The 57,085-nt window shown below is 39.4% G+C and overlaps 1 protein-coding gene across 1 annotated transcript; it reads right to left on the bottom strand.

Annotated features, from left to right (window-relative positions):
* Positions 1-5,178: 5,178 nt before the first annotated feature.
* On the bottom strand, positions 5,179-51,743 carry EYA1 (EYA transcriptional coactivator and phosphatase 1; the record flags this gene model as incomplete). The annotated part of the gene is made up of 12 exons (XM_010292688.1): positions 5,179-5,268; positions 11,316-11,399; positions 12,555-12,697; positions 23,275-23,461; positions 23,883-23,965; positions 30,477-30,614; positions 34,883-35,028; positions 35,415-35,484; positions 37,401-37,481; positions 48,246-48,308; positions 50,154-50,281; positions 51,694-51,743. Coding segments are annotated over 12 exons (1,263 nt in total), but the record flags the coding sequence as incomplete, so codon positions are not given.
* Between the last annotated feature and the right edge of the window lie 5,342 nt (positions 51,744-57,085).

The following is a 57,085-nucleotide window of genomic DNA, read 5'->3' as shown; positions in this document are numbered from 1 at the left end:
CAACGCAGGCGGCTTTCCAGAGGGGTCTGTGCGTAGGAATATGCTAATGCGACGCCTTCGAGGTTCATTAATCTGAAGTAACACCATACGTGTAACCATAAAGCAGTTACGCAGCTCTTTTTGACACACAGAAGAGACAGCGTTCTGAATTTTCACCAGGAACACATTAAGATACATCCAGGTGGATTTTAAGTAAGAATCTGAGGAGAAATTAATCCATAGTCAGCATTCCTAATTGTTAGAACATAACTAAATATTTTTCTTTTTTTTTCCCCCCCAAAGAACCAAAGTTACTGCTTTACAGTAATACCTGATAGCACCCCCTCTTCTTTTATCGTTAAGAGAAATGCATCAACTACTGTAGCCGAAAAACCCATACCATACTGCCATTCATTATAAATGACTCCCATACACATATCATCACTTCGCATCTAGAGACTCCACAAACAAAAGTGAATTGTGAAGCCATAAGCGTGCATCATACATCCTTCAGTGATGGCAGAAAAATGAACGCTGATCATCATTACTGTGCCCTTATGCATTATTGCATTTCTCAGAGGTGTCAAAATTAATTTTTTAATAGTATCATAATATATATAACTGTATTCTGAACCCTCACACAAAAGCCCACACCAAAAACCTGAAACGAACAAAGAGAAATGAAAAGCCTAAAATAAAAAAAAAAATAATAATGAAATAAAACTACAAATGAATTTTATTTTAATTACTTCAGTAGAATTCAGCACAGACCAAAAAAATCCTTATCTTATTCATAAAAAAGCGCTAGGTAAGATAAAAAAAAAAAAAGAGGGCTTCATAAGCAACATTTTCAGCTTCGGTAAATATCTCTAAAGGAACAGGTCTAATAAGATGGTACCATTTTAGAGTTTGCAAAAAAAAAAAAAATCTTTAAAATAAGATGTTCATAATCATTCACTACCAGGAATTATTCCTTTAACATACCTAGTTATAATATGCACCTGATATGCCAAAGAAATGAATAAACTAATCTTTTACGAGGGTCAGTATAAATCTGTAAATATATACAATCTTTAAAGATGCAGATAAGCAGATGTCACATGTCAGTCCTATCATCAAGTTGCTAATTTCCCTAAAACACTGGGGCATACATCCTAAAATACCGAATATGTGTAATTGCTCCATATAGACCATTAAAATATTATACCTTATTATCCCTATCACAACATAATAAGCATGTAAAATCACACATTCTTTTCTGATGAGATAACTCTGGTTCTCTTGAGAGCACTAGATCGATGTAGTTATTCCCTCTTGCATGCAACTGAAATTCTACTATAGAACTGAGTATGAGAGATTTAAATGAAAATATTCAATACTGAAAACCTAAACTTCCTATTTTGAAGACCAAATGCAGATTTTGGAATCTAAATTTTGAGAACAGTGCACTATTTGCTACTGTTTGGCCTAGTACATTTCTCTAATTTCATTATGAAGTTACTATTAATGCAAGAAAACATTGTTTATTATGGTACTTAGATCAAATTATGCATTAGTAAACATTAATAATTTCCTTTCGGTATATTAAAAAGCCTTGTCATACCCCTTTAACATGCTGTTTAAGAAATGTTTCTTCAAGATCTGAAATTATTTGCTATTGTATCAATTTGGAATTAATTACTCCAAATAGATCTGTGCAAAGTGAAGGAAATAAGCCATCTCTTTCACTTTTTCTCAAAGCAAGAAATTAAAAACTAGTACAAAATGAGGGTGCAGTTACTAGTTAATTAATTAAATAACTAATTCCAAATCTAAGTGCAGCTCACCCATTCATAAACAGAATACTGACTTCAGAGCTAGACAGTGAGATCTGACTGAATTTTTTATTGAGTTTGAAAGATGATAATAATAATAATAATATATTATTTATTTAAGAATATATAAACTATTATTAAAACAATCTAATAATAATAATAGTTATTATCATTATCATTATCATTATCATTATTATTATTATTATTATTATAGCAGCAACATATAGGGAATTAGATGATTCATTTACCTGGCTGTATCCCCAACTAAGTTAAGGATGGGTAAACTAGTTTGCAACAGATACGCATTGGCATTGATTCACTTTATACAGACTAAAAAATGACTGCTGAAGTTTAGAATTTAACCTAATAACACTAAATAAATCTCTAGGTTGAGCTTTGAAACGCCAGTTAGGTTATACGCAAATCAAGCAGTCCTTCGCAGATCGCTGCTGCAACTCTGCCCTTCGCATTCAAAACATTAAATCAGTCTTCAGCAGTTTATAAGAAGACAAAATACTTCCCCCCTAACTTGGATAACAAGAGATCTGTTCTGATTAGAGCTTTCTGGAACGCGTCAAGATGAAAAGAAGATTTTTATTAAGAAACATTAACTTGTGGTATCTGGAAAAATGTGCACCATAGGCCAAAGTTATGACAGATGATTGCCTGCCCGTAAACCCAGCCTCTCTATATGCCAGGAAGGGTTCCCTCTGAGCCTGGGTGAGCCAGGGAGCATCAGCTTTCAGGTTCCCGCTTTGAGTTATGCCTAGACCCAAAGACATGTCTACACTGTGGGTTAGACATGTTCCAAATCCAGCTTTGCCTGTCTTCATACTATTTCTGGGCAAGGATGCCCAAGCTCTGTGGCTCGCTGGCAATCTTGCCTATAAACATCTCGATTCCTAACAGCCCAGATGCTTCTGCACAGGAACTGGAAAGCTTAGCCCTGAGCAGGGTCACCACTAGATCTTCCAGACTCAGTCCTTCAATCAGCAGGACCAGATGCTTTAGGCCTGAGGCACAGCCAAGCCAAATTGCCCGCAGTTTTCATGGAAGCCTGTCAAGCTGTAGGGCAGCCTGAACTTCCAAACCACCAAGCAAGGACCTTGTGTTTCTGAGATGGATGCAAGGAATCTGCCCCGAGGTCGCAGGCCTTGGGAACCAGGCAGGCCCTCCTAACAACTGTGACGCTCACAAGAACGACAAACTGCAGCTCCAGGAGGACAAGTTCCTTCAAAAACACCACATGTCTGTGACATGCTTCACAAAACCTGACATTTCTGGTGAACTGAAAGCTTCAGTCTGTGGCCAGGTCTAGTCCTTATGTGCTGCTTCCCACAAAGTACAGGCTTCTTTATGCCCCCTCCCCATGTACTTCTCTGAAGACTTCTCTGTGGCAACCCACAAGCACAAACCCACTCCTCTGCATGCTGAACATACTCTTCACTCCCTTGGACAGGGCATGATCTTTCAGATTGGAGGTCACGTTCCGCAGAAATAAGGACTTAGAGGTCATGTACAAGGACATGAGCGCAACTGCTCACTCCTAGTTGCCTCTGTGTATGAAGACAGACTAGGCTATAGACACAGACTCTTACACTTGAGCTTGGAGATGCAAGATAAGCTGGCTTGTTATGGGGGGAATGCAAAGAACCAAGCTCATCCAGTGAGCTCCTCTGCTTCCATGAACCACCTGGATCAGTATTTTTTTCATACACTGCTTCAAAATTCTTCAGTGAATAAACTGCTATGTTGTTAAGGCTGTAACATGCCAATTAGCAGAAGATAATCTACTATCCCTACGATGCAGTTGATTAACTTCCATTAAAGTCAGTGACACTGACAATCATGTATGAAGAAGTAGCTGAAAGTCCACTGGCTATGCACAGCAAATGAAAACACACTGATCTTTATTGAATATGCTGGTAAGATACAGTAGTACTTTCTCTTTCTGCTCTGGATAAAATGAATTCTAACCAGAAATCAGAAACAGATTTGGAAAATAACTAGCATTGTTATCCTTTTCTACAAATCTGAAAAATCAGTCCTATACATGCAACTCACTCAGGGTGCTTCTTATATCCAAACCAATCATATCTCTACATATAGCTACCTTGATGAAAGAAAACATTACTTTATAATATAAAGAAATAATCTATTTTATTTTAAGCATAAAAAAGAAATACTCCACTAAGGAATGGAAGAAAAAATAAAGCACATTTAAATAATTTCATTACATTCTAAGATGCCAAATCATCTGTGAGTGGTTTCTTTTTAGATGAAAAGAAATCAAAATATAGGACAGATGTTAGACAAACCACATTTGAGGTCTATCACACACTAGCATTTTTCAAATGATTTTGGCTCATCTGTTAAATAAGGTGTATTTTGCTTGATTTTGAAAAGGGAAACATCAGGAAATATTTAAAGGCCAATTGCTGCCAATTAACTTTGATCAGCAAAAGTTGCATTTGAATCTTTTAGATTCTTTTGCCTGTCTGGAATAACACACTATTCTAAAATCTAGCAAAACAACAACTTGATGATTAATGTGTGTTGGCAGCCCCACCACAAGCTTGCTTAACAGTTGGATTTTAAATAAACAGCTGTCTTCATTATGATGGGAAAGAAATCTGACTGTTTTCATGTTTTCATGTTATTAAAATATGATCAGAAATTGCTTTTTTCCCTTTTAAGATGAAACAGCCAGGCATTATGGTGACAGTCTCTTTCAGCAGTTCGGATAGTTTTAGAACGGTCTCACAAGCGTCGCCAAACCATAGCCTACGTAGACCGAAAAAGCCCTTGGCACGCCGACACCAGGTCCTCGCCGCACGCCACAGGGGAGAGGCGTTGGCGGCAGAGAAACCCTAGCGCGAAACAAATCGTACCTGCCGCCGGGGAAGGCAGAAGATCCCCAGTAATAAGCTACTGAGACAGACAGCATACACAACATTAATGATTTCCCTTGGGTTTAAGGTAACACTTGCCCACAGTGGGATGTAAGTGAGAAATCTGTACCCAGCCATTAACTGTTTATACAAGCTGAAGTTTAATATTTAATGGCCTGTGCAGACTTTTGAATTCTGATGTTTATAGACGCTTTTGGTGTATCCGCTTCTAAAACTTGTCTACTGTGCTCATAAACACTAAGACCTGTGAAGACAAAACCCTACCATTTAAACTATTATAATCCTTGAATGCCAAAGCAGACATTTAGCGTAGATATTAGTATATATCCTAATGACTAAATTATACAGATATTTTCTAAAAGTTTCCATTTTAAAACTGTGAAAGCAAAAATAATTGTCAAATCATCTAACAATGCATAAAAGGAGACAAATATTAAATCACCTCTATGAGTTTTAAAAGAATGAACACTTACTTCTAAATCGTTAAAGAACAGATGCGTGTCCGCCAAATTGAAAATCATCTCTTCCATTCGGAGTCCAAGAGACACAGAAGTGGGTGGATCCTTAAAGAAGAAGTTAAGCGAGTACACCATCAATACCGTGCCTAACATACATACCAGAATACAAACTGGAAGATCTGCTTTTCAAGAGCGATTATTTGATGTATTAAACACAACATCCGCTTCTTCAGTTTAACTTCAGTAACTCCCTAATCTTCTACTATAACACTTAACAGTAACACTCAAAAATATGACTTTGACTCAACTGATACCGTGATTCTGCAGCAGGACCTCTGTGGTCACCCTTGTGCATCCCTGGCATGGGCTCTCTGCCCTCCATGCAGAAAGGGCAAATCTATTTCACCTAAAACTTCTCCAGATTTTACAACTGTTTGCAAGTTCCATGATCAAGCAGGGGCATGATAATGCTATTGTTACTCAAAATAAACTCTCACTGGTCACAAGTGAAAGGATTCAGTCCTGGGAATACCTAGTGACTTTAAAGCAAATCACCATTAATGTTTTATTTGCAAATGGCAATTATATATAAAACCACTCCTTGACTCTCCATAAAACCATGCTTTAATTATGCTTTCAGTTTGGCCCACCCATACAGAGTGAACAAATCTATTGTTTGTTATTAATACATAACACACTTCAACTTCTCTACAGAAATTACCATAACAAGTTATTCCTTACTGAGCTAATAAACTCAAAAAGCATGTTCAGCATTGTGGTTACTAAACACATTACAGATGTTTGTCTTGTTTTGATTTTTTTTGTGTTTTATATATTTTCAATCTGAAAAATCAAAAAGAAAGCCTAATATATACATTTGATACAGCATTTCTCTCTTATAATGCCAAGCATATCCAAGCGCACAGAAGCATGAGTTTGAAAGAACATGTTATATTATCTCATGACACCCTCTATTAATAACGTTAGTTTGTTAGGAATTATATTTTAAATAGAACTGCAGAAGTGACAACACATATTTTATTTAAAAAAAGTTAATATTCTAAACCTGCTGACAACTCAAAGTTAAAAACCAAGAGGTGCAGTCCCTAGTTTCTTTTTCCACCTCTCAATCAAATTAATAGGTGTTTCAACATGATCTCTGAACTTTCAAACATTTTTCTGTAACTACTGGTTAAAAGGCAAAATGTGTCAGTAGCAAAGAGTTGGAAAAGAATGGTGATTTGGCAGCCTGTTTGCCTTCTGGAAATGCCAAAACCCAAGTAAAACTAACCAGAAAAAGAATTTTGGAAAGAAGCATTTAGAAACAAAGCTACATAGAACAGACGAAACATCTATTCTTGAACTCACATACATTAAGAGCAAATAAGTTTTCTTGTATCAAAAAAAAAGCCCTTATAAATGGGAAAGAAAAATTGCATCATGCTATTTTGCTGAACTTTGCCCTTAAAAATAAGCCTTCTGTTTAAACTGGCACCACCAAAAAAAGAATATTTGACTTCTTAATTCAAATGGAAAGACTTCAAAATATGAACAAAAGTATTCTGTCTCTCTGTTTTAATATTGCTGTATTTGTAGACCTACGTCTTCCTTTATTTTACTTTGTAGGCATGTGAGGTGGAAAGCAGGTGATATTTTCCCTCTAGCTAGGCCTGAAGCTACTTTTCCCTCTGACATTCCTGCTTATCTTTGTGCCCAGTTACCACCCCACCATCCTTCATAGCTCATTAGCCTGTTCTTTTTTAAGCCAGACAAGGATTTCCGTTGTGCCTGAGCACTAACAGAAGTCACCCCACGCAACTCTCCGCTCCAGTTATTAAAAGGAGTTAGATGGACTGAGTGTCTAAGATGCAAAATCACATCTTGATTATCAACTGCTAATGTAGCAGTGTAAAACTAATCCCATTCTGAGCTTCCATCTGTCTGTAAACAGGAATATAATTTTGAAAAGCAGAATAAATTGGCAGACGGAGCATGATGTTGCTTATGAACCAGTACGGTTAATTTTAAACAAATGACTGTGAATATATATTTTAAGTTTCAGTGTACGTATGACTTAAATTAAACATTTTTATTAAACTTTTTATCACACTTCTGCGTCTGAAAAAATGACTATTGTAAATCTTTCTGTGAACCATTTCACTCCAAGGTATTTTTAAATGGCAGACAAAATAGAATGGGGTTTTCTCTAAAGTAATATTAAAATAATGCCATTTATTAAGTTAATTTAATTAGGAGAAAAACAAATAAGAAAATCATTGGCACCTACTGAAAATGTCAGATTAAATACCGTAAAAGCTAAGAGAAGAAACAAAACAGGTTGCTTTTTAAAGAAACCTCAATTCCTTGATTAAACACAATCTTTTTCTATAGGAAGTTCCACTTCGCATAAAAACTGTGTTAAGCTGCAGCTTGGGCTACCCACATATTTAACAGAAGCAAAAGCCTTATCTGCATTAGGGTTTTAAGTATCTGCGTAGTAACAATCTTGCAACTGCTCTAGTAAAAAGCACAAGAGCCTTGGTTTAAGGCACTGCAGTAGATTAAACTCTCATGTCAGACATTACAGTGGGGGCTGAAACTTTCAAAAAAGACAAGGCTAGAATAAGGTCTTAAAAAAAATAATCCCGTACCGAACCTTCTTTTGCAATTTTAAGCCACTAATTGCTAACTAATTATCGTGAGGTGTCACACAATGAGTAGGAAAGCTAACAATCTCTTCTTGTTGATTGGGATTTGCAGGTTCAGTCGGAGTGTCTTTTCAGGTATGGTCAAAATCAGGTACAAATCTCTGAGGGAGGTACAGTTTAGCTTAAGAAAAGAAATACCAATGTCAAACTGCTTCAGCAGGTCTCTTGTTTTGAATACTGGTATTGGAGCCAAAACATTGTCTGTATGTCATTTCTAAATTCTACCTACTTGATTTCTTTGTTTTGTGGAGAAACAAGAAGCTGAAAAACAGGAAAGTTCACTTTGGGTACAAGGCTTATTTTCCACTTAAGCCTACAGGTCACAAATGAAGGGTTAAGTGAAACCAGGCTTTGTTTTTCTCATTCTCTAAAATATATTAAACCACATTAAAATAGCTTATAATTTAAAGGAAAATTCCTTTAAAGCGTCTGAATATAAATGCTTTCACGGAGAATGGAAATGTACGTAAAGAGCACAGTATTCTAATGCCAATACTGAGACGTATTTCCACCTGCTCCGAGATACTAAGTAAAGGCTCCAATTTTTTCCATATTCCAAAACTTGATCAGTTGACATCTGGCTCAAAACAGAACGTTTGGGGCATTAGAAGCCCTAATGTCAATTAAAGTAACTGATAACTTTATATTTGATCAAGAGTTCCATACATATTAAAAAAAATAATACAAAAGCAAACGTTTTGTTTCTTTTTTTTTTTTTTTTCTTCTGGAAGGACAAATCATATTCCTATACCAGTTGCATACATTTCCATGAAAGTCACAAAATTCAAGTCACCTTTCAATAAAAATGTAGCAGTTTATACCATGACTGTGCAAACTGAAAAACAAAGGTACTATTTTGTTCCAACAAAGCTGAAGGACAAAAGCAGGGAGAAAGCTGAGCACAATAGCAGCAAAAAGAGAGCAGGTGATAAAAACAGATGAGAAAGTAAGAATATACAGAAAAGGGTGGCACAAGCAAGAAAGTTATGAGGAACGAGGTAGAGAATAAGGAAAAGAAAATCAATCTTTTCAGCAGCAGGGCTGCTCATCATTCATAGTCATTCACCATGAAACTCACTCAGGCATTATGAAAAGAGCTGAATGCCAAGTTACCAAATCCCCTATTACTTAATTACGATATTTTTGTATGTTTGAAGATCCAGCTTTTGTATTTTAATGATTATGTGAGCAGCTTAGATTTAATTTTTTAAAAGGGCATTTCTAGCCCTCACCACAGTGCAGAAACAGATGAGAGCATGATGTTAGATCGCTCAAAAAGCAGAATACAGGTGAAAAGAACAAAAACTCCCCTCAACAATTTTTTTTTTTTTTTTCCCAGATTGACATGGTCTGGATTTCTGATTTTAAAGTCCAGAAAACATTAGGAAACACTCTTTAAAAAAAAAAGTGCACCTCCCATTGCTGCAAATAAACCCTAAAATTCCCAAATGACAGATATATGTTTTAGCACGTTTGCTTTGAACATTTGACATTATTTTCCTCCAATGTCTATGGAAATTGCTAACTGTTGTCCGAAGCTGTCAATAAGCCAAGAGAAACCCTGATAGGAATGAAAATTTAAGAAAACAAAGCAAGAAGGGCACACTTTTGTGACTGCATCTGAGAGCCGAGGACATGCACATTGCTACCCCTCACCAGAAAGATCTAATATTTATCCACAGCACAAGCACTGACGCCGTCATCCCTCTTAACATCCGCAGCCGGCTGTCGTTCAGCGATGCGGCCGTATTCTGCCACTTGCCACGCGGCCAGAGCCGGCCGGGGGAAAACACATCTCGAGTAAACAGTGCCAACAGCGACGGGCTGCCATCGGGAGTCACCCACCTCCTCGCATCATACGTATTTATATCTCTTCACGGCTGAATACCAGCCACTTTCCTCAGCCTCAAGCATCCAGCAAGAAAGGTGTTTGTTTTCAGGCCCCAATTAATGAAACCGCTATAGCGAACGGGTAACAAACGGAGAAAAATACACTCGCACAATTACTTCTACGGCAATGACTAATTAGGTTTTTCCTGCACTACTCTGCTACCCAAAAGCAAGTGGTGAGATTCTGTTGGCACTCGTTTTTTTTGTGAGCACTGGGATTTGTTCTCCTCATTCTGAACTGAACTGTCACAGATTTGGTGATTTTGGGGTGCCATGCAAAAGCTGGCTTCAGCTTGAGAAATGGAAAATAACTTCTTGTAAATGTTTAATACTCTATAAAGCTGTTGTCTATATGTATCCGTACAATAATTGTTGAAACATTTAACATTCTAGTGCCTTTTTACTACCTAATTATAAACTAGTAACACCTAGGAAACCAAGGCTGCTGAATTAACTTGCTTTTCTGACACATAATGAAAAAAACTAGTTCTATTCCTCAAACAGGTAATCTGCTATTACAGCAAACACTTCTGAAAATACACCACACCTGAACAAGCAAGAAAGGTTGCAAAGTAGTACTTCTTTAAGGTTTTTTTATAGTGCAAAAAGTTATTAGGAGGAATTCAGAACCTGATTTGGGCACAGACTGAATCAGTAGCAGCTTTGGCCTTCGCTCAACTGGGTGTAGGCTAAAACGTTTTGGTGATAAATACAAGCTTTACAAGAAGACAGAGTGATTACATGAAGCCAGACAAAACTATCTGGTTGTTCTTTATATGTAGAATTTTTTAAGGTTACCAAAAAATCACATTCTAGTTATACCTCATGAGGTGAACATGAAATAGCATAACAGATTTTAGCACCAGCTGAGACATTAGCTTTCACATACAATCCTGGAAAAACAAAGTTTGATCTCACAAGGGCATTCGATTCATAAACTGTTCTTATTCACCTAAGACCGCGTTCCTCTTCTGAGAATTACCGAGGAAACCCACAGTCTGCAGACATATGCATCAGTTCAGTTATGATTTATAGACTGTGCATAATAGAAAGATTTGACTCATAAGCAGACTTTCAAAAACATCAATCAATATGTAGATTAAAAAAAAGTTAAGGTAAAAAATTTTAGATTAATCTGTCTGTGTCCAAAAGTATTCTTCCTCTTGCCTTCTCAATACAGAGCACAGTCCACTGCCGATCGCTCAGAACTAAAATGTTATTTTAGCAATCACTCCTGGAAGTTCTTCACTCTCTGAGCGGAGGTAAACCTTTGCAGGTTTTCATTATATCAACAGGTTTCAGACACTCTGTACCTACCAACCAAACCTTAAGTGGTCAGAGTACTAACTCCCAATGCTATTTAATTATCTACTGAATATAAGAGCTGAGTAAGTGCAAGGAATGGACATGTGAAACAGCTTTACTCTCTGATGTCTTGAAACACCAGTACCAGTTTGCATCTAGAAAAATCAACTAACATTCAGGTCTTCCTTGTGTATCAACTATAAAACAGCAAATATTACTGAAAATTTCCATCAGTTTCTTGACACTTACCCTTCCATATCTGTTAGCATAGGACCCTGTAAGCAAGGAATGGAAAATGATGATTGTCTCATCCAAATCCCAAATGAATACTCTCTGTAAAAAGAGAATCAAATCAATGTGTTCCTCTGTGAAGCTGATACTTGAAATGGAAAGTTAAAATTTGAATCAGTAAGCGCACAAATGAGAAAATTGTATTGAAATGGTTATATATTAAAACCATAGTTTCTTTGCCATTTATTTTCAGAACTAACGAGTTTTTTCCAGAATAGGGTAATACAATCTGTTTTACTACAATTGCTATTATATCAAATTATTCTGTTAGAATAGAATTATAGTTATTGTCAAATACACACAGAAAATGTGATTGTACAATGTGTATTATTTTAAAGCCAGATGTGAGATAGAAACTGAAATAAATTAAGAGAAGCCTCTGAAAATTAAATCTTTGGGGTTTGAATTCTGTATTTATGCAAGTCTTACAAAACAAAGTTCATATAATTGCTCTTGAAAATTACCTCTAAAAACAAAATAAAGCAAATTGCTGCTAAGCACTTAAATCCCCTTAATCTATGTTCATTTTTAGTGGATTTTAGGCACCTGAAGAATGAAAATTATGAACTTAGATGCTGCATGTGTAAGAACTTATGGCATCAGTAAATAATTCTTTCGCTTAGAGCCAATGGAAAATATGTGTTTTAAATTTGTCCTCTGACCACACACAAAATGATATTTTAATGAAAAATAAAGTGTTCAAATACAAGTATTTTAAATCCTGGTGAGATTGTATTTCCTATGATGACAAATGGGCTAAGCTTTTGGAAAGGAAAAGTAATGCAGTGTGGACACTCATAGCTGTGGTGTGTCACTGGAGCTGTGTTCTCAACAGCAAGCATGGGCCACTGAGGGGAATGTGAACATAGCATGAAAGAACAAAAACCACTATTGTGCTAGAAGTGTCTCCTGTCCAAATGCAAACCTTTCTTTGACTTGGGAAAAGTCTTTTTTTTTTTTTTTTTTTTTTTAAATCAGAAGGAGAAAGAAACCCCAGTATTTTTCAGAGAAATTAGATGCTTTTCATGAATAAGGTTCTTTAGAAAAAAAATTCTGTCTTCTCTGAAAATACTGTTAGAAAGAAAAAGAAAGAGAATTCCAATGCCACTTCATTTTTGATGTGTAAATAGTATTTCTCTCTGCAAAATAACGATTACAATAGTCGATAACAGGTCAAAGACGTCTAATACAATGTACCTCTAGATCAGAGTCAGGTGGTGGTGAAGGATTATTGTTTCTTCTGCCACGTCCACGTGATTTCCCATCTGAACTACGACGCAATCTATCTGAATCTGAATCTTTAATAGGTGTTGATGGACTGTGGATTGTACTGTATTCTGCTATAGTAAAGAAATGACATTTTTACCTTTCAGTTTAAACTTCAAAATGTTCAGCTTGCATTTTACATGTGACACTAAAACCAGGATGTTCACTGAAGATTCCTAACTAAAATAATTGAATCTCAATGATAAGAGGCAATACTGATACATCAATGATTTCAATCAAGTTCAAGTTATACGTAAAAACAGAGATATAAATTATTTCAGTAAACAAATAAAAAAGAGGTAAGTAAAAAAAAAAATTATTCCTTCAAATCATAGAGAAGGTCATATAACTTCATAGACAAGATTAAACTCTAAGTGAACACCTTTAAGAGATACCAGTTTTTTTTTAAAGAACATTGGTTTACTACTAAGTTTTCAAACACACTTTAAGATAACCATTATGTTACTGGTAAGAAAAAAAAACATCCAGGTGTGAAAAAAATAACATCTAGAAATTGAAAACTTTTCCAAATTGCCTGTTTGCAGACACTTTATTTTTAGATGACTACATTTGAGCCAGATTAATAGAATTCTTCCTAAATATGGCATAAAATAGAATCCTTATTTTCCCAGGTTAAGTTCAATTGCTAAGTTTTAAATATGCATCAACTATAAAGATTAAATTTATAGTATCATTCAAAGGTCTACTCAGCAATAAACTTTTCCAATGAGTACCTTCAAGACAGGATACAATTCTTTATAAATAGGATTGTATGTTAATTATTATGCTTCAGCAACATTGATTTACAAAAATATTTACTGTTGTTGAACATGTAAAAAAGAATGATGATTTACATATGTAAGAAGAACAAAGTTTTCCTGAAAACATGTTAGTTGGAAGATGTTTTGCTATTCTTAACATCCATTGACTCAGTAACAGTGAAGTGCTTGAACATTAACAAAGCAGACACCCAGTATAAATTATCCTTCCTAACTCATTTAACTAGAAGTACCATACTCTTCAGAAATGCAGCAACACATTTTTAAATCTCTTTTCAAGACTTCCTCTCATAATCTTAAGTTCACAGAGAAAAGACTTTTGTTTTCATGGTTATCATTAATTTTTTTCCAAAAAAACCCTATTTTCGTAAAGGCAGATGGAATTTTCAGCACACGCTATATTTATCAATTTTACTTCTCAGTTAACATTAATTACTCTTTAGAGTTCAGTAGATGTGGATATTTGTATCAATAATGATTTTCTTTTTAATCAGCCTATACCATGGTATTCCAGTTTGAACAGACAGGTATACTTCTCACACAAATGATTCTTTCTCCTAAAAAAACATCCTGTTGAGGTCAAAGGTTAGATTAAGGAGGAGATTCTGAACATCTGTGTAACACCACATATTCACAATTACTCAAAATAATAACGGTTGCTTGTGTTGCGCTGAATGACAGGAAAAGGTCTTGAAATTCTCATGCTCAGCCTTCAAATTTACACTTAATGGCAATTAGTGTATATTATTTATTTCACATTATACTTTTACCTACATATCTCAGGCTACATTAAGCAAAGGAGAATAACAAGTTAAGATGTAACTCAAGGTAAAACAAAGAATCTTCCAAAGAGACTCAACCTCTACCTGAAAGAGTGATTCTCTGTATGTGCCAAACAACAAAAATCATCCAGCCACACCAGTCTACATAACTAAAGACAGAGGTTTAAATGCTGGTGATCATGTACATTGCAATAGTATATATTTTTTCCTATGACAATGTACATTTCAGAATATTTATTTAAGCTATTTAAACTTTGAATGCTGATTGCTCTTTCACCTACAGTACTTACTTAAATAAGAAATCATAACTCAACTAGTAAAAAATTTCTCAACCTTTTAAAATTAAATTAGTTTATCTGTTATATATTATTTTTATTTTTAAAATCCACAATAAGAAAGAAAAATAAAAGAAAGAAAACAATACACAAAAGCCTTGAAATAAATTATAACCCAGTAAAAGAAACAGATCAGAGTTTCTTCAACAGGTATATTGGCCAATGATGTTCTAAATATGTGCTCTAAAATTCAGATGTAATGAAAAATTGCATTGCCTATTGACTAATTGAAATTGGGGTTGCTCTTCATCTCTGACAATATTTTTAGGAGTTTGGCTTTAGATCCCAGTTTTTTCAATTCTTCTCACAGATGTGCTATGCCTAAAAATGTGAAGTATTAAACTTGGGGTAGTAATTATATCACTAAATAAAATAGGGAACAGATATCATGGAAAAAATACAAACAAAGCTTCATGAGAAATAAAAACAAGTAAACCTAAAAGAGTGAGCATGTAGAACAGAGTGTTGGTGAGGGAAGAAAGGGAAGAAAGTCTGTCTGTAAGAGCCATCCAGCTTTCCATTTTTGCAAACACCTTCATTTAAATATACTGCATTCAAAATCTCAAACACAGGGCTGCAAGTTTGGGTAGAGGCTCATTTCCATCTCCCCTTCACAGGCGCAAGTCATCTGTCTGGGTGGGCCAGGCCCTCAGCTGACAGAAAGACTCCGAACCCTACCTCGGGACCCCAAGGTTGGCTGGGCACACCTTAGCCCATCCTTCTTGGGACCATGGCACCTGCAGCATTCCCAAGAGAGATTTGTCGGTCTTGATCTTACGGATCTCGCCAGGAAATCTACTCTGCTGCTTTAACAGCCGTGCCATTAGAAACAGAACATACTACTTCAGCATTCATTGCAGCAATATAAATTCAATCTGTGAAAGCAAGGGAAAAGATTATTCCCGTCGTTGTATTTGCATGCATTTGAAGACTGTTCTCAAATCCCCTTTGTTGTTAGGTTAACCCTTCCTTGACGATCTTTTTTATTAGATTCTGATTATCGCTGTCTATAGTGTCTCTGAACCGGACACAGTAACCCAAAGAAAAGTTGAGCAATGCTTTAATTCCCATGTCCCACAGGCTACTCTCCCGTGGACACCACTTGGCAGAGGACAATTTGCATTTTCTGTAATATTTTCAATGCATGTTAGTTTCAGGATCCCTAGATCATCTTCCGAGGACAAATCAACACCTAACTGGTCATTTCTCAAAAACCTGGCCAAATATTGCCCACGAGCTGAATACACAACATTGCTAATACCTGGAGCTTCTGAGCCTACTCAGGAGACCGGTCTGTTATGAACAGTGTGACAGACGGCAGTAGCCAATGGGGGGAAACGTGACGTCGTGTGCAAGAAACTTATTCCACGTACGTAAAGGGAAACCATAGCATGTAGTCTTTGGATTAAGGTTGCTGGACAGGGCAGCCTCCATGTGCACGGCTGGGTTACCAGCTCGCTGTCCAATGGTCGCTCTCAGGTCCTCATAAGGAAACACAATTAAAGAATCCAGTATCCAGCTGAGCGCTGAGCCTCGACAAGCCCAAGCCCTGACAAATTCTGGAGCAAGAAAAACAACAGCGGCTGAGGGTACTCGGTGTGCCACTGATATCTGGAGTACTAAGAGCAGTCCGCAGGGCAAGGTAGAGCCTGGAAGGAGCTGCCAACATTCCCCATCCCACATTTGTGCAGTTCATCATTCCTGCCTAAATGTATACCTCACACCTGCTCCTATTCAGATCACATCTCCATTTTTTGAGTTCTCATCCTGTCTCCAAAGAACTCGCAGCCCCTCTCAGCATGGTGTCATCTACATATTTAATAGGCAAACACATTCTGTTCCGTCATCTACATGATTAATGAAAACGCTGGGCCCAAGGCAGACACTGAGGAATGCTGCTGTAGCCATCCTTCTATTTTAACAGCAAGCTCTCACTGACTTCTTTCTGGACACGGTTTCCTAAACAGCTTTATATCATTCTGCTGTAGTTTCTGCTAGACTGCTTTAGCCTAGTTTGCTTATAAGATCGTTAAGTGAAAAGATTTAACTGTCAGGTCAGCAAAATCCTTGTTGAAATCAAGCTATATAGTCACAAAACATGTTGTCATTATACCTGTTATTCTACATTCATTGTCAGGAAGACGTTAATTGTTCAGCCTCAGCTGACTTCATAGTACCAGACATATTGTAGTATTAGCTGAGGAAATTATTATCTTTCTAAAGCAATGAATTTAATTTTATCCTGTTCTTGAGCATCATAAACACAGGGAGGTGCAGGAGAAAACCCAGCCCTCCACAAAATCATGAGCAGAAAAGGGGGTGAGGATCAGCTCTCCACTGCCTGTCCCAATACTAAAGCAAGATCACCAAAGCAAGCCCGCAGTAGCCAGGTTAAACACAAGAAGGAGGAGTTCAGATAACAGCTAGAAGATTTGTGGCACATTTTGCCAAAAAATGCCAGGCTCCCAAAAGATTACAAGGGTTCAAGAGGAGCCTGAAGACACCCCTGAAAGAGAAGCCTTCAGGGGTGCTACTGCCATGTCACATTAGGAGGTTGGGTCTGTGGGACCAAAAAAGTGGTGGCAACAACCCCAGGCTTCACTGCCTGTTTCTGGGAGGTGATTTCAGTATAGGTCCAGCCTGATCTAGTCTCCTGAGCATCCTCAATAGGGGATGGAGAAATTAGGTGCTGTCCTGGAGGATACCTTCCAGGTTAGTTTTGTCTGGAAGGACTCCAGCCGGGTGCTCTAGGACCGCTCCGCTGAGTCAAAGCTCCGCATCAAAACAAGACTCCTGCTCCAAATTAAAATGCTAATGTAGGCACACCCTAAACATACAAACAACAGCAGCTTTGGAAATCCCCTGAGATGAAAACATCTGGAAGCTGGAAAAGTGCTTAGGGCAAATCTTATACAAGCTTAACCCATCCTCGTCCTCGCTGCTCCCAGGGTGTCTGCTGATGGCCACTGCGGCAGGCAGGGTACGGGGCCAGTTGAGCCGTTGGTTTGGGCCACTAGAGCCATTTCTGTGTCTTGCACATGCCTTCAAATTATATTAATACATCTTCTGCATCCATTAAGAGACACATAATTTTAGATCTCTCTGCTATGGCACCTCACAGCACTCTGCCCTAGGCTGTGTGACACTAAATGTTACGGCTTGTTTCTGCTTCTCGTGCTCAGAGTTCCCTCTTCCAAACCTTGACCAAGTGTAATAGATCCAATCTTGACTTCTCTCGTCAGTCAGAAAAACATTTCGAGCCCAGGTTCTATAAATGTATGCCTCCTTTTCCAGATGCGACCAGTACCCCCTGCTTCTGACCCCTGGTAGTCACTTCTGTAGTGTAGGTGACACCAAGCCAGCTAAAAACTACACATAACTGTGAGGAATAAAATATGTTTACTTTCTAATTTACCTAAAATGCATGAATCATACTGTAGCAGACTTTCCCCTATGCTTCAAGGTACCACATTATTGCAACTTGACGTAAAATATCGTTAAGTATATACTGCCCTGTCACACATCATTGTGGGCAGCTTTGATGGTTTTGTCACACAGGAAAACTTTCCATCATCAAATAAATAAGAATACTTTGATTACTTATGACTAGACAATACAGCCACAGAGAAACCATTTGCAACACCATGTTCTGTAATTCCTTTCTGTTTGTTATGGAAATCCCCCCTAAGTAATTGCTGTATTTTCTTCCTATTGATTTCAATACACTATGCTGGAATAGTATCAAATGACAAATTTGGAGAAAACTAGCTGTCCCAGAAATCTCAAAATCAAGTCTATCTGTACGTAAATCTGACTGGCGAGCGTGTGGGTAGAGCTCTTGCTGTTGACAAAAGCATTGCAAATTTCATTAGATTTTTTCCCTACTACACTGAAAGGCTATGCAAAAAGGAGTAAATGCACATTACTAAAGTAATCATATCTCATGTCATAATGTAAATCACATTGATGAGATGGGTCTAGGATAGCTAGTATAGTCAAATGTCTCTGCAAATAGGTATGTCCAAATATTTACCATTTAGATTGTGCCCAGGTTAATGGTTTCCCCCCAAATCTTACACTTAATTTCAAGTAAAGACCTTAAATCTGGAGGCCAGTGTTATTTCCACTCCTGTATACCAAAATAAAAATATAAGGTACAGGTAGTTTGAATATGTTGGTGTCAGCTATGATTTTCTTACTTTTGCATGAAGAAAGCTAAGCACAAAATTTCACGAGTACTATACAAACTTTCTCTTTTACCGCTTACATAAAACTGGTCCAGGATTAAACAATGCAGCAGAATCACATAGGTATTTGAGGATTTTTTCTGCTTCTCTATAAAAAAAAAAAAATACTACTACTATAACAGTAAGTAAGTAAAGTACTAAATAAGTATTGCAGAAAATAGAAAATGCTGCTGACAGCATCATAGAATGAAGTCTTTAGTGCTGTTTGGACAAATGTCAAAATCTTCTCCCTCTGAAAAACAAAACCAGTGTTTGTCTCTTGAGGACTACTAGCATACTACTATGAACTTGACAGAAACCCTCAATAATCTGCTAAAAATATTGGCAAAAACATCTATTCATTTCAAGTGACTTTTTGATTTGGGATTGTATATTCAAAATAATTACAAAATATAATATTAACAGTACATATTATGTAAACCAGTATATATTAGGTATGTATGACAACAACTATATTAATAAGGCCTGCAGTGGTCCAGAACTGTTAACATAAGAACAAGAGAACAACCATTACCAGAAAAGAGAAAGAAGAAACACCGAGAATGGAAAATCTCAGGTTCTTCTGCAAGAATACCTGGACGTCCTGGATTGCATGGCAAGAAGTTGCATAGTTAACTAGAAATTGTGAGAAACCAGAAGAGGATCATTTTATATTTGGAGAAGGAATTAAACATATTTAAGTGAAATTAGTTGAGCTTTCTGAGTCTGCAAAACTCTACTAAAAATGTCACAAGAACACATAATTACTTTCTCTCTTTTCACATGTTTCTTACCAGACTCTTCTGTTTCACTTACTGGCCCAAATTCACAGGAACCACCTATGTCTGTCAAATTATTCTGGTGCCTCTGTAAAGTCTGAAGGCTGTTCTGTGCTTGTCCTGGCATAGTTCAGAACCACACGGATTACATGGGTTTTTTAAATATAGAAGATGTCTAGGGATATCAACATCCATCAAGAACAGCTGCAATTCAGCAGCTGGAGCCCATCCTACTAAAGAGGTAGAGCAGCTCAACGTGATGGCTCTGCACTGCTCCCCACCATCCCTCATATGCAGCATTCCATTCGTGGTAGAGAATCAGCAGCCTAACTTGGTCAGATGAGGTAAAACATTCTACAGAAATCTGACTAACTGTAATTAAAATTGGGTTAGTTTGCTGCTTTGTTCTGTGTTTTTGATCCAACTGTGAATTTCCTTTGCTCTTATATGCCTTTCACTTGTCCCCACTCCACTAGAATTCCCTTCCTCTATGCTGATCTCTCTTTTCTTGGACCCCAACCTTGCTTTATCTCCCAAGCATACTGTGTATGAGCTCAACTGAGGTTTGTGAGAAAAAAGTAAAAAAAAAAAAAAAAAAGACATTGCACAAGGGGAAATGGCAGGCACAGTGCTGGATTCACTAACTGGTTCTCACTTCCCTTCTACCATGGCTCAAGCTTTGTGAGGCATTGAAAGGTTCTCACCTAATTTTAACCTAGGAACCCAACACTGGTATATTAATCACCTTAAACTGCTCATACCAGTGGAGAGACTTTGGCACCTCTGGATTAAGATTGTAGTTAGACAGAAATCTAATTACTGCTCTAGAGGTACTCATCTCTCTCCACTGAATACAGAAAGAGACTAAATGGGCTTAATCCTAACTTAAATGCATAAAGACAAGTGCATAAAGACAAATGGAGAAATCTGGATCTAGCCCTATACCTTCTGGCGACTGCGACCCTGTTAGTGAAGGGGAACAGAAAGAACCTCATGACCTTCAACAAGGCCAAGTGCAAGGTCCTGCACCTGGATTGGGGCAGTCCCCAGAATCAATACAGGCTGGGGGAGGAAGGAATTGAGAGCAGGTCTGCCAAGAAGGCCTGGGGGTACTGGTGGATGAAAAACTGGACATGAGCCAGCAACGTTCGCTTACAGCCCAGAAAGCCAACCATATCCTGGGCTGCATCCAAAGCAGCGTGGCCAGCAGGTTGAGGGAGGTGATTCTGCCCCTCTACTCCACTCCGGTGAGACCCCACCTGGAGTCCTGCGTCCAGCTCTGGAGTCCTCAGCACTGCAAAGACAGGGACCTGTTGGAGTGGGTTGGTGTAGAAGAGGGCCACAAAAATGACCTGAGGGCTGGAACACCTCTCCTATGAGGACAGGCTGAGAGAGTTGGGGTTGTTCAGCCTGGAGAAGAGAAGGCTCCGGGGAGACCTTCTTGCAGCCTTCCAGTACTAAAAGGGAGGTTACAAGAAAGATGTTGACAGACATTAGTAGGGCCTGTAGTGATAGAACAAGGGGTAATGATTTTAAACTAAAAGAGGGTAGATTTAGACTAGATGTTAAGGAAGAAATTTTTTTATAATGACAGTGGTGAAACACTGGCACAGGTTGCCCAGAGAGGTGGTAGATGCCCCATCCCTGGAAACATTCAAGGTCAGGTCGGACAGGGCTCTGAGCAACCTGATCTAGTTGCAGATGTCCCTGCTCCTTGGAAAGGAGTTGGACTAGATGACCTTTAAAGGTCCCTCCCAACCCAAACTATTCTATGATTCTATGATTCCATTAGCTCCTGCTAATAGAGAGTGGCCCACAGCAGCCCTTCCTAAATGTGTCCCTGTCTGTGATACAGGCAGCCACCCCAAGCTAACCCTATAGCTACATTAAGACTTGTTATTTGTAAACTACTTGAAAAAACTTTTTCAGAATTGTTAGATCAGTAACATAAATATCTCAAGGAAAGAGAGAGCAGTCCCAGCAATTTCAGAGGAGTTGTACACGTGTCCAAGGAACAGCTATGTCTAAGTGAGCAGTGGTAAGGCACCCACGGGTATACAATTTTCAATACATGAAAGCATAAACTCGAAAAGGGCTTAGGTGCAGGACCCATCCATAAGAAAACCCACCAACATCTTCAAATTTTTAGACAAAACTTTCTTAACGAGAATGTGAAAGATTTGAGGGAGAAAAGAAAGACTTAGTAAAAATGAGCTGATAAAGAAGTTCTATTCAGACTTACAGGGCACAGAAAGCTATTTAAATAGGAAGCCAGCCTTTAAGCCATTAAGTCTGAGCTTGGGAGAAATACACCTCCTCTCTCAATGTATGTGTTTACTGTTGCTTTTAGGAAGTATCAACTACTTGAAAAAAGTATGCAAAGATTTTGCAAAAAATCAAGACCCAGATGATGCAATGATTCAATTTTAGTATCTTGATAAAAGCTAAAACTTGATCACATTTCTTTTTTGAGGCAAGAAGAACTTACTGCTTCACACCTAAGAAGAAAAGCAAACTCGCAAGAAAACAAAACCAAAAATTAAAAAGTGAAAAGCATAGTAGAATCATAGAATCATTAAGGTTGGAAAAGACCTCTAAGATCAAGCCCAATCATCAACCCAACACCACCATGCCCATTAAACTATGTCCCGAAGTGCCACGAGTAATTATGCAGACTCCAATATGCATTCGTATATTTAGAAAGATTCCTTTCTCAAATACATTGCACACACATGTGATCTCTTGTATATAAACACACACACCAGCTGTACGTTCCCTAGGTACTTTCAGCAAATGTACCAAAAGAGGCAACACTGCACACATTTTCTTCACGTACACAGTCATGCAGAAAAGCAAAAGAGTCCTGGCAAATTATATTAAAGCTCACATTGCACATGCAAGATCAGTCCTATCAAGTACTTCGAGAAAACTAAAAACAACCTCCCCCAACAAAACTCCAAAACAAAACTTCCTGATAACATTGCCAAATCATAGCTGCTTCTTACTGCATTACTGAGAAACATACCTGCAACCTTGGACTTTCTCTGACAGATTGCAAACTTCTGCCACCGACTAACTACTGACATGCTTGAACTGTATTTTTTTTTTTTAATAATGGGAAAACTATTTTTCACCCTTCATTTCCAAAAACAGCTGGAGCAGTTTGGCATAAATGTTCAAAAAATGTCTCAACTAGTACAGGACTGCCAAATTCCAGCAAGAAAGGTAAAACGACTGGGAAGAAGGACAAGTCACTGAAAATCTTTTCTTAAAATGGAAACACTTGTGCAATTTCAACTCCCCATTACAAGCATTATTATATCTTCTGAAAGTGAAAAATAAAAAAGCTCTCTTTCAAGTGGACAGTTGGGCTATGGTCTGAAGGCCTCTTGATTTCCATCTTCCTTAGGAAAAATCAAAGGATTTTATCTTAATGAAGACAGAGCTTAAAAGCATCAGGTTCTGGTTTAGTGTAAAGGCCATCCCATATCTTGTAATTTTTAACACAAGCATTTTACATATAAATACAAAAAACCTTGTATTTCGCAGAAGCTTTAAAACTTTTACTGATCCTGGTTTTTCTTTAGTCTATTTTCTGTTAGAATCTGTACAAGACGTGCCACAGGCTCAGGATTAAGAAATAATAAAAAAAATAATCAAAGACTACACCAAAAAAAAAAAAATCCAATTCAACCTCCTTTCAACTTACAAAAACGTGCCTCATAGGGACCATAAAATCCATGTAATTACCTGCTGCAGGATCTGTAACCGCTTGACTCGTGATGCCAGATGGTGGTTCTTGAAGCTGGTATGTTGCATTTGTGGAGGGTGTCGTTGGGCTGGTGTTGCTGTTTGTCATGTAATGTGAAGGGTATGGTGAGCTATTATAATACTGTGCATATTGGCCCTGGCCAAAACTGGGATAAGAGGGATATTCCTGCAAGACAAAAAAGCAACTGAATAGTCCATCAAAGTTTTGCTACTTTTCAGTATAAATTCCAAAATATAACTACAACCACATGTCAGACTTTCAGCACGTATGCTTCCCGGATGGGATGCTGTAGGAACTAAAACTGTGAGGCAGTAAAACGAAATGTAAATGAGACATCGTTTAGTATGCCTTCTCATACAAAGCATTTATTAGACACACTGCTGAAGAGGTGTGAATAAGAACATCAACACCAGACAACTAGTTCTACTATTGGAAGATGATAAATTGAAGAAAAACATTTATAAACATCAGTGTAATGTGAAAGGATGCTATTTTCTTTCAAAAAGCTATTTAAGGGCTACATTTTTTCAGCAGATGAGAATTCTAAGTTTGACAAAGTTTCCTCAACTCGTATTTACAAATTTACCTGCTGTGAACTATTAAATCCAGTAGAATTTGTGAGTGAATTATTTCCTGCATATATTCCTGATGACGTTGTAAAACTGCTGCCTGAAATGAAAAGAAAAATTATGTGAATTACTAAAACACAGTATCAAAAAATAACTTCTATCATGTGATTATATTGTAAGGCTATGGCATATTTGTAATATTTCTCATATGTCGACAGATTTGGTTGTCATCAGCTCTATAACATGTTAATATATGGAAAGTGATAATTCATCTTTCCTACACTCTGTATTTCATTATTGCAATAAAAACTCGAAATTTAGACAGGAATTTGGAGCCACCTCAGGTCTGATTGAACGTTAGGCTATCCCGCCCCGCTGAATAATCCCCAGTGTTGTGGAAGTACTGAGGGCTTCATTATTTTTTTGTTGTTGTTGTTGAACAATAACTGTGAGCCTTGTCCTGGGAGATGCCATCTCCCCTCACTGAAGTCCACTGGCTGCGTTTCTCCTACCACCTTCAAGAACCAGGTCCTCCCCCCTCCCTGAGCCTCAGCCCCTCGCAGGAGCAGCAAAAGCCATAACTCCCGGCTCCGAAGAGCTCAGCCCAACTGCAAAGCCATTAGGATTCACTGATCGATCACAGACAGCCTTGGGCTGCAAACCTTTTTCTTTTTTGATAGAGTCTACCAGGCATGACACAAGGGGAAAAAGTACCTCTCTGAGAAGGGAGACCCGAGATTGAATTTAGCCGGACTGAATTACCGCCTTCACCTCCCTCCTCCCCCCCTCACGGGCCACCAAAAATAGACAGATGGGGCTCTTGTTTAATACCTAACCTGAGAAGCTGTTCCACTAAAAGGGCAGCAACCCCCTTTCAGCTGTTTTGCCCTTGCTGGTTATAACCCGGGAGTGACACAGCCACCAGCTGAGACATATGGATGCACAGGGTGAAGCTACACAAGCCACCAGAAAGTCTGTAATGAGGCAACCTATTGAACTCGTCCAGCGGGAGAGCACCAGCCAGCGAGGAGCTCCCATTAAAGCTCACGGGCTGTTTACAGCCTCCCTCGCCCCCAAAACCTGCCTTAGTGCAAAGATATGCCAAGACCTTGGGAGCAAAAGCTTGCAGGTGAGCAAAGGAGGGATGGAAATCAACAGGGAGCCAGGCGCACAGATGCACCCATCCTCTGATGTACCCGACACAACTCAATTAACAACCAAATCCTACGCAGCAGTTACTCATTGGGAAAAGTGACATTTCTTGCAACTCCAAACAGCGAGGAATGCAGGCAGGGCTGCATGCTTGGTACAACCCCTGAAGGGCATTTGTGAGCTATTTACTTTTTTTTAAACAAAAAAACCCCAAACCAATAGGTATCTTAGCTCTAAGAAGTCAGAAGGAAAAATATTTAAATGCTTTGATTGCAAAAGTTACTAAAACCAGGTACAAGTTAAGCCTCAAAGTAGGAGATGTGAAGTCCAACAGCAGTGGGAGTAAAAGATGAAGCTTAAACTTAACGTGCGATAATGACTGTAGAACATTTCTCTTGTATTTGCTATTAGTGCAAAAGCTCTGTGGTTGTTTATAGATGCTACTAATCCTGTGAACTAAAATCAGATTACTTCAGCAGAAGAGTTGACATCCAAGTTTAGCAGATAGTACAGATAAACAGTACTAATGAGAAAAACATGTTGTTTTAAATTTAATTTAAAATTGGAAAACAGATGTTATTTTTTATTATAACAAACCCCAGAGCCAAAATACAGCTGAAAAATATTTTAAATTGCAAAACTTTGAAATGCTATTTTATTTCTAAGACTGCTTTGGCTGGAAGAATGTAAGTCACTGTGTCTCTTTTTATTTCTGTAGTTATTTCTGAGTGATGCAGTAATACATTCAAACACAGGTTTTATAGGTGCATGGTTTGAGCCATTCTAAAAAGATATAAAAGGCCTCTCATAGTTATAACAAGAAAAACAAAAACAACAACTTTTTTTGAGGAATACATTATCTTTCCACAGAAAGTTTGGCAAATAATTTGCAACAGCAAATGAGGAAAGTAATTACATGCCAGCCAGCATCTCTCCCTCTCAGACAAAGACACACACATACTAACACGCAGATCTCTCTCTTTCATCTCATGGTCAGCACTGGCTCCTATGGAGGAGGGGTGGGGGTCTCCGAGACCGTAACAAACATGAAGCAGGTTTCTCAGAAACGGCTCTGTGGGCCACCCAGAACTACTGGCCTAAAGTTGTTTTTAAAATACTCCAATTTTGCCATTTGTTTTTTAAATACTCAGCCACGGCACGGCATAGAGCTGCCGTTCCTGCCTTAGCTGAACAAACACAAAAATAAGAATCTCTACGAAACGCACGAGATTTACTGCTGCGAGTATGGCCAGCTACATAGCTTTAAAATGTGATAAAAGCTGTAAATTGCAGGTCAAAGGTCTATTTTGCAAAGAGCACGGACCCACATTAAAGCTGGGAATCTCAGTCAGCGTCGGAAGACGGCCGGACCCTGCTGGGACCAGGGCGCGGGCTCCAGGCGCGGGGCTCGCCCCCGTACCGCCGCGATGCGCAGGATGACGTCCTCCCCTGTGTATTTGCCACAGAAGCCCATTTGCTTTCCCAGCTCAGTCTCCTTGCCATGGGCTATGTCTATCATCAGGGTACACCGTATGGGGCAGAAGTTTAGCGCAGCTCTCCTGGGGAAGCCTAAGACGGCCAGATGGGCTATTTAAACCCAAGGTTTCTTCCGTTTGCTTACAGTGTTTAAAAATCCTTGGCAAACTCCCCCTTGTTGTCTTAGTAACTGCTTAGCCATCCAGCACAATATTTTTATACTGTATAATAATAACCGAATACCTTAACTTTACTTTTTTATGGATGAATTCCCAAACCAATTGGTTAGTATATTCTCAAACATCGCAGCCTTGGTAACTAAAATGATGCTGGTGCTCATCGCAGCTCTAGTACCCTTCCAGCCGTAGGACACTCGGGTGCAGGTAAAAGCCACCCTTGTATCACAACCGAAAGGATACTCAAGAGGACAGCTGGAAATGGACCTCCTTCCTTGGTGTTTCCTCTAGCCATTTCTCCTCACTGCGCAATCCGTATAATGACGCCAATATAGGAACAACGGCCCATTCCCTCAGCCATTAGTCATGTAAGTGGTCTTTCAACATCTATGATGCAATTTACATGCTTAAGGAACATACTCATTAAAGTAAGGGCGGGGGGTAGCAGGGAGACAAGGCGGCAGAACCGCCTAGGTTCTCTGCCCACCCTCTCCCCTCCTTGCCCCCCATTGTAGGGACGATAAATTTGTAACAAACAAAAATCCAATTACCAGAATAACCTTAGCAAGGAGTCACAGGCGGCAATTTTTCTCATAATTTTCAAAGGCTGGCAGTCTCTCGTCCGCTATTGTTCGGCGACTAATCACGCTGTAATTTTAGCAGGGTCAGGAAAAGCACTGGGTTTAATTGGCTGCGCGCGCACCGCGAGGCAGCGCCTTTACGTCGCGGGGAGACGTTCGCCCCAGGGAGAGGAACCAGAATAACTCCAAAGCTTTCGAGCACGAGGTAACCCCAAGTCAGGGAGCACGAGCACGGCAACTGCAAGGCCGCGAGGAAATCCCCTTTACTGCAGGCAGGAAGAGCAGCAGGGCCCTGAGCACGCTGTCGTGTCACGCTTGTTGTGAGGTGGGTTGTGGGATCCATTATCTCCATTTAGCAGCTCAGCAGCCGCACACAGGAGATGAAGAACGGCTATCGCAGGCTATGACAAGGCTGAGGCTGCAGCCTGCCCATATACTGCTAGAGGGAAGAGGGAGAATAAACTCATTTTCCTCTCTGGAGGTTTCTGCACAAACAACTGAACAGCAGCAACACTACCCCCGTCTTCTGTCAAGAGAATCAATTTTGTCCTTAAATAACAGCTGAAACTATGAATAGGTTCTCCTTCCAAAATTAAATGAGGAAAGGGAAACAAATGTTCCTGTTTACTTTTAGCATCTGTTCAATCAAAAGGAAGAATTAAGTCAATTTAAAGTTGTTTCAAATGCAAAAGTTAGCCTAATGAAAACATTAAAAAGACATATATTCTCATGTATAGTATAGATATAAACTGTCAAAATTTAACTGCAAGAAAGACCTGTTCAGCAATGCGGTTCTTTTCTACTTAGCTTCTAACAACTCCACCAGTATTTTAATTTGAAATATTCTCCTTATTTCCATTCTTATGGTCTGTAAGGTTTCTGTAGGAGACCAGGCCTTCCCTCATCCACACGCTGTGGTGTTCAGGAGCACAACAGAGATGACACAAACACCACGGGGACCCCCAGACTCTCCCACTCCGACCTGTGGCTCTTCCACCCAAGCCAGACTCGGCGATCTGCTGCCTGCCATGGGCGCGCAGCTCTCAGCCCAAGCACGGCACAGCTGGAGCAGAACCCAGGCTCAGATCCCCCTCCTCCCTCAGCCCTGCAGACAGTACGGTCATGAAATCAATGCCTCTGACCCTCCTCTCGTTAGAGCTTCACAACTGGTCATCTTTAACACGTTTCTTTTGCAGATTATTTTTAGGTCCTTGCCTTTCAATGTGTACGGCTTTCCAAGATCTTACCGTTCCACCTCTTGACAACCAGCACCCTTACACGACCTTGACAATTCTGATCTTACACACATTTTGCATATCGCAGAAAACAAAGCGATACCCTTTATGACAGACCTATATGTAGTCCCTTGACTGAGTCCTAGCTTTGCTCTACTAATGTCAGAATTCACTACTTACTCTTAAAATTTTCCAAAAAGCACTCTCTCACATCATCCCATGCTGCACCCCCTTTCCTCCCTCCATCGAATGAGTTTCCCATAGACATCTGCAAAACTACTTCATTGTCCTCCCTAAAATCCCTTTTTATTGACATCCCTCTGCTCTGTATCTTAAAAAAAACCCCACCTTTAGAGCTGTTAGATAACCAATATGGGGTGACGACTGTTTATTATACCTAAACTGTGACAGCTTTATTGTTATATTAGGCCCTAATAAGCCTGTGTGTTTTATTTTACCCTCCAACTTCTACGGGGACTATATTTTCATTTGGCTGTATAAGTTAGCACAACAGGATCCCAATACACGACTGTGGCATGAAGGCACTACTGCAATAGAAATTATAGGCAAAGCAGACATGATTTTTCAATAACTCTATTTCCTAGCGACCATGAATTATCAGTTCCTTAAAAGCTGGAATGTCGATCCAGGAGTTCCTCGTAGCTGGTGCTGGCAAGCATTTTGAGCTCTCTCCTACAGAGAGGTGTTTTGTTTTTTCTTTTTTTTTTTCTGAGAGGGCTATATGTGTTTGGTGTTTTTAGCGTGGCTACCTGCAGAAAGCAAAACCAATAACCTGTTATGGTTATGTTTACTCCGCCGAGTAGAAGATCACCGCTACTCAGCAAGTAGATGAAAGTTTGCACACTACTCTCATGCTATTTTCCCCTTACTTGTCACAGCACACTACAAGCAAGAAACACTTCAGATGTCAGATGGTCGCTTCTGCCCTACGGAGCTACTCAACACACAGTTCAAAAGAGGATTTAAAAAAAATCCCCAAAAACACCTCTCGTGTCTGAGCGAAGGACTGGATCAATACACCCTTAAAGCCGTGGAACAAAAGCAAAACCTCATTCACTTGGTCTCCGAAAGCACTTCTGCCTCGAGACGTTTCATGGAGCGTTTACATGATGGCGCAAAGTTTAAGTGGAACGTGATAATAACAGAGAGAGGTGCTAAACTTATAAAAAATGTGGTCCAATTCTGTGAGTGATCACTTATTCCAACAATTCTAAAATCTGAAACACACCTGCTTTCAGCTGTCAAATTCAGGGGTAAAAAGTCCTGCAGCAGACATCCAAATTAGCTATATGTAGTAAACAAAGATATTTAAAAATATCCCTTAAAATGGTGAAAATCCAGAATCAGGCACACCCAGTGACTTCCCGATACAGAAAGGGAAAAAGGAACTGGGAGAACAAGGTGGAAAGATATTAAGTAAATTAAACAGACAAGTAAGGCTACAAAATATAATTGATAATAATAGCCCACACATACAAAGACTTACAGCTTTTAAATAGACTTCAAAGAAACAGACTTCAATCATTACTTAGCTACCTCCACAGCTGCAGTAGGTATTTTTATCTTGTTCTCCCTCCCTAAACACACTCAGGTGTCAAGTTATATTTGGCACTTCCTAAATACATAATCCTGACACGTTTTCCAGGACTCGTTCGTCACGTTCACTATTTGTTAAACCATTGCTATTCGGAGATACATTTTTACTGTAATAACACTACAGCACTTCACTATTTAAAAATTAATGAAGTCACTGAGCAAGGGATCTTCCAAACTGCTGAGAGCTGGCCCGTCACTGCTCTCAGCAAAGGCAATCATCATTTCAGCTCCAACTGCAATCACATCAGAGGTAAGCGCCCGAGCAAACATTCATTTTTATTCTAGGAATGTAAAGAAATATGGGGGGAAAAAAAAAAACCAAACCCATAAGCATTAGCTATTTCTAATTAATGGTAATATCTGTTTATACAGACCTTGCATCTGGTAGCTATAGGGAGCCTGTCCAGGTTGAGGTGTGCTAAAGCTGGCACCGTAGCTTAGAAATCCTGTCTGTCCAGGTGACTGTGACTGTGCCAATCCACCTTCTGTCTTGATGCCTGCCCACAATGTACCTAAATCAGTTAGTGACAGCAAATCTATTTGTTCATATTCAAACAGGGATGGAAAATAAAATCACTCAATTAACAGCATTTTTAACATATACCTACTATTGCATGCATGAAAGAACGAATACCGAGAGCATGCACAAATGAACGGGGTAAGGGCAGTCTAAAAGCACACATGAAACTGAAGTTCACCAGGGAGAGGTTAAATTCAAAACTGTGTTTCCAATAACTGCAAAAGAAATTTATACATGAACAGGAAGTTGCATTATTCCTTTTTTCCTTTCCTGCCAGAGGCTAACTTTTCCATATATTCATGACATTTCACAGAGGTAGATTAGCAATTTTATCTGATTTTAATGAAGCACAGCATAGCCAAGCTCTCCTGCCATCCACCCATTAATGACATAACTGAGATTGGCATTGTATAATATTCCTACACGAACGTTACATGGTTCCAAGTGCAATGGCTTTCTGAGGAATTAGAAGTGGTGTCCTGGTTTCAGCGGGGATAAAGAGAACTAGCAGCATTAAGTGTAATGATGACTTTCAAAGCTAATTAAATGCTATAGGAGGCAGTCTTTTAACAAATAAACACCTAGTAGACAGGAACTATTCCTGAAGCGATCTCCCAAACTGGGAGAAACACAGCAGAGAGTCACTAATCCCCACTGACAGGGAAATCCATTACACATCACATTGCCTTCTCATTTCCAAATTTAGTAATAAAAGAATCCAAAGTCCAATTAAATGAATGACTTGCCTCCCAACTTCAGTGGTTCTTCCCCCAATTTGTAAGGCAACAAGCAAATAAATAGCAGCAAGTGAAACACTGAGGAAACGCACACAATTCAGCCTCTGTCTCTTAGTTTTAATTATAAGGTTGTCCCAACATGAACTATCATTTAAAAATAATTACAGGCAAAGCAATGGAAAAGTAATACAATACTGTTAGGTTTCACTGTGGCATTCAGTGATACCTCATTGTTTAGAAACCACCGTTATTTGAACTGAATTAACTAAGTGTGAATTAGTAACATTCCTTTGAAAATGACTGTTAATTCAAGTCCATTTCCTGGTTGGATTTTCTTTTTTTAAAAAAACAATATTGAACACCATTTGAAGGTAGGAGAGGCCTGAGAAGTTACTGTGTTTGCAAAACTTCAATATCTCCCTATATACAAACGGAAGCATATATTCTTCTGCCATTTAAATCATTATTTTTCAACTGCTGTCATTAATTACCCTTAATTCCTTCTGCCAGATCTGCTAACTGCCAGACTAACCCTCTTTGCTTGTTTTTCCCTGATGCTCACTTACTTCTTCTGTTTCGTGTTACAATTAAACAACCCACTGATGAAGCTGACACCTCGTTTCCAAGGGGAAACTCCTGCTATGGATGTTTTGGTATCAACGATCTCGATTTGTTGTCTGTTTAAGGACTTCTGAAATGCTGAATAAATATTGCTTAGAGAAAGTTTAACTAAATCAGGCATTACATGTCTAGTCCAGCTTTAACAGCCTGATTCAACTCTCCATCTCAGACGAAGCGGGAGGAGACAATCAAAGGCAGCGGCAGGAGGATGCCACTTGGGTGAAGACAACTTGGCACTGACGTGCCCTTTTTGCAAACCTCCATGCTATGAAGAGCCTTTCATCTCCTGGAACTTACTCTTCCCATCTGCTCTCATCCAGAAGGCCTTCACTCATCGAACTTTGATGCTCCCTTCTCCTTCTCCCAAGTCTAATGTATGCAAGGAAGAGGGAAGGGACAGTGAGAAAACATAAGGGGACTGCCAGCATCTGGAAAGAAAAGAAAAGAAGCTGGCACGTGAGGCCTCTGCTAGATGCTGGTACCAGAGCAGGCAGGAGGAGCGAGCTTCAGGAAATTCTCCAGCCTCCTCGGGGGCTTTGCAGATGAACCAGAGCCAGGAGCCCCTGGGAGGCAGCTGCCAGTGGCATTCCCTTCCACCCCCCTTCCTGCCGGCGCGGCTGCAGCTCGCTGGAGGTGGGGGAGTGGAAAAAGGAAGAGGCTAGAGGTGCACTCAGGACAGCACCTTCCCAAACTCTACCCTAGGGAGAAAACTTGAGGGAGGTTGATACGCGAATTCATGAATACTTTTCCCCCCACTAAGTCCCAGAGTAAAGAAATGAAAAGAAAGCAGCCCCCCACTCCACCTCAGTTTCTCCTTTCACATATGTCATAACTCTCCTCGCTTTATACCTGCTGGAAGCTCTGTGCTGGGACGAGAGAAAGGCAAGGCAGATGCTACATTGGGGTCTAAGCTGCAGACCCAAGAGAAGAATTTTGGCTCTAAGCAAGGCTTCAGTTCTTGCCTGTTGCAAATGAGCATCCCAGTGTTCCCCATATAATTTATTTTGGGAGCACGGATTACATGCTGCGCCTTAAATATGCAAAAATATATATGGCATTAGGTCCCACAACCTTTTTCACGGTTATTTGTTTTTAAATATTACTGCTATAAATACATCATCCAGAAGCACCTTAGCCCCAGTCACGAGGCACTGTCTGAAAAGAACAAAACGTGTTAAAATCCCTCGGCTTCGGAGCCGGGGGGGTGAGTGGCCAAAAGCAGCTGTGCAATGTAGAACGTTAGGCAAAATTATCCAAAGTCCTAGGCACGGGGGATGGACTGGGCAAAAAAACCAAACCAAAACAAAAGAGCAGGCAGGCACGTTAACCCCCGGCGAGCAGTTGCCAAGTAAAGCAACTCTCAATTACAGCTCCGATGACAGCGAGACAGCTAAACTCAAGTAGTGAATTCAAGGCCTTGCTGAAGTCAGTGGGAGTTTTATAGTTGACTTCAGTGAGGTCAGGATTTCGTCCAGAGGAACCCAGCAAAAAACACAAAAAAGTCACTGTTTGGGCTGCCCAAGCCACCGCAGCCAGCCAAGTACGAACACGAGGTGCCCACAGGAGCAACGGGTCAAGAAGAACGCAGCGGGGAAAGGGGTTGTCTGTTATCACACCACCTGATCCAGCTGGAAATAGCAGACAAGGCTCTCATCGGCAACACGAGCTTGAGGAGGGAAGAATCCCCATCTCCGTAGTCTTGAAAATGTAGTTTAAATGTCCATAAAGTATTTTGTTTGTGTAAGTTTAAAATTTGTGGAATGGAAATGAAATTGAAACATCCAATAATCCATTGGACCCAAATGGATCCAATATAACCATATTTTTGGCGGTAAGTAATCAAGGCTGTAGCCACAGGAAGAACGCTTCCTTGGATCATAATTATTGATGATATATTAATGAAACATAATTTCTTAAAGAGAAATAATCATCTACTTCTTGTACCTGTTGCCCAGAGTAACCTGATGTAGGATACATTTGAGACCCAGTGGATTTCAACTTGCAGATTTCAGAATGAAAGGTTCACCAGTTTTGCACTTAAAAGTTTTAATGATTTTAAGGGGCACAGCTTGTAATGTGAGCTCTGTCCTTTTGGTATAAAACTTACATTATCTGAATGTATCTTTACAAAATATACTGCTAAAAGTATGTGGATTGTATATTTTCAATATATTCCCCGAGAGGAATGTAAGACCTATTTTCTAATAATGCATCCTCGCTGCTGAACTGCTATGTGGTCTGCCAGCAGACAGTCTGGCAGCAAAATGGTCTCACCCACAGCAGCTTGTTTTTAAATTAAATTTTTTTGGAAATATTTGCTACTTAGTACTATCTCCTTCATCAGGCAGACAGAAATTTAGTGGCAATTTACCTCAATTTTCACCTCCAGAGAATTTTAAAACATTGAAAGTGAGACTTTTGGGGGGGGGGGGTGTCTTTTTGAATCAGTTTTTCACCTGCTGAAGATCAGCACAGCTTCACTGATGCACTTGGGTTCCAATAATCTGGATCAGCTGAAATTCAGTCCTTTATGTACCCACTTACGCTGCTGCGTTGCTGGAGAGCAGAGCTCCTCGGCAAGTCATCGGGAGCTGTGCCTGTGTAATGGAAGTCCCTCGATCTCTTTTCCCATTTCAGTGCTGAGGTGGAGGGTTTTTTTATATCACCAATAAAAACCTAGTGAATCTCTCTCCTTGATCCCAAAACAGTCACCCTCTTGAGCAGCTTCTTAGCTCTTTAATACACAAACTAAGCATCGCTCCAAAGGGGAAATTACCAGCCTTCCACAAGAAATGCTTGAGAGCACGGCTGTCCCACTAAGCACTAACACGAGGGTCAATGGTGATCTTCTTCTAAAAAATATTTACCTCTGGAATAAAATCACACGCATGTGCTTTCTTACCATATGAAGGGATTCCATAGGGTTGGCCAGGCTGGGGGTAGGTGGCATAAGCTGTAGCTTGTTGCATCCCCGTCGTAAACTGTGTCTGCCCATACGCAGCCATCGTTTGCGAAGAGGGGGTAGGAAGGATATGTGGGTATGGCCTGCTATTGATTACAAATGACAGAGAATAGGACAGACGCTGCGTTAGACAGACATGCACGTACTTATTTTTAGCCTTATTATAACCCAGCTACTTCCCTTAACACATAATCATAGGCTGTGCTAACCAACAGAAACCGTAAGACAAAGGCAAAACAACAGTAAGAAATCAATAATAAAAGAATAAGTAAAATGAGAACTTTCCAAATATTTTTCAAATACATTCTTAGCATTTAAAAAAATAAATATTTTTTTTCCCTAGAAGCTGCTGCAGTCTAAATTATGATTTAACAGATGGACCCAATTATTATTTTAAATGAGGTTAAAATCTGCCTATTTCAGTTATTATTATTATTACTACTACTATTATTATTTTTAAAAGATATCATACTTGGAAGGGTAAATCTGTGGTGGGGAGAACTGGTGTGTTTGTCTTGGGCTGAAACCACTGCTTCCAATTGCTGCACCAAGGAGAAAAGAAAGCACACAGAAGTGTAAATACACACACCAAAGATAAATATTATTTTTCCTAATAGAATTTCAGAGTATTAACAAGATTTTAATTAAATTCAAATATCATTGATACCTTAGATAGAAAATAATATTTTATCAGGAACCATACAAGAATGCTTAACATTAAAATCTTGATTACAAATTTCAAATACCTAAATTGCCCCTTTGTACAACTCCTGAGCAATAGTTTATTCTTTGCTCGCACACAGACAACATTTTCAATGCAAACAACCTATTTCCTAATGGAAACATTTCCCTTCATATTTTCAAAGGATTATTGATATCTCAAGTGCAACATTTTATTAACTTTTAGAATTTTTAAGACCTACATTTTATGAAGGAGCTTTATGCGTGCCTTGATCGAAAACATATGGCCAGCTTCAGAGCACGTGCCCCTTTTTTAAAAAAATAATTCCATAATGCAGATGACGTATCCCCATATTACGCTTCCTTCTCTCTTCCCCCACCTTATCTGCTTTCCAAAATGCTTTCAGACCTTCAAAGCACCCGGAGTTGCACAGAGGTGTCACGACCAACGTGCAAATCTTCCCGGCGAAACGCCCCAGCCCAGGCGGCTGAAGGGCGCGCTCCTCGCCGGCAGCCCGGCCGCTGCTGACACGGGGCTTTACGCCGACACACCCCAACTTCTTTCGGTATTTTTGGGTGCTGCCGAGAGCGCGGCCGATGTGCCGGCGCGCTCCGCTCTGGGCGTTATTTTCGGGAGCCCTTCCCTCTCTGGTTACCCTTTGGGGGCCATTTCTTCTCTAGGTCCCCAGGTGGGTTGTGAAGCCTTTGCCAGAAAGGGGTCAGCGGCAGGTTATGAGGCTACTGTAAAATCAGACAGCCGGAGAAACAACAGGCCCTATTGCTAAGTACTTGGAAATAAACAAGGCACGGATAATTACCCTTCGCCAGCTACCCCTTTCCTGGCCAACTACAGGGAAAATCCATCATCCTTACACGCCGGGAGTGCTCGCGAAGCACGGAGGGAAGCAGGGAATCACTTTCCGTGCCGTCCGCACCTGATAGTTCCCTTTTCTGTGGCCTGGGAGGCTGCAAATACCTCAAATGTTACGGTCCGACCTCCACTCAGGTCACGACAGATGGACGTAGGTACTCTTAAACACACCACCCTTTCTGCTTTGAGAGATATAAAATACTCTAGAAACCAGTTTGTTTTTTTTTTTTGCCTTTCAGGTTTGATACTTTCACACTCAACAGCATGCGCAGAAAGCGGAGGCTGTGACAAGACCAGAAAGGGGTTGGCTACTTGGAGCCTGACCGGTAGCGAGATGTCAAATTTTGCTACTCTGGAAATATAATCCTTTTTTTAATTTGATTTGCACCATAAAAACAATGTGCTAGAAATACCACAGTTAATCCATAGGTATGCAAAACTGTGCAAACATCTTAGGATTTTCTCACAGTGTTCGTCTCCTGTGGGTTAGCAGCTAAGACGTGTTTGGCTTCCAGGAAGAAAAAAAAAGCCTGACAAAAGAACGAATACCTTGATAATAATAAATTACAATAAATGAGGAAGACCTACCCCTCAATGACAGCACTAATCACAGAGGCAGGTATGTTTACTCACAGAAAACAAGAGAGTAATTACTCTGGGCCAGAATACTCCCTAGTGAGACTCCCACGGAAGACACCCATGGACATCAATAAGCCTGATGCTGTAATGCTCCTTACTTGGGGAAAACTATTGACTTACACTGTCTGAGTAAGACAAACAGAAATAGGCAAAAGCTGCAAAGTGCACAAGAGTTTTTAACGGCTGTGCACAGGTTTAGACCACATGGGATAAGAAAACAATAAATAAAAAAAAATGCTGAGCTTAAAACCTTTGTTTATTCCTTACCTGATCCTGAGAAATTGTCTAAAGACCCGTCTGTGGTAGTAGTAGTAGCAATCTCACTGCTGCTCATTGGTTCTGTTTTAACTATAGAAATATAAATAAAATATATTCTATATGCACCTAATATTGTTGCACACGCATGCACACACACTCACTGCAGCCACAAATTCAATAAAACAAAAATCTGCCAAAATTGTTTTAAATCATGGCTATGGGTATTTTGCATTTTATGTATTTGTGTATACAAACAATGCAAAGTACCGGCAGCTATGATTTACACATACATATAAAATGATCAAGAGGGTTATTTCTGTCCCCCAAGGAATAAGAGCCACTGTAACAAACCAGAAGTCCCCATGCAACTCTCTGCACCTGTCCTGATTCCTCTTAATCCTGCAGACCCAACAATAAGGGTCCACATTTAGATCAGGTCACACAGACATTTACAGGCTTGAAAGACAGCAATTTGAATGAGGCAAAAAAGGAAATAATTTTTAAATGGGTTTCTCTCAGGGATGTTCAATTTTTTTTTTTCTATTCAAATACCTTTTCAGAGGAAAAGTGAGAATTTGTGATGAAGTAAAACACTTTCCTCGTGGTGGCTTTCTCCTCTCAAAATGAAACCTAGCTTTATACTCAGCAACCCTGAATAAACAAAGGGGACACAGTCCTCACCAGATACTTCAAAGAATGCTTTTATGGTTTATTCCCTATGCACCCGCGACCCAACGTGGCTGTCAGAGAGTAAAAAAGAATGAGGGTTAGAGGGATTCTCTCCTGGTTCATGCTCCTTCAGAATTAAATTTAATTAATTACTTCATTAAAAGTCTCAAGTAAATAAACAAATTTCCCTTCCTGTTACTCCAGCGCAACCTCAGTAACAAGTCTTCTGATCCATGGAGGAAGGATGGGGCTGACCTGGCATGGATGCAAAGAGGCACAACACCTAGTCCCAGGTCCGCACGGCAATCTCTCAAATCCATTTCTACATACCTAGCTTTTGGAGTGACACCGCACCAAAAGCAACCAAGGATGATGTTTCAGAAAACAACGGAGCTGATCTTACTACCAATGTCCCACCACTTTTGCTCTTGTTGACATACACAGTCATCGCTTCCCACGCACCAGAGCTGGCGCGTACCTGACCTTTCAGCGAGGCAGTTCAGTTCAGTAACACTGCAGAAAGTGAATTTGAGAAAACCAAGATAAACCGCACCCCATTTGGCACGCAAAGCCTTAGTGTCATCTTGACATAGGGGGATGTGTGTATGCATGTATGTTTGTCTATACATATGTGTTAAGGAATCGCAACCATCACCAGCAGAAACCCTTTTGGTGCCAGGTTTGGAAAGGATGAGGGAGAGGCACTTTCCCCTTTTGACAAAGGACCTTTCCTCTCCTTGCCAGTCCAAAGTCTTATTTCTGCTTGCCTATTTCCTTCACCCGACCTCATCCAAGGGATTTATATGCAATCTTTCAAGATTTTACTAATCGCCCACTGTTTTCTTTTGGTTCTCACGCAGGATGTTCTGTTTGCACACGCTAACTCGGGAGATCAATACTAGCTCCACAAAAAACCTCTGCTACATCTGCATTAGCAAGCAGCGCAACACAGTAAGAAAAGTTTCATGGAGGGAAATAGTTGGTGCAGAGGGGACGGTATCCACAGTTTAGGCACTTTGAGGGGGTTATTCACACAAGGTTTAGCCTTGTCCCAAGGAGTGAGCACCCATCGGCAGCTGGAGAACATTAGCTGCACTTCTGCAGAGCACCCTTTCTGAAAGAAGTGAAGTCCAAGAGACTCCACAAGGTGAATTAACATATGGTAAGAAAGGGTGGCCAAGAGGTTCACTTCAAGAGTGTGCTCATGAGCTGAACTACAACTCTAATACAAATGTATTTCTTAAAAACACAGCATGTAGCATACCCAGCATCCATTTCATAACTAAACACTGAAAGTCTAACACACAGATGCAACAAAATATTTGTTGCAAAGTGTCTATCCCACGTAATTTTCCAGAAACTACCAGATTTCTACAGCAAGTTCTATGCAGTTTGTTAATCAAGACAGCAAGAATTATAGCATCTACATTATCTTTGGGTTTTTCTTAGAAGTTTATCACAGCTACATATTACAGTCAGACTAATAATTTCCTCACAGATTACTCCAGCCTTCCCCCAAATTTGCAAGTCTTCTGAACCTAATTTCCATAATGCAATTATACTTTTGGAAATAACAATGAAAGATTCTTTTCTCTATAGCTGACAGCTGTGGGGGAGGAAGGAGAGGAAGATGAGACAGATCAACCTAACTTGGGGTAAAGGGTGGAAGATTTCAGTCTATGCTTTCTCCAAACTCTTCCCCTCTTCTCTACTGGAGAAACAATTCTTCTATATCCCTTATAAAATAAAATATCATTGTTTGGATCACTGCAAAATAGCAGTCCAAGGACTATGCTGAGCCACCTCACACAATATAGAGACCTACAGCATCATTTGTTCTAGATAAAGATTTTTGGGATAATTTCTTTCCAAGTGGATTTAAATGCTTCTCTTGCCGTTGGGTTAAAAGGTTACTTCACATGCCTTTGCACCTATCTGGATCTCAGATCCTTGTTCAAGACACCATTTTGGGAAAAACTCATCAAAATGGAATTTCTGACTCTATGACTCATGAGCAATACTTGGGAGCAACAGTGTTTATAACTGAATGCTGTTTACTAGACATACTACTTTTGAAGATATAGGGTAACATACATGAAATACAATGCAGTGCCTTCTTCATAGAAGTGAATTCTAGTTGCTGACTGAGGTGCTCACAAATTTTTCATAGCAACTGTTCCTTACGTCTCCTCTCTCAGCTGTTGTATTTCCTGAATATACAAAAAACAGGATAAGAAAGGCTGTTCTCATTATTCCTGGTCTGGATACCTGTTAGTAGGGTGATAATAAATAAGCCCTACCATGCCTTCTTTAGGAACAACCATGACCTTAATGGACCTTTGTGCTGCAGCTATTTGGGAATTTAATAAAGATGGATAGGATCTGAAAAGCCCTCCATTCCCCAAGCATTTTAATCAAAATGCCAGAAAATGACTGCATATTTCCTTCCATCTGAGCCTAAACGTATTTCAAGAGGCTGAAAGCTTGCCATACAAAGAAATAAACTGAGAGGAACAGCCATGGTTTTACCGGCTGGAAATATTTACCATGTGTATTCTCACTGCAAAGGAAGATCTCTCATTTGCCCAAGGCAAAAACTGACCCTCAGTGGAGCATATTTCACCCCAGAATCACGGGAAGAGAGAGCTGCGAAGGGATTTCCCAAGGTTACAAGTCTGCCAGTCTATCACAGTAGCGCATGAATGATCCACGTCTATCTCGTCAGAGAGGTATGGAGCTCTCCAAGGGAGCAAGTCTTCGGACAGGCACGGACCTGGCCCTGCCGCGTGCCCCTTAAGCATGCTCTGGATTTCAGCTCTCCACATTTTCCACGACAATTAACATTTCTGCAACGTGTCCTAAGCTTTCACAGGATGGCACTGGGTAGCGAGTGGGAATATTGCCACATCTACACAGAACACCTTGCAAGCTTGCCAGCAACTGCCAACAGCATGCTCAGTCGTGGCAGAGACCGCACAAAGCGAAACAGGAGAGTTCCTATTTCTGCTGCTCCTTTATCAAAACAGACCTTTACAGAGGTGCAGAGTTATCAGACTTGCATTAGAGACAGACTCTGATTTAGCAATATGCTACTAAGTTTTAGTGCTGGCAAAATCACTCATAACAGATTATCAATACGAAGTTCAAGAAGAAAGCTAACGTATTCCTAACTAATAATTCAGCAGCTCTTTAGAATTATTAATACAGGTTTGGTTTATATACCAAGGAGCTTAAGAAGCTGTGTCAACAGAGACACATTTTTCCTCCTTATTTTTCTTTTCTAGTCATTTATGAGATTCTAAAAACAAGATTAAAAAAAACCTGTGTAAGAAAATAACACAACAGAATAATAGAAAAAATAGGAGTAGCAGATAATAACACACATGCTAGCTCTGAGAAAAAAAGCACAAAAATTCTGAGATAGCAGAACTGCTGATCAATGTTATATCAACTGTCAAGATATTTCTTAAGACACTCAGAGATCGCAAGTGCAACGTGCCCTGTTTTGTCAACTATACTACAGAAGGTGGTTAAAAATGACTTACATGGCAGTTTCTGAACTCCACTGAGAGAGAGAACTTCGAACCAGAACCCACAAGTTCATGTGGTTCATTGGCCAAGTAACAACTTTCTGAGTTCATGGTTTGTCATACAGTCATTGGTGTATATAGCAATAAAGAATGTTATGAGAAATGAGGTACTGGCTGTCTTTAACACGGATTTAGAGACCTAACATTCGGCTATTCCTAACACAAAAGTCATACGAATACATCATAAAGATTGCACCTTCAAGCATGCGAAAAGTAAAGTTTTTAAATATCTTTTTAAAATTACTTTGACTGTCTAAAATACATACAAGGCTTGCTCTACTGAACTAGTTTTTGCTAACAGCTATGCCATATACATTAAACCTGAATAGAAATATTGTAAACATGGCTGACATGAAATTGGTTTTAATTTTGCAGTTTTGAGACTGAATTAATACTATAATGTTACGTTATTTGTATTACACAAGTAGGTGGGCAAGATTAAATCATTCCTGGCTGACAGCTCAGTGTTCATGGGGCACAAAAGGTCTCAACAAGGTAAGCAAGGCTGTCAGTTTGTTTACAGACATACATATAAGTACAATCTCTAGCCCTATTTTGGTTTGTCTCAAGGTGACATCTTCAAATAATGTTAGCAGCTAAACACCAGGTAGATATCTTGATGAGGTATTTTATGTATCCATTACTATTCATACACTGTTTTGCTTGATACCATCCTCTTTCTGTACCTACTAGAAGCCCAAAGCTCACCTGAAAGCTCAAAGATAAATTGTCACTAAAAATGGGACAAAAATTCTACCTTAAATCTCTAAGCTGATGATATTTTCCATTATTTTATTCAAACCCTCCTCTGTACTGAAGAATCTTGTAATTATAAACAGGTTACTAAAGGTTACAGGTTACTTATAAACAGGTTACTCAATTATACTAATTCCTACCGAGGACATTATTCTCTCCCTTTACCACAGATTGTCAAATCACCACCTCCTGACCATGAAGCCCGATACACTTGTTTGCTCCTGCTTCTCAAAGCAGAGGACTCTTCCTTGAATCTCATTGTCTGGAAATTACCAGACGGTAATTACTACAAGGTAATTTCCAGCTTAAATTTATGTTTAGTTTTCAAAGAAAGTCCCTGCTCAAAGCAGCACATTCTGGTTCAAGCCCAGGCTGTTTTCCTGCTCTCTCCTCCTCTGATGTGAGAAGGCTTCAAAACTTCTGCAGTATTTGGGCTGCAGCTAAAACTTAACTTTCACTGCATGCACGGTTCCCCCACGACCCTCATCTTCCTCTTACGTTATGCATTACAACTGAAAGAACTTTTACATCATTGTACCTGGTCAACTAGCAGTAAAAACCTTACATTTACGAAGAAATGGTGTCGCCGCTACGGTGCAAAATCAGAAATAAAATTCAACACCACCTGGGTGGAGACACGTTTTGATAGTATTTGTGGCTGCTCATCAAGATTTCACCTGGATATTCAGCTGACAAATACAGTCATGGGACAAAATAGTCTCATTCATTGTAGTTAGGAGATGAGACCATCTGAGTCAAACTCATGTTCTTACCCCTTCACACTCCTCAATTTATACCAAATGATTGTATCTCTCCTGTCCAAGCAGAAGCAGCATATATCCAGAGACAATCCTTTTAGAAGCGTTATGGCCTATTTCCTTTTTTTTTTTCTTTTTTTCCCTCCTTCTTAAATCCTAAGTAGGGAATTTGACCATGGCAACATCCCTGCACATGTGTAACAGTTTGCACAGCGTCCGTGTAAAATACCAGTACTCTTTAGCCAAAGCCAGACAGGATGACCACACAGCATCACAGCCCCCATGAATGGCAAAGACGGTTGTGTTCAGCTGCCTTCTGGGAACACAGAGGGCTTCAAGTGAACGGAGAGCTCCACGGAGAAGTCAAGCCCACTCTGCCACTTAGGTGTACAAGATGCAAGACTGAGACACGAAGACAGAAGCAGAATGACAAAGCGGGTGGAACTTTCATAAATGGGAAATAACATCCTCTACTTTTGCCATGGTCTGAACTCCAGGACTGCCAGACTTAAAGCCAAATTCACCTGGACAAAAAGGGGTAGCGCCAGCTTGCACTCCCTTCCACCCAACAGCAGCAGCAAACTCCCCGGCTTGTGGCATCAAACCAGGTACTTCCCTCCCTGACCAGGGGTCAGATGACATGGCTACCTACCACGTTTCGGATTTTTTATCCACCTGTGGTATGCAAAACCCCTCAGAAGTTTACAAGATGCAAATGGAAGTGATAAATCATCAAGTCACAAGTCTCTGAAGTTGCTAAGGCTCTTCAGATATCAGCCTATTGTCTATTAAGGTGTGATCTTAGACCAAGATGTTCTCCTCCTGGTTCCCTGGAGTTTCTGCTGGTGCACACTAATAGCAAGGGCTGGATTTCCTTCTCATCTGTATTACTGGCCAGGTGTATGATATTTCGATCTTACGCTGTGCAATCACGTCATTGCACACACACAGACTGGGCATAACAGGCCGGTCGCACTGGAGAGGCGCCGCACCTAGTGCGATGTGTCGCAGTGACAGTTTTCGGTGAAGCAGTGAGTATTTTACAGGTTCTTGACAACCCACAGCCTGTGCAAAGCCACTGTGCCAGCAGGGCTCTGGGACCCTCAGACACACTCTGAGGGTGCTCTCACACCACCACGCTCCATCCACAGTCTGGAACAGCATGTGTTGTGAACACGTTTATGAGAAGCTTGCAAAAGGAAATTATATTAAAATAATGGTGCTTCCAAGATGTTCTTTTTTTTTTTTTTTTTTTTTTTTTTTTTAAGTCATTTGTCATGTGGAATATTTTCTTTCCCTCAGTTGTCTGTGGGAACCAGTACCGCTATTAACTTTTCACTTAAATGAGGTCCTTTCTTTCAGGAAAATGTTATGGGGGAAAACAAAATGGTGAAGCTTTCACAAACAGGTGCACATACATACAGAAAAGACAATAAATATGTAAGTATTTATTAGCCAGTCTCCTCCTCAAGATCTTGCAACAGGAGTTATGGGACTGAGCCAACAGAGGAGTAGACAAGTTATTTCACTGGCCAAAAACCTATGAAAGGGGAATAATAGAGCATTATGCTACATGTGCTCAGAACAGACGGAAGGACTCTTGGGAAAGCAGGAGAATAAAAGCACAGATAAGACAAAGAGTCTGGAAGGAAGCCAATGTAATACAGCAAGAAGAAAAAGGTAAAGAGCAGGAAGAAAAGACAGTCCAAGTCAGCCCCTTGCCTTCACATAAATGGGCAGTGGTGTGATCTGATTTTTATTCTCCACAAGTGGCAGCAGGTTGGGGATTAGTACTAGCCCCTTACAGGCCCCCAGGTTGCTTTTGCCAGCCTGGGTCCTTGGACCACTGCAGTCTTTGCCTCTGGCCACACAACTGTCCTCTTGCACTCTTCTGGGGCTGGGTAAAGAAGTTAGCATCAATAGTTCTTGCTACTAACACCCTACTGTAATGCAAATGTTAGATTTACCTTTACTGCGCTATTATTTCAGGATGTCTAAATATGGAGGTATCCCTGCATCCATCACAAGTTCTTAATCACAAACACAAGTCTAGAAACTTCAGCATACATAATTGGCAGAAACTCCAGAAATGAGCAATTAAAAGGTACCAGAACCCAAGCATCTCCCAAAGGAGGATCATTTTGTCTGATTGCCATCACCTACCACAGCTTTGCATCCCAAAGTACACAAAATTATGACCAAGTATTAAAAATTACAAATAACTTATACGAAGTTAAAAATCATTCACTGCCAACATCCAGGCTTGATTGCAATACTGAAAGACTACTTTGAGTGCCACAAAGTATTGTTAGAATTACAACTAGTACTCAACATATAGTTTACTTACAGAAACCTACATCATGTGCCATAACAACGACCAGCTCATACCCTCTATGGATTTCAAAATCTTACTCCACCATTACTACTGAAGATGCTGAAAACAATTTTTCTCCATTCTCTAATACTGCAACTCAACAGAAAACATACTACGTGGCGCTGCCTTTTGAAACCCTGAAGATGGATTTTTATTCACTAGACTTAAAACAACCTTTCTAATGGCCACCCATCAGATAGTAATGTAGTGGGGAGCTTTGACTGCCTTTGTGTGGGATCTCATTCTCATGTTGCAGCAGGTACTTAAAGAGCGAGAACCTTTTTTTCTCCAAAAGAATTTTCATGTCCAACTCCCTTTGAAGCCTCCCTTCCTGTGTATCTTTGAAAATCTGATCTTCAATTTGTTATCCATTTTCCCTTCCTGTTTGATATGAAAATGCCTTCTCTTCTTCCTTCTGAACACTCAAAAATGAGGGCAGAGCAGCTCCGTACTCCTAACATGGATCAAGTGTAGTTGCTTGTAAAACCATGGCTCCTTCTCCCAGTCTTTATCTATTCTTTTCCATTCCACTTGCATAAAACATCATCATGGTGGGCCACAGGCTTTCACTCTATGTCATCCATCAGAACTGATTTACATTCTTTAGATAAAAGTAAAGATCACTGTAGGCAAAAACTGGATGGAGTCATCTGCTGTGGAAAACGGCTTTGCTATTCCTTTCAAATTTATTGATTACTCACAGCCTTTCCCCTCTAAAGTATATCTACCAAAGTGGGCACTGTTGTTGGAAAAGCCACTAGCTGTCTGAAAAAAACTTAACGAATGGCAATTTTATTAGCTTCTGTTGTTACTGTTTCTTTAGCTCCTTCAGTATCAACCCATCACAGCAATTCATTGACAAAGGAACAACTTAATTGCTGATAAGGCACAACTATGAACATTTTGTTCCCTATATTAATTATCTTTTTTTTTTAAAACAAATTTTCTTAGGCAAGTCATACAGGGCCAAACTTTCAATGGTGTCCAGTGTCTGCTGTTCCCTATGACAGAGTGGAAAAGCACTTAAAGAGAACATGGAAAATTCAAAACCTGCAGTATTTATATCACCAGCACCACCTTGGCATGCCAGGACTGATTTTTCTGAGAGACTTTAGCCAGACATTTTAGTGTTACTCCTCTGCATTTGATCCTGTGAAATTTCTGACTGGTCAAGGTCTATTATTTCCTTGTTACTTCCCCATCACTGGTTTGAAGACCATGCTGCCCAGCCCAGAGAAAAGGAAGAAAAATCCGAACATTAGCTAAGGAATTACTTCTTATTAGCTATGACTTTTTTTAAATCAAGATGTTAAGGAAATGCTTCTTTTCTGTCACCACACGTACATCCAGAGCTATAAAGACTGTCTCATGATCTGCTACAAAGGTAAAAGGATAGTGTTTGTTCTACAGAAATCACTATGCTCTAAAAGAATCCCGAAGAGCAATTGCTGTCTGAGGCAAGTAGTAAATCTGACTTGTTTAAAAATGTTTAGATAGAAGGAAATAAATAGCGGTCACTCAAAACTCCCTGGATTTCTTCATCTGTGGTCCTCAACCAGCACTACCTGGTCAGTTCTGCATTACAGTAATGTTGCTCTACCAAAGTGAAATTAAGCACACAAAGAGTTATTATACAAAAGCTGCATGCAAAGATTAAACTGAGATTCAATCACACAACTAAATCCCCATTCACTGCTTTGAAAGTTTACCACTAAGTGTGAAGCTAACATTAGCTAATAACAGTGAGCTATCTTCCAACCACATCCTCTTGTAGAACAACATCAATAAGAGACAAGTCTGAAAATATGCCTTAGAGGAATTAATGAACATTTGTTTGAAACAGGGCCATTTCACTTTGGGACAGGGTTTGTTTGGGGGTTTTTTTCTTCTTTTTTTTTTCCTCTCCCTCATCCAGTGAACATATCCTGCACTTCGGGGTATGGAAACCTGCCGAAATCACACCCATAGTCAAATCAAATTTAACATATCTTTACACGATATTTATAACATGCAAATACCTAGAGGCCCTGTTTCTCATTCACATGAAGGTCCCTCATGCCAGAAAAGGAGGGCTTTTTCATGTTAGTGAGAACGAGTGCGTAGTAGATTAGAAGCTGGTTTCACATATTATATTTAACATGTGAAGGTTCAGCAACCCTCATCTCCACTCCACGTGCAACAAGCAAGCAAGCCACACTGCAGCATTTTAAGAAAGGTGTTTGGCGAGCCCTTACAGCTGCATCCTTACAATCTGCCACTTGTGTCTCAGCAGGATTCTGCTTCAAGAATCTCAGAAAAAATAATTTTATTTCACCCTTCATTAAAAAAAAATAACAATCCCTTGCTTCATTCACTCCATTTTCTCTTAAGCCTGCTTAGCAGCTCAAGGAACCCAAACTAAATATTTTCTCCAGATAAAACAGATTAACGTTAAAAATTCCACCTTCAGATTCTTAGACATCTGCTTCGCTCACAAATGTTGTCTCTTGGCACACATCTAATTTGGAAATAAATTATTCAATTATGTTTCTTTTGCAACCTTTTCCTTATTTGTCAGTTAAGAGCAATCAGAGACAGGAATTTTCAATTTAACAAGTTTAGACCAGAATCGCCAAGCACAAGCTATTTCTCGGGACGCTTTCTGGACAACATCTGAAAACGCATGCTGAGTGCCCACGCCTGCTGCGCCCGCCGCAGCCACCCAAACCTGCGGGGGTCTGTGTGCTAGGGCTTAGCAACCAGTCTGCAGTGCTGAGGAGGGTCATGTCACCTGAGGGAAAATTGCAAACAAAAGAAAATCGTTTGGCTTCGTCTCAGAAGGTAAACACGTATTGCAAGTTATAGCTTTCTGGGTAGAATTCACCCAAAATTAGTAAGCCTGAACTTTAAAAATTCTAGTGTCAGATAAATATGTTACCATGATTTAATTTCTTCGATAAATTGTGACACCTACTGAGAAGTTGGGATATTATTTCCAAAATTATTTGCTACCTGAGGTCAGTGCATGAATAGATACAATATATAGCTGATTTCCTGAGGAGGTAATATTAAGCACCCCATTTTTCAGAGTGTATGCCTGCACAAAACAACTACTTCGAACAAGAAGTCGAGCCAGATGGCGAGTGTCTTTCACCATTTCAAGGAACACTCCCTGTTTTTGTGTTACTAAAGAACCTCCAAGTTACATAGAGGGTACAGAAACTGATGAATTTTACAGCAAAAGCCTCTGTGAACAAGAGGAATTTTAATGTGAAAGGGTCAAGCAATTTTATCCTATACCAAAACTGGTATACACCTGATCATATGATATAAAATTATAGCAACATACTTGGGTATTAAAGAGGAAGAAGGCTCATCTGTGGACATGAAATATTTTTCTTCTTAAACTACATTAACACATTAAACACTTTATTTATTCTTTAAAAAGCTACTTTTTTTTCTTTTTCAAATGGCTTAAAATTTGATTGTGGCAATACTCTTACAGCAATAGCAAAAAGTAAATTATACGCAACTCTGGCACAAATGCCTGTTAATCTGATAACCCATAAACCCGCCCCATTACAGAGGACTCCAATTAGAATGAATAACAGAGATGTTTGGGGAATTGAGGGGGGACGACATCTGTTTGATTGACATGTGCCTTTCCTGGAAGAATGCAATGCATGGCCATAATCCTAAACAGTCTGACAGGACTAATATGACCCAGTTATTTGGGAAAAAAGGCATATCTTTTCTGCAACAGTTGTTTAACGACACATTTACATTGAAAAGTAATATTTGAAGCTGCATGAGTCTTTTTTCTAGTAATACATTAAAACCTCTGTTCACATAGCTAGCCAAACGTCATGTACGATCTTTCCCACTATTGCTATAGAAATGCTACAGGAAAGAGTATTTTTTGCTGCTTGTTATATAAACCCTTCTGTGTTTCATTATATGTATTATTATATGTATATAGATATATTATATTACCGGCAAAGCTGTTAGGTTGTTCTGCTGTTAGTATTCTACCGAGAACAAACATAACTTATCCACTGCCTGACTGCTTCTTGGAAAATAGGTATCGGTTTACCCCATTGAACTACTACACCTGTTTGAATTCTGGCCACTCCATCAGAGCAGCAAGCTAGCCCGAGGAAATTTCAACACTCAGTTTTATGAGTCTACTTGACAAAACTTTCACAGCCTTAAGAGCTTGCAAAATAGTGAGAACATAAAGAAATACTGAAATAGTGAAAAAGACTGAAAGATTGCATTTTGTAGTACGACAATTGTAAACAGTTCCTTTTTTTCTCATCACTAAACTACCCTGTCAGGTTTTGTGGATTTTTTTTTTTTAAGCTGTGCATATACTGTCTGCTCAGGCCACTCAAACTCCATGAAAGGAACATAAACCTGGAATGAAAGCTATTGTTGAAACTTGATAATAGTAACTACTGATAAACATTGAGTATCAGCCCTATACACCACATTACATAAACAAAGAACACCTAAAATAGTAAAACATTTTTTCTATATGGCTTACTGACTGTAAGAACACTGATGCAGTGTTCTTACAGTGTTCTTTTCAAATAGAAAAAACAAACTATGAAACACTAAAAAAACGGTGGCTCACCTTCTGTGCCATTGGGTGTCATGGAATTATTATTTATATGAGAGTTATCAAGTTTTGGACCACTGGGGGATTCACTACTACCACTTAGTCGGCTATGTGGGCTGGCTAGATCCTGCATTTCCATAGACCTGAAAACAAGATGCAACTAGTTTTAGTGACATATTCAACATGGATTACAGAGGAATTACCTACATGAGGTGCAGCCCGCTATTAATCAACATCCCCAAAACGCTTAGTAAAAAATGAACAGCTTTTCCCAACTAGATCTTTTCTAGTGCTAAACTCATTTTGTAGCCCCCTGACATGGCTGACCAGCTACTGCAATTATTTTTGCAGCTTCTAACAAAATAAAATATAGATATGAAGTACAGTACTTTAAACATTCGTGTCACCTTGTATTTTTAAGGTACGTATAAAGACGAAATCACCAATATACGACGACATATATTCGCTTAACAACAAATTAACACTCTGCTTTTTCAAGATTTACCACTCAGTGGCAATATAATGGGCCTCCAAACCAAATAAAAGACTTGAAGCAATTGTGGAAACCTATCATCTACTGACAGGGAATGAGATATTCCTGATGTATGTGTTTACTCTGGCAAACTACTTAATTGTTCCTCTGTTTCCGTTGAAACAAATGCAGCATTAAAACATTATTATGTCTGCTCACTTGTTTGCTTTGTGGATTACATAAAGCGTGCCCAATTGAAAAGGGATATGACCAACATATAGTGAACCCATAGAGGCGTTAGTACGCCTTAGCACTCTGCTGTATCTCAGCAGCTGTCGCTTAGTCAAAATAAGAAAGGAGCAATTCCCATTCAAAGCGAAAATTGAACACTTATATGGCACACAAGCAGCTGAATAGTTCCAATCTGCGTTTTTAATAGCCTTACATAAAAAAGCAAATAGCCGTCACCACCATGACATTTCCCTTAGCTTATGTTGGGGAAGCTTGTGATTGAAGTGCCCCATCCTTCTGTTTCTTTATACATAAAACTTTTGATAATGTTTTTTGATGTACTCAGAGTAATTGCTCCCATTAGAAATTTCATAGGTTACTGTGCCTCCAAGGCATTTGAACCAGTAATTTTTCTGTTTAAAAGAAATGCTTAGGTTCTTTTAAAGACTATTCAAATCATATTAAAAATTCCACACACGGTAATGGTAGAAACATCCTTCAGTGTGTGATTTCAGCCATGAATTTTTCACATTTTAATTGAGATTTTATCACAAGTTCTGAACACAAATCCTTCATTTTATATTTCATACCTAAACCAATCTACATATAAAAAAGGATGATACTGCAATGAGTTTGAAAAGCCAGTATCTAATATAAAGTCAAACAATTTAGTGAAAAAGTGTACGTGCTAGTGGGTTATAGACTTGGTCGCACGCATGTAAAAGCGACGCTCCAGCACTTACTCATCTGCTTAATGCAGAAAACAAGAATAAAAATTTACTGATCACCTGACGTTAAAAAAAAATAATAAAAGGCTTGCAGAAAAATAGCAATTTTCAATCAAATCCTTACCTGCAGCTTGAGGCAACAGCAACATCTGAACTGGTTTGGGACTTCTGCACCTGTAAACCAGGGAAACAAACAGAAGCCTCTATTACTCCGCTTTACTACGAGGCCTTAATTTAAAGAAAGTATATCACCGCGGATGACAATTCTGTCCTTTAAACCCAAAAGGAGAGGAGGAGGGTGCAGTGCCTGTGAAAGGCATATTGTCTTTAAATTGAAGGCTCAACTGTTGTTTCCTCGGCAGGTCTCTCTCCCTCCTCCCCGCGCCGGGGGACGGCGGCCAAGTGACGGGATAGTGATTCATCAGGGGCCCGTGACAGCTGCAGAGGGGCTCACTCCTCCCACGGCACGGCACGGCACGGCTGCGCACCCCCACGAAGGAAACCCCGCCGTGCCGCCCCGCCAAGGGCATGCAGCCGCTCCGGCCCCGAGCCCCCCAGCATCCTCCACCCCTCTTCCCCCTTGTTATCGCCGGCCGGGTTCTCTCTCCCTCCTGTCCCCTCGACTCTTGACACCTTCTTGCCCTCATCACGTTGGCTTTCCTCTTCCTCCGCTCTTCGCCATCCTTCCCCCGCGCCTGGGCAGCGGGGAACCCGCAAGTCAGCTCACCCCAAAGGCGAGGGGCAAGGCAAGCCGGAGAGGCTGACGCTATTTTTTTTGAGGGGGGGACAAAAAGGGGCAGGTCTACCCAGGGTAGTGATCTTCAATATATGACCAACAGTATTACACAAGCCCATCTCCAACTGGGGCAAATTAAAATAAAACCCCCATACGTTATTGCACAAGGTCTTACTCGTAAAACTTCCGGTCACTAATGACACTTCTGATAAAATTACTTAAAAGAACACTTCTTTCTAAATAAATAGGAGGAAGCTGTAGCATTTACCTCTGAGGCCGCTCATCAAGAAAAAGAATCTGGTTCCACTGGGAAGCCCAGAAATAATCTTCCAGTTTAATAAAACGATTCCTTTTATAACTCAGGTGAGTAATACATCTTCCTACCCTATTAGAAAAACACCGTTGCTTTGCTAACAGACTCTTCTCTGTAGCCAGTAACAATTGTCAGCAGGTGATAAAATTCAGGTGAAGATACGCTGCTATAGACAGCGTTAGCTTAAAAGCACACAAAAGCTTGTCCGAGCAAGGTATATATCCTCTTAATGTCTGCACTGAGAATCCTTCATGTGCGTTCCCAGTCAACCTGAACTGACATCTCTTAAATGATCACAGAGCAAAGACAAGAGAGATGAGGCATTTTAAGTGCCATAAAAATCATCCAAGCAAATCCTACTTATGTGTCTGTAGGGGTTTTTTTTGTTATTTTTAATCACAGACAGAATTACTACTAGCAAGAGTAAACAAGTGCTAGGGGCAGCCAGGCAATGCAGAACATTACAAATGATGTCAAGAAGCATGCAATAATGCACGCTGAAAAACATCAATCTTTTCATAACTGGGTACTTAAAGTACTGCATAACGTGCTTTTCAATACATCGTCGCATGCCAAATCAAACTAGATGAGCAGATACATTCAAAACTGTGCATTTTGTTTTAAAAATTTTTTTTTTTTTTTTTTCCAGTTCTTTACCCCAGAAACTGCAGCAGAGTGCCTTAGGATATGTTTCTGCTGTTACTTCTAAACACCTGGAAAAAATTATAGGTGAGAACTAAGTTTGCTTACAGAGCTATCTTCACTCCCTCTTGCACAGGATCCTTTAAAACATATCTTTTATAATAGAAAAAACTTCCTTTTTCAAGTAGATGCTTTAATTAACTGTTATTTTCTGAAGTGCCCTACAGTACTATTCATACTTCACTAAACTCTAAAACACATTTAGTCCTCACTATTTTATTTACCCAAATAAAAAAAAAATAACTTCCACGCATTTACAAAAATATATATATACACACACACGTGCACGTGTGTGTATGTGAGCAAGATTTCATTTACAGATTCATGGGAAAGGAAAAAAAAAACCTACAGTTCATTCAAAGTGAATTAAATATATACCTTATATGTCCTCTAACACTCTATGATTTGTGAAAGTTCATATCCACAATCTTCATTTTCATTAGACATACTTTAGATATATTCCTTTGTGTCTCAAGGATTATTTAAACCATGTGTTGCACGTTACCATATTTAAAAATGACTCTTTAATCAAAATAACTTTAAAACAACTAATCCTCACTTAGGCTGGTCAGCTGAATCCACAGAGTGGTCCAGGAAAAATAAATCTACTCTCAAGAATGCGAATGCAGACAACAATTAGACACAGATGTGAGTGAAATTAGTTACAGTTTACAAAATGCTACACTTCACATGCTTTCAGTTTTTTATGTGTAGTACAAAATTACAACGTAGTAAGGAACCACACTTATGACGACCAGCTCATAGAATAAAAACATTTCTGGGTGGCGTGTGCTTGCTCTCATACATTCTCCCTTTTTGCCAACAGATTTCTGGATAATTGAAATTCTGCAACATAACACGCATATCAAACAAAAAGTGGGGGAGAAAAAAAAAAAAAAAAAGCAACAGCCTTACCCAGCCAGCCAAAGGGGCACATTAAAAAAAAAAAAAAAAAAAAAAAAATCAAAAATATTTTGGTCACTTCAAAAAGTGATTTGTCACTCACCCTTCATACTCTGCACTCTGCTTAAACTAAAAATGCCTTATATGCTAAATGACATCCACATTCGCCTTAACACCTCAAAAATATCACTGTGCATAATTTGATTGTTGTAAGTAACGTTCACATCTTTCTCCTTAATTTGGATTGCAGATCTGGGTACTACATAGTACATGGTGAGAAAAAAAGGACAATGATAGCAAAGCTACTTAAAATTCATCCATTTAAGAATCTTAAATCAGTAACATCAAATTCTGATTAGTTAATGAGGTCTTTTAAGTTTGCCTTTTTTCTAATTAAATTTATAATTCTTCACAGATGTAGGTTTTGTTGATGTTCAATTTGTCTCTCTCATTTTGTTAAACCTCACATAGTACTCCACCAATCCATTGAATAGCCACATTAAATCTGTTAATACCATGCTCTTCAACCCCAGAAATTATTTCCAGAAGGCAAACTTGCTTTGAGAGATCATCAAACAAGACTTAAGGTACACATTTTATCACATTTTCCCTACCACAGAGCTCAGGATGCGGAGGAAAATTCATGACTTTTGCACTGTTTATTATACTTTGCTAAATTACAAATCAAAAGCATCTGACAGAAGATCATGTATGAAGCCAAAAAGTTAATAATGTTCTGTGAAAAGTAAACTGTAAATGGGAAGGGATTCTAAATTTCAGCAGCACAGAGCAAATAAAATGTAGGTACTTGTCTAAATTACAGGTTTTCCACAGTATTTTTGCTTGCTAGGAGCAATTCTTTTTTTAAATGGCTATAATTTAAAACATTTTTCCAGCTGAAAAGAAATTTTCTAAGTGAAAATAAGAAGTTAACCCAGAAAACTGTAGCCAGCACACGCGCTTGTTCTTAAAACACAGTTCTACTCTAGAGAAGCAAATTTCAAATACAATGGCAGTTTTCAAATCAAAGTGTTCCTCCATAGGAAGAAAAAAAAAATCTGTCATTTTTAGCAAGGGATGGAGGGAGGGAGGGAGAGAAGAGGACTTTTCCCCCAACAGCACTTTCCCTCCTTAAAAGCGCTATGCAATCGGTATCAACAGACCTAATGACTTCAACAGCCAAAATGTTACAAAACTGAAATGCAAATTGGCTACAAAAAGGCACCTTGCTGGCAACACATGAAACTTGGTCATACTTTCACTCTTCCAATAATCATTATCACTGGGCTCTAAGTGAAGGGGTAAGGCTTTTTCACTAGATACATCAAAGACAAATTGCACTTATGAAACCAGAAGCAGGTAATTACAGTTATTTCTTTTTTAATTACTAGTTTAAATTCCTCTAAAAGTGCTATCCTGCGTGCTCGCTTCATACGCTTATGAATGAAACGTTTTGAAACCCTGACGCTTTCTTCCCTTTAAGAAAGAAGCACCACAATGCGACAATGCTCCTATTATGACCAGCCATTTAAGAATGTCTTTCTGCTTTTCCAAGATTTCTTTGGCTCCCGAGAAATATTTCATACTTATTGCAATTCAAACAAAATGATTACTCATTCTTTTTTCTCCGCTCTCCAAAGGCGAAGCGTGACTCAAGCCGTCTGTCACTGCGCAGAACCGCTGAGAGGGGATGGCTGCTCACTTCCAGACCCTACCAGGCCTTGGGAAAACTCCGACAGCAGTGAGGTGCTTGGCTAAATGTTGCGTGTTGTGCGTTCGCGAGCAACATGTAAAACACTGTGTGCATACGTGTTCCTATACGTAAAAGTATATGATGCGTATACACAGACACATGTACATATTTACAGATCATACTCATTATTAATTTGGTTTACGCACCAAACCAGCAGCCCATGTTCTGGCAGATGCTTTGTGAACCGTCTCAGTATGGGATGGAAAATAAAAGATTCTTTATACATGGTATCTAACATTAAAAATTTCTAACGATACACTGCACAACATTTCCACTTCTTATCCCAAATTTCTCTCTGTGATAATGTTTACATTTAAACAAATTACATGAAATATACTATACTCTTTTTTTTTTTTCTGAAAGCTTTTATCTTTTGTGCTTGCCTCGTTTTTAAATGTTTACTTACCAAAAAAAAACCCCACCAAAATCCAACCACGTTCAAAGAAACACTTTCAAATGCACCAACACCTTTACTTTTCCAGAATAAACCTTTCACTGCAAAGGGCAGCCCTTCCTCTTGCTGTTTGTCAGAAATGCTGAGAGAAATACATACTTGGGAATGTTTTGTGGGTCTCGGTTGCTCAAAAGCGAGATGTAAATTTAATGAGACTTCAAGAGGTCTTTAACTTCCTCGTTCTAAGATCGTCCTTCTAAATAAGCCACCTAAAATGTCAATAAACGTCAAATATTTCAGTTGTGTAGATGTTTATTCTGTCATCTTGAAAAGTTCTCCTGTGGGGATCTGTGTGTTTTCCTTGGTGTTTGGAAAATTTAAACATATTAAGCAAAAGGATTTCCTGCTTCAGAAGGCGCTGTCAAAATCTCTGTCAGGCATTCTTCCTTCCAATTTTTTTATCATTTTTCTCACGCTCTCATGTCTCTTTCAGAAAGGTCTACAGGTTTCCTACATTACGGGCCTTTTTTTTACGGCCCCCCCCCCCCATTTCACATCCCACCACCGCGTTATTGCTATCTGCCGAATCATTAGCACTCGAGGAAATCAAACAGGAGAATCCCCAAACCTGGCTGATCACAATAAACAGGACCGCCTAACATCTGCTTTGTGGGAAGGCTACAAACCCCAGCCTGAAACACGGCCAAAATTAACC

Source organism: Phaethon lepturus, unplaced genomic scaffold, assembly GCF_000687285.1.
Source record: "Phaethon lepturus isolate BGI_N335 unplaced genomic scaffold, ASM68728v1 scaffold17518, whole genome shotgun sequence".
Classification (NCBI taxonomy): domain Eukaryota; kingdom Metazoa; phylum Chordata; class Aves; order Phaethontiformes; family Phaethontidae; genus Phaethon; species Phaethon lepturus.
The sequence above is the reverse complement of the archived record's forward strand: the minus strand, read 5'-3'. Positions and strand labels throughout refer to the sequence as shown.